Genomic DNA, 60948 nt, shown 5'->3' with positions numbered 1-60948 from the left:
CGCTGCTTGACATCAAGCTCATCATGTCTCTGTGTCAGAGGTTATTTATTGCACGTGCTCCCTCTGCCGGACACAATTGAAACAACAGACGCAGCTTCCTGAGTAGACCTACTACCAAATGAGGACAGGCTCCATCCTCTTCAGTCAAATTCCACCGAATCACAATAAAGTTGGAAATTTGTATTGCGTGTGTAACGTAACGTTTGATTCGGCATGGTGCCGAAATAACGCGAGTACATAGCAAAAAGCCTTTTCAATTTCATTCAAAGCTGCTGCGTGACAGTTATTGACCTAAGACGTTTAGACTAGCATACCGCCATTTGCCATTAGGCTACTTTAACGCTGACCAAACCTGCAAAACGTGACTTTGAACAAGACATTTTTGAAACTATTTCAAAATAATGGTGAATTCAATTGTAACACGGTAGATAAATCTGAGGGACTATAGCCTCAATAAATGGGGACCAAAATGTTTTATAGAAAGTTGTATAGTCCGAGGACTTGTTTTCAATTATATTGTATAGTCTGCTATTTAGGCTATTGACGTGGCCTGTGATTTATGTTCGGCATTTTACCGCGTCGAAATGTACTGTCAATGGACCCAAATCCTCGGGTTAATTGTGCATATCGTTCTATAACTATTTTGTAATTTGGAGGGTAAAGGCAAACAGTTGTTGACCGAGAAGAAATTTAAACCAATGAGTCAAAATTGAGGGAGGAGACAGGGGCGGGGGGAGAGAACAAAAAATAAACCTGTACAGAGAAGCGGTCATAGCCAAACAGCGACGAGCGACTGACAGACACTCCGCGGCTGGGCAGTTGGTTACAGTCCGGGGTAGAAAGGACACCATATAGTTGAATGAATGGGCGGACATAGGTCAGCGCTCCCTCTGCTGGGTTCATCACTAAACTACAGCGCCACTGGTCACTCGAGGCCCGGGGGTCCTGCTGGACTGAGGACCATACCATCCGATTTATTGGGATGGGGGACTACAAAGGCCAATCGGGACATTACATTTATTGGACAACAAGTTGTTTTATGTATGACGGTTAGGGAAAATGCTTACACTGATTTACATCAACTCAGGAGATCAGAATGTATAATTTATCTAAATACAAAAAAAAAATGAGTCCAAAAGTAAATGGTTGTCAAGTTTCCAACAAGTCAAATGTTCCACATTATTCTTTGAATGCTTCTTTTGAAGCATGCACTGAAAACCATGGAGAAAGACTAAATCCACCAAGACAGGAATGGTACAGTATTAAAACCTTTACTTGGAATTGATACAACAAACAGAAGCAGATTCCGAATGACAATTTCTTGTTGTTGCTTTCCTTCCCCAAAACACACAAAAGAGTATATAATTTGCACATGTATGCTGGAGTCAGAGATAAAAAACTAGACAAAGAATTAACATGAGAAAAAGGAAACCCACGTGAATAAGTTTTTGCATTTGTTTAATACTCCTGAATACAGAAAGATGAACAGCCTGGTCATGGGAAAGAGTCAAACACAGACAAAGAAGCAGTGTATTGTGGTGGGAGTCAATGACAGGACATCTCTAGATCTAATTAAAAAGAAAACAGCTTTTCTTGATCAACAAACCATCATCTGATCAAGTCAAAGTGTCCCACCCTATGCCCCACCCTAAGCACTTCTCCAACTTTGAAAGCGTTCTTTCAACGGGAGAGCACGACCTCCCTCCTATAAAGAGTGGCGTCTACCATGTTGAGTTGGCCCTCCCCTCAAGTTCATTCCATGTAATGGGACACTCTCCAGAGGCGTGATTTCAGCGCACACCTTTGGAGTCCATGCTTTGGCTCCACTTTTCTTCTCGGCCGAAGCCAAGGTTTGCTGCAGTGTCCCAACGCATATTTTTCAATGTAAACACTCCTGTTTGCGCTGGACACGGAAGATAGCACCGTGATCCAAATAGCCAAATGATCTGTGCACGTTCCTAGCTTGTAACTCTGTCCTCTTGGCAATCAAAGCAAGGTCGACCCTTAAAAAAAAAAGCACCAATGTACAGCATTAGCACCATAGGGGCCACTGACCCTCCCCCCTTGCTGTGACATCCTTCTTATAAGGGGCCTTTAGTGACAAAGCACACCCCTCAGCATGGCACAGCATCAACGCTGGCCTTCGCACCTGTTTGGCAGTGTTGCATCATCACATGGGTGGCGCAAACCAGCCAACCGCATGGGGTGTTTAGATCATCGCAGAGGGCCTTTGCTCCAGGGTGCCTATGTAAATAAGTATTGCGCCCCGCTACATACCATTACATGACAGCTTCACAGCCTCAGTTTTAATAAAGAAGCGTTTTAATTTGATTTAAAGCAAGTGATTTCAAAAGTAAGTTGGAGATACTGAACGTAATCAAAGGTCCAGGCGTCTGCCTTGAGTGCACGCGGTCACGAAGGACACGCATCTTTGGGCCGCACGCCGGCGGTCTGTCTCCAAGGGCGACGACCACCGCCGCACTGCCATCAAGTAATACCAAATGACCATTATTGCACTCCGTTGGCAAGGGAAGAGGAAGGGGCCAGGAAACGTGTTTGCCAATTTTCACCCCTTCGCTTGCGCCTTGCTATTCTGTGCACCTCGTTGTTTTGTTGAAAACCTCTCTCCATGCTGCAGCAGACCCGAGCCTGCTGGTATAACCAGAACAAGGCTTCATTGTACGCAGTCAACATCGTGACATATCAACATCGCGACATTTCAACATCGCGACATATCAAAATACATTTTTAAATTAAAAAAAAAAATTTTTTACTTGGGACCATCTTCTGATAAACTGTCTGCCTGAACAACTTGAAAATGCTTAGCTTATAAAACCTGTAGAATTTGCATAGAGCTGTTATACGTATATTGTACTGTACTAAATACATCTCTGCTCATAGCAAAATGGCATTTTATGAGACAAGACACAGCACAGCAAGGGATTCACTTTAAATGCACTGTTTTAGCACTAGAAGAGGCAAGTGAGCCCTTTTGACTTAATATGAATTTTAAATTGAAATATCTCTGCCATTTGTAAAGTCTGTCCTTGACTTTTCCTAAATAAGTCTGTTGAACACACTTATTATTAGGCAACAGATAGCCTACAGTAACAAACTACTACAAATTATATTTTGATCTTTGAAATTATAATTTTTTTCGTATTCTAATGTTACCCAAGACATCCATAAACACAACCAAAATATTATTTATTCGATAGCATATATGAAATGTACTTGTTAGACTTAAGAGTGTTGGAGTCAAAATGGACTCGTTTGGTCCCTCGAGGCCAGGATTTTCTAGTGTTAATGAAATGGGAGATGCAAGGCGTTCACATTCAACTAAGGAAGCTCCCCCCCAAAAAAAGAGGGAATTGCAGAAATGGTTGTTGCCAGCATCGTGGAGGTGTGACAAGATCATGGTTGCACACATAAGATAGTCTACCCTGAGGTGCCACTCTGAAACCGTGATGCGACAACAAGCAACCGCACCTCTTCTCTGTACATCCACAATCTGGACACCGAGGAACAGAGCATTTTCACATGTATAGACATACATAAACCAACAGGTATGTCAATAGTCTACAGTGCTCCTATTGCTTGTTCACAGGCTTGGAGTAGGACACACAGGTATAATCCTCCATATATTACATGGGGGAGGTGTTCCTCTCGCCAGAAAGGGCTGACAGCAAGTAACTCTAGGGGATCGGCTGAAAAGAGGACAGCTGAGTGGGAATCCAATTTTAAGTAGACCTCGGTTTCAAGACGGAAAACGGTGGAGGGTGTGTGTGTGTGTACTTGCACACTCTTAGCCTTGTGTTTGTGTGTGTACTGTGTCTGCGTTGGTGTAAACAAGAGGAGGCTGGTGGGAGGTGCTATAGGAGGACAGGCTCATTGCAATGGCTGGAATGGAATTCATGGAATGGTACTAAGTATGCTTGACTCCGTTCCATTGATTCCGTACCAGCCATTACAATGAGCCCATCCTCCTATAGCTCCTCCCACCAGCCTCCTCTGGTGTAAACAAGCATGTCTATAATTGTAAGAACATATGAGTTGTGTAGCACCCAGTTTAGGACAGCTGAACGTCTGTCCAGTAAGGTGATACAGCAACCTCTATTCTTCATCATCATTTCTGAATAGTAAATAATACCAATTTCTAAATATACTCCAGAAATCACCCATCTAAATGTTTTTATGGCCACAATATGGAAAGGGATACCTACAGTGCCTTGCAAAAGTATTCATAAATTGATTTTTATTTGGATTTCATGTAATGGACATAAACAAAATAGTCCAAATTGGTGAAGTGAAATTTTAAAAAGTTACTTGTTTCAAAAAATTCAAAATGAAAAAGTGGTGGGTGCATATGTATTCCCTTTGCTATGAAGTCCCTAAATAAGATCTGGTGCAACCAATTACCTTCAGAAGTCACATAATTAGTTAAATAAAGTCCATCTGTGTGCAATCTAAGTGTCACATGATCTGAATATATATACACCTGTTCTGAAAGGCCCCAGAGTCTGCAACACCACTAAGCAAGGGGCACCACCAAGCAAGCGGTACCATGAAGACCAAGGAGCTCTCCAAACAGGTCAGGGACAAAGTTGTGGAGAAGTACAGATCAAGGTTGGGTTTTTAAAAAATATCTGAAACTTTGAACATTCCACTGAGCACCATTAAATCCATTATTAAAAAATTGAAAGAATATGGCACCACAACAAACCTGCCAAGAGAGGGCCGCCCACCAAAACCCATGGACCAGGCAAGGAGGGCATTAACCAGAGAGGAAACAAAGAGACCAAAAACAACCCTGAAGGAGCTGCAAAGTTCCACAGCGGAGATTGGAGTATCTGTCCATAGGACCACTTTAAGCCGTACACTCCACAGAGCTGGGCTTTACGGAGTGACCATAAAAAAGCCATTGCTTAGAAAAAAATAAGAAAACACGTTTGGTGTTCGCTAAAAGGCAGGTGGGAAACCCCCCAAACATATGGAAGAGGGTACTCTGGTCAGATGAAACTAAAATGTAGCTTTTTGGCCATCAAGGAAAATTCTATGTCTGGCGCAAACCCAACACCTCTCATCACCCCGAGAACACCATCCCCACAGTGATGCATGCTGGTGGCAGCATCATGATGTGGGGATGTTTTTCATCAGCAGGGACTGGGAAACTGGTCAGAAGTGAAGGAATGATGGATGGTGCTAAATAAAGGGAAATTCTTGAGGGAAACCTGTTTCAGTCTTTCAGAGATTTGAGACTGGGACGGAGGTTCACCTTCCAGCAGGGCAATGACCCTAAGCATACTGCTAAAGCAACACTTGAGTGGTTTAAGGGGAAACATTTAAATGTCTTGGAATGGCCTAGTCGAAGCTCAGACCTCAGTCCAATTGAGAATCTGTGGTATGACTTAAATATTGCTGTACACCAGTGGAACCCATCCAACTTGAAGGAGCTGGAGCAGTTTTGCCTTGAAGAATGGGCAAAAATCCCAGGGGCTAGATGTGCCAAGCTTATAGATACATACCCCAAGAGACTTGCAGCTGTAATTGCTGCAAAAGGTGGCTTTACAAAGTATTGACTTTGGGGGGTGAATAGTTATGCACGCTCAAGCTTTCTGTTTTTTTGTCTTATTTCTTGTTTGTTTCACAATAAAAAATATTTTGCATCTTCAAAGTGGTAGGCATGTTGTGTAAGTAAATCAAATGATACAAACCCCCCCAAAATATATTTGAATTCCAGGTGGTAAGGCAACAAAATACCTTCGCAAGCCACTGTATATGGTCTCATTCTTTATGCATCCACCGATATTGCTTATGTTGTGTGTAATGATGCTTTGTTTGTATCTAATGTGTTGACATCCATTTCTGTTATGGGGAGCTGAATCAGCCACTGGTGCATAAGCAAACCACACATTACATCCGTTGAAGCCTGCCAATCAGCTCCACGCTAAACAGGAAGTATTGTCTGAGGCTGGTCAGCCTAAGGGGGCGGGGTCTATCGCCCTGCCCGTGACACTGCCGACAGTTGCCCGAAAGAATACCATCACAACTACTAGTACAACTACTAGCAACCTTCTAGTCAGTGACAATTAGGTGGGTTTTTCAAGCTTAAAATCCAGTCTATTGGTAAAACCCTTAAAGTTTTTTTACAGTACATGTTGAATGTGTACAATAGCTGTTCATACTGTAGCTCAGCTCATGCTATCGGTGCATACTATTTGTTGTGTGTGGGTATTAATATGCTCGCTAACGCCTGTGTCTTCCCTACTGTATGCATCGACTGGAATCGCCCAATCGTACTCTAGTGAAGGAGTAGATGTGTCATCTTATTTACAGATTGTAAAAAGTTAACGGAAAGAGGCTGCAAGCACTGAATGAAACAAGCGGAGGATTCAGAAGGGGGGTTTGTAGGGGTATTGTAGGCCAATAGAACAAGATATCCAATGATATCCTGGCTTTCTTAGAACGGACGGCCATTTCACAGAATGAAGCACCATCATTAACATATTGGTTCTTAAGAAGACATATGATGAAAGATGGGGAGCGGTTCGTTCGATGACGTGTGTGTTGTGATCGCCCCCAGTTTCTTAAAGATGGGCAGAAGGATTTCTGCTAAATGTTTACTTACACAGTAACATTTCAGAGTGCAAAAATGACCATTAGCAAGGATAGGGCATGAAACAAAAGAAAGATCTACAACAGCACCAATGACACACAGTGCTCTTGAACAAGGTTGCACTTTCTGTGCCCAATGGTCCTTGTTTGGACTTGAAGACCAAACACCACAAAGAAACAAAAGAAAACATCCTATAAGTCACTTTATTTCATTGAAAGCCTGGTGTGAGCTTTAAGAAGGGCCAAACAAAGTGCCCCCTCCTTGGATTTCAATGCCTTAAAAAGGTCTCATTATATGAGTACAGTACTTCAAAACAAATTCAGCGCATTTCAGCGTGAATAAAGCATAGTATTCAAATCACATTCGGATTGGTGAACTGAGAGGGGCGCGTCTGCCTCCGTTGGTTGTGTCCCGACCAATAGAAGCTGGAAAAGTTGGGAAACTTGATTGAAATATTACACAACTGATTACGACGGGTTTGGGGTAAACCCAAGAGTAAAACCAAAGGCGGAGTAAGCCACTCGTCATATCTATGCGTACAGCAATGTATCTGAATAACCTACGAACCCCACAAGAAGCTAAGAGGTCTACCGGATATCGCAGAAGCGTTTACACACAAAGCTGAAGGCTACAAACTGAAGGCTAACTCATGATAAAACTTGTGGTTAAAAATGAGATATTTCCATGTGTCTTAACCCCTACTGTGAAAAAAGTATGTGTTTCTGTGTGCGTGTTGGAAAAAGTGTTTGTTTTTTACAGCATATGGTCTTTTGGAGAGCTGTATCAGCTTGGGGGGATTTAATGAGTGAAGAAGTGGTTGTGGTGTTTGTGTGAGTGGGACGTCAAAACCAGCAGACATGGTGAAGTCCCAGAACCAGGGTGCCAGAACTAGAATCCCTGATGGACCAGAGCAGAACCTGGTTCCTAGGTCAGCTGGTGGGGCGCCTCCAGCATCTCCATGAGGAATGTGTCGATAGGGGTGTCACCAATCAGCTTGAAGAAGAACAGGTGCTCCAGGCACTTCAGGCCAATGGAGCGTAGCGCTGGCAGCCGGAGGAGGAGCTTAGCGAACCTGGGGGCGATGGGGGAGAACGAGTGAGGTCAATCATGACGGTGATGTGGGAGTATTGTGTGGATAAGTGCTATAGTATGTCTGTGTGTTTCTCTTGTACCTGCCCTGCTGGTCGGGGTATCTCTGTTTACAATAGGACTCCAGCGATGCGTACACCTTCTCCCTCAGCAATTCCACTTCACTGGAGCTGGACAGGCCCTTGGCATCTGAACGCAGGAACAAACACCGGCATTATAGCACTGAGATGAATTAACGTGTGATTCTTCCTGACATTATGCTATATCTGGGATGAAATGGCTTATCTTGTCTCAAATCATTACCCGGGTTGAAGAGGATGATGGCTCGGAGGCACCCGAGCTCGGTCTTGTCCATCTGCATGTCTCTCATCTTACTGACTAGCTCAGTGAGAACTCTACAACCGGGTCGAGGAGAAGGTGGTGTGGAAGAGGGACGAGAGAGCGGGAGGAGATGGGTTAGCATCTTCTCTAGGGTTCACCACAGTTCCACTCAACGATGCAGCAGTCCAATAGAGAAACTAACAAGGGCAGGGGGGCTGGGATACAAGTCTAACATCCTCTTTACACGTTGTATTTACACTTTACACACAATCCACACGTAACCTTGTGAATGATAGAAATTGCAACAAAGCAATAGTGCAAACCATCACGTATTTATAGACTACGGCACATCGCAATAATGTTGGGTAGTGTAATAGTTCAATAAGGAGAGAAAGAACACAAAAGGAGGAAAGTAAAAGCAGCCTGCGTTTTGTCGACGCTGTGCCAGCGGCCAGTCGAGCCCAAGGTCCGACAGAAAAGAGGAGAAACAGAACAGAACACAACACTCACTGAAACACGTATGGACAAGATACACACGACCCGCTCTTTTACCTGGGCATATTACAGCACTTTCTTTGCAAGATTCACTCATTCTCAACAACTGGGCCAAGATTATAATTTTTTTTTTGGGGGGGGGGGGGGGGGGGGGGGGGCGTGGCGTTATTTGTTTTGTTTGTTGTTGATAGGGGAAGGTGGGGGTGTAGTGATGTCATTACCTGTCAAATATGGCCCCAACCTCTGCATTGTGCGCACTCTCCCTGTGTATGCAATTACAATGTGTTATTACAATGTTATTACACAGTTACATTGTTATTACATTGTCCCCCCTGCGTTGGTTTGGGCCCAGAGGAACAGGTAAGTTAGACTCTGCAGTGCATTTTGGTGCCCCGGTGAACCGGTGCCCGGTTCCACTTCTGGGAGTAACAGGCTACAGGCTCTTGTTGATGGAGACTTGACCTGATGAAAAGGTTTAAGATAGCACTAAAACGACAGGAAGTAAAGCACCAAAACTACAGGAAGTAAAGCTTGAGGAATGACAAAAATACAAAGATATGACAATGTAACACAGCAACAAATAGATCTGAGACATTTGAGCAGAGACAAGATCTCGAGGAGAAAACGTTCCTATTGGGTCAGATTGAAACAAGATAAATAGTTCTATGCAGTATTACCCAAGACCTCTGCTTAACTTAACTACTGTAGTGTTTTAGGCATACTTCCTTGTACCCTCGATAATTGTCATATACAACTTCCTGGGTAAGTACGCATCATTTAAAAAATTCTAAATGCAACTGGTTTATCCAAATCAGCACAAAAAGGGTTATGTGTATTAGCATGAGCCAATGACAGTAGAGCAGAAGAATAGGAAAATAGAGGAGCGTAATAAATAGGCATCAAAGGAACAATGCAGTAATATGATCAGGGCAGTTTAATCATGTTAATTCAATCGATTTTGCATAAATCATAAAAGAATGCAAAGAAAATAATATTGTAATGAATCAAACAAAAAAAAGAGAAGTGAGGATAAAAACATGAGAATTGAGAAATGTCAACAAAAATAAAATAAAATAAAATAACATTCACTGGACCACAAGGAGGTCTAGATTGCGATGAATCTGAAACAAAAGCCTGCAACCGGTTAATCCAAGATATGCTTAAATTCCTGCGGGAATTGGGAGTCTTGCAGCTTATGAACTATTCATAAAAATGTAGGTTACTGTGTAATAAACAATGAATTCACACCATGTGATGTGGCTACTCTACTGAGTTGGGGAGGGCACGCCTGTTCCTTGAGAGCTGCGATGAGCGCAGGATTTTACTCAAGACAGGTGCCATGCTACTGAATAAAATACTGACATCTGCCAATGTAAAACAGAATAGATGAATGTGTGGCTGTGATTGGGGTAGGGAGGGGGGGGGGGGGGCATCCTAGTGAAATCAAGGGCGACGTCTACATGAAGCATTAGTCGTCAGCGTCCTGGCACGCTGTGTCATTCTAGAGGCAGACTAAGCAGTAAAGGCTCAGCTAGTCAGAGCCAGACACGCAGACAGCAGAACCCTGGGGAAAAAAGTGTAACGTTCTCCCATCAGTCAGGAAAATAATTCAGCTCATTTCAACAAAGCATCTGGAGTCCAAAGAGAAACGGACATTTAATGAACAGTAAACTGCAACAGGCATTATTGGCCACCATTTCAATGCTTCAATGGATTCCTATGACTGGAAGTTATGTTTTACAAACACGTGAATATATGACGGCGTGTATGATCAAATAAAACAAACGGCCATTACAAAAACACTAGACATTTGTTGTTTAAACCAATGAAGAATGCTTTAATCATTCAGAGGCACTTTTTTTCAATCTTTCTCCCTGAAGTTTATGACCTCTTTGAAAATGAACATGCAAAAGGTTGCTTCTATGTCCTTCACTCAGGTCCATCGCACGTGTGAGTGTGTGTGTGCCTGTTACCTGTCGAAGATGGCTCCAACGCCAGCGCTGTGGGCGCTGTTCCTGTGCACATGCAGGCCGGTGGCCAGTAGGATGCCATCTTTCACGCTGATGGAGCGGTGAGAGAAGGAGGCAATCAGCAGCTCGTTCCAACCTGGAGAGAAGAGAGAGACCGGGTCATCCATGTATTTGTTAAGGATCCCCATAAGCTGCTGCCAAGGTAGATGCTACTCTTCCTGGGGTCCGGCAGCATCAAGGCAGTTATATACAATTAAAAATATGACATGACTTTGCATTTCATAACAAGTGGCACCTGACCACACGACTGGACAGTAAGTCCAGGTGCGACAAAACCAGGGCCCGTAGGACCTGCAGAGTTGGGACCAAGCCACTATTATTCGAGTCCCGAGCAAGTCTCAAGTCACAAGGTCTGAGTCTCAAGTCACAAGGTTCGAGTCAAGTCCAAGTCGTGCATTCTAAGAGCAAATCAAGTTGAGTCATGTTTTTTAAGTCAAGTAAAAAAATAAAAATACAGTGGGGAGAACAAGTCTTTGATACACTGCCGATTTTGCAGGTTTTCCTACTTACAAAGCATGTATGTAGAGGTCTATAATATTGATCATAGGTACACTTCAACTGTGAGAGACGGAATCTAAAACAAAAATCCAGAAAATGTATGATTTTTAAGTAATTCATTTGCATTTTATTGCATGATATAAGTATTTGATCACCTACCAACCAGTAAGAATTCTGGCTCTCACAGACCTGTTAGTTTTTTTTTATGAAGCCCTCCTGTTCTCCACTCATTACCCGTATTACCTGCACCCATTTGAACTCGTTACCTGTATAAAAGACACCTGTCCACACACTCAATCAAACAGACTCCAACCTCTCCACAATGGCCAAGCCAGAGAGCTGTGTAAGGACATCAGGGTTAAATTGTAGACCTGCACAAGGCTGGGATGGGCTACAGGACAATAGGCAAGCAGCTTGGTGAGAAGGCAACAACTGTTGGCGCAATTATTAGAAAATGGAAGAAGTTCAAGATGACGGTCAATCACCCTCGGTCTGGGGCTCCATGCAAGATCTCACCTCGTGGGGCATCAATGATCATGAGTTAGGTGAGGGATCAGCCCAGAACTACACGGCAGGACCTGGTCAATGACCTGAAGAGAGCTGGGACCACAGTCTCAAAGAAAACCATTAGTAACACACTACGCCGTCATAGATTAAAATCCTGCAGCGCACGCAAGGTCCCCCTGCTCAAGCCAGCGCATGTCCAGGCCCGTCTGAAGTTTGCCAATGACCATCTGGATGATCCAGAGGAGGAATGGGAGAAGGTCATGTGGTCTGATGAGACAAAAATATAGCTTTTTGGTCTAAACTCCACTCGCCGTGTTTGGACGAAGAAGGATGAGTACAACCCCAAGAACACCATCCCAACCGTGAAGCATGGAGGTGGAAACATCATTCTTTGGGGATGCTTTTCTGCAAAGGGGACAGGACGACTGCACCGTATTGAGGGGAGGATGGATGGGGCCATGTATCGCGAGATCTTGGCCAACAACCTCTTCCCTCAGTAAGAGCATTGAAGAAGGGTCTTGGCTGGATCTTCCAGCATGACAACGACCCGAAACACACAGCCAGGGCAACTAAGGAGTGGCTCCGTAAGAAGCATCTCAAGGTCCTGTAGTGGCCTAGCCAGTCTCCAGACCTGAACCCAATAGAAAATCTTTGGAGGGAGCTGGAAGTCCATATTGCCCAGCGACAGCCCCGAAACCTGAAGGATCTGGAGAAGGTCTGTATGGAGGAGTGGGCCAAAATCCCTGCTGCAGTGTGTGCAAACCTGGTCAAGAACTACAGGAAACGTATGATCTCTGTAATTGCAAACAAAGGTTTCTGTACCACATATTAAGTTCTGCTTTTCTGATATATCAAATACTTATGTCATGCAATAAAATGCAAATTAATTACTTAAAAATCATACAATGTGATTTTATGGATTTTTGTTTTAGATTCCGTCCCTCACAGTTGAAGTGTACCTATGATAAAAATTACAGACCTCTACATGCTTTGTAAGTAGGAAAACCTGCAAAATTGGCAATGTATCAAATACTTGTTCTCCCCACTGTATATACAAGCAACAACTTTGTCTATTTATTGAGGCTACCAGATAGCCATTTTCTTTATTTTGTCTACAACACATTTTGACTATGTAATTATAAAATAGGGACCTTGTAGCAGGCATGAAATCAGCAGAAGGCAAGGCAGAACTGCTCAGAGTGTAGATTTATTTATAGGTCTTGGTGATCCAATGGTGAAAGCGCCATATCATACCAAATATACAAGTAGATTTACCAAATATACAAGTAGATTTACCAAATATACACGGGCAATAGCCCAAAAGAAATAGCCTCGGTCCCTGTATCAGGCTTAACCTGCTCTATCTTAACAGACACAGGTAGAGGGCAAGACTTTGCAGCCTCTCCTGGAGAAACCAAATGTAATTTGTCTAACAGGAGCTCAAACAGGTAGGCCTACATTTATATACGAACTTGGCTCCCAGGACCATACAATTACCCAACTGGCAATTACAACCAATCAACTGATTCTACAATGTAAAAGGCCATTTCCACATCAATTGTTACAATCGTCTTAATCAGATGTAATAATATTTCAAACCCACGCATACATGGAACAATCATTTTCTCTTATTCAACTCCAAAGCGTTCCATGCGCTCCGAGGCGCGTGCGCTCCAATTACGCACAACAGAAATGACAGAAATATTGGACACAGACACACCGAACTCTGACATGACCAGGAAAATATGAACAAAGGAAACCATATATTTAATTAAGTAAACAGAACTTTTACCTCATGAGTCTTGCGAACGTTCATGCGCACTATAAAGTGCACTGCCTGCTCAGAGCAGGGTAAGAAATGGTTGGCTAAATGAAAATGTGCTGTAGGCCAATCAAACATGAAACAGAAATGTCAACATGTTGCAAGAAATGGGATGGAATGATGAAACGCTATTAATGACTTTAGTATTAAATGGAATATACAGCGCCTTCGAAAAGTATTCAGACCTTTTCCACATTTTGAAACGTTACAGCCTTATTCTAAAATGGATTAAATACAAAATAAAAACTCAGCAATCTACACACAATACCCCATAATGACAAAGTGAAAACTGGTTTTTATTTTTTTTAAATAAAGAAATACCTTATTTAAATAATTATTCAGACCCTTTGCTATGAGACTCGAAATTGAGCTCAGGTGCATTCTGTTTTCCATTGATCATCCTTGAGATGTTTCTACCACTTGATTGGAGTCCACCTGTGGTAAATTCAATTGATTGGACATGATTTAGAAAGGCACACACCTGTCTATATAAGGTCCCACAGTTGACAGTGCATGTCAGAGCAAAAACCAAGGGATGAGGTCAAAATAATTGTCCGTAGAACTCCGAGACAGGATAGTGTTGAGGCACAGATCTGGGGAAAAAAATGTCTACTGCATTGAAGGTCCTCAAAAACACAGTGGCCTCCATCATTCTTAAATGGAAGAAGTTTGGAACCATCAAGACTCTTCCTAGAACTGGCCGCCCGGCCAAACTGAGCAATCAGGAAGCATGGTGGTGGCAGCATCATGCTGTGGGGAGGTTTTTCAGCAGCAGGGACTGGGAGACTAGTCGGGATTGAGGGAAAGATGAACGAAAAAAAGTACAGAGAGATCCTTGATGAAAACCTACTCCAGAGCGCTCAGGACCTCAGACTGGGCACGAAGGTTCACTTTCCAACAGGACAACGACCCTAAGCACACAGCCAAAACAATGCAGGAGTGGCTTCGGGACAAGTCTCTGAATGTCCTTGAGTGGCCCAGCCTGAGCCGGACTTGAACCCGATCAAACATCTCTGGAGAGACCTGAAAATAACTGGACAGCAACCCTTCCCATCCAACCTGACAGAGCTTAAGAGGATCTGCAGAGAAGAATGGGAGAAACTCCCCAAAAACAGGTGTGCCAAGCTTGCAGCGTCATACCCAAGAAGACTTGATGCTGTAATCGCTGCCAACGGTGCTTCAACAAAGTACTGAGTAAAGGCTCTGAATACTCATGTAAATGTAATTTCCATTTTAGCAACAAACAAAAAAGTTCTCTCTTTGACATTATGGGGTATTGTGTGTAAATTGATGAGAGCCATTTCAAAAATATATATTAGAATAAGGCCGTAACGTAACAACGTGTTAAAAGTCAAGGGGTCTGAATTATTTTCCGAAGGCACTGTACATTGACCACATAGGGCCTATGCATTTAAAAGTGTGAAAGCAACAGGAAACATTTCAACAAGAGAAAAGCCACTCTGTGCAAGTGAAGAGTCTTCGCCACAGTAATAATACATTGAACATCCAATTCCAAATGCACGCTTCATAAGTAAACGATCAATTTCAAGCAATTCTTAGGCCCACATACTAAAAGACCAATAGGGCTATGCTAGTAATTGTTGCCCCATTGCTGGGGAGCTTGCAAAGTAAACAGTTCATATTTTTGATGGCAAAACATTTTTGAAGTTGCATATTTATTTATTATGGCAATTCTCTCTCCCTATAATTTGACTTTTACAGCAAATCAGCAATCTGCTCGCCAGCTCATCTGAACTGTGTTGATTGACAGTATGCTGGTGTAATCAGAGTGCAGAGTTTGCGTTTCACTAAACAATCTGTTGCAACTTACATGTTTTTTTTGCAAGTGCGATGCGGCGACTACTGTCTCTGGCTGCGTGACTAATCCACGGAGACTCTGTGTCACAAAATGAGTGACAAAACATTACAAAACCTGGCCAGATAATATTAAGTCATCAGTCAAAGTTGAGTCCCGAGTCTTGAGGCTCCAAGTCAAGTCTCAAGTAATTTTATTTTCTATCAGGTTGAGTCTCAAGTCATCAAATCAGACTCGAGTCCAAGTCATGTTACTGAGTTCACAACTCTGAGGACCTGCCTTGTTTATAGCGTTGTTAAGAAGGCAGTTTCGACATTATTAATTACAAGATTTAGTTGATTGGTTTAGTGAATGATTTGTCCCAAATATAACGCTTTTAGTTTTTGAAATATTTAGGACTGACTTATTTCTTGCCACCCATTCTGAAACTGACTGAAGCGCTTTGTTAAGTGTTGCAGTCATTTCCCTCACTGTAGTAGCTGACGTGTATAGTGTTGAGTCATCCGCATACATAGACACTAACCTTACTCAAGGCCAGTAATGGGCCTAGACAGCTGCCATGGGGAATTCCTGATTCTGCCTGGATTATGTTGGAGAGGCTTCCATTAAAGCGCACCCTCTGTTCTGTTAGACAGGTAACTCTTTATCCATAATATAGCAGGGGGTGTAAAGCCAGAACACATATGTTTATCCAGCAGCAAACTATGATCAATAATGTCAAAAGCTGCACTGAAGTCTAGCAAAACAGCTCCCACAATTTTTTTATTTTTTTCTCAGCCAATCATCAGTCATTTGTGTAAGTGCCGTGCATGTGTCGTCCTTCCTTATAAGTGTGCTGAAAGTCTGTTGTCAATATGTTTACTGTAAAATAGCATTGTATCTGGTCAAAATGTGAGGCTACTGTATTATAAAAGATAGTCCACGAGGAGAGAGACAGGGTTATCAGCCTATCCATGTACGGCTGTGTTTTAATGAGGTCAAAGCTGAGCAGGGCCGTGCTCATTAGGGTGCAGGAAATAAACTTTTTAAATGGAAAACAAACTTTTTATTGGATATGTCCAGGTATTCCTCCCTGCTTCAGTTTGCTTTCTTCCATTTGGTGGCAATGAACATGAAAGGCGAAGGCTTTTTGAACGTACCGGCGCGTAGCAGGATGACCTGGTCGTCCAGGGCCAGCTCAGAGAAGTGGGGGACCCTCTTGGCCCACTCCACCAGGGTAAACAGCTGCTTGTCTGCAGCCTGGCAAATGTTGGTGACCGGGTCATTGGGCTGGAGAGAGAAACAGAGGGAGAGAGACTGGCTTCAACATAGGGTACAAAATAGAGACTACAGGCCTTTGGATCACATTTTTTAAAAGTGGGTCTGTGGTCTCAGAATCTACTGTATCACAATAAATTGTTGGTGCAGTCGCACAATCCCATGTCTAGAAATAATAATAGACAGTGTGAGGAACGAAGTAAGATAAATTGGTATGTGTGCTTCGCAGGGCCAGATGGTGGGTCACACACAGAAACACACACACACACATTTACCGAGCTGCCCTCGGAGGTCCCGTCGGCATGCACCTCGGTCTTCTGCTCCACGGCCATCTCGGCCTCCAGGATCTTTTCCACGGGCATCTCCTCGTTGACGGCGCTGGTCGACTCCGCCTCACTCTCCCGCTCTTTGTTCCTCTGGCGCTCTTCCTGCACGGCTACAGGGGCACAGGAAGGGCCGAGGGAAGGAGAGGAAGAGAGTCGGCGGAGCGAGGAGGAGAAAAGCACAGGAGGGGATGGAGGGTGAGAGGGGAAAGAAAGGGAGGGAGTAGGATGGATGGTGAAAAGAGGAAGAAAGGGCAGGAAAAGGCAGAGTGATGGAGAGAGGGGGAGAGAGCAAATGGGAAGCAAAGTGAAGAAAAAAAGAGAAAGGTGAGAGATAAGGGAGGGGAAATAAAAAGGGAGGAGAAATAGGGAAAAAATAAAGAGACCAAGAAAAAAAGTGGAGAAAGAGAGGAATGTAAGTAAAGCAGAGAATAAAGAATGACAGGAAGTGAAAAAGATGGAGAGTGAGATACACAGACATGTAGATTTCCTGGTTAGTTCAAACAGCAATGCTTTCTTCACCTTTCATACCAGGGGTCTCAAACTCAAGGCTTGGGGGCCACATCAGGCTCGCAAGCTGCTTTCTTATGACCCCAAAACTGATATCTGATTTCCATCAGCCCCCAAGAGGATTTTCCAATTAGAATCAACCCACAAAAAGGTTTCTTCCTATGGCACATTACAAGTTATATATCTTTGGAGTCACCCCAGACCACAAAAACCACAATGTAAGTAATACTGACAATACTAACACTTCCGCTCCACTAGAAGCGTTGCACTGCTTTGCTATTAGCGTTGTGTCAATGTGATGTTGTTCCTGCTACAAGCACATTGTTGCTAGTGGTTGTACTAAATTATTGTGTAATTACACAAGTTGCTTTTGTTTAACTTGTGAACCCAGCTGGTCATTGTAGCTAGCTAGCTAATCTCAGCAAAAAAAGAAACGTCCTCTCACTGTCAACTGCGTTTATTTTCAGCCAACTTAACATGTGTAAATATTTGTATGAACAAAACAAGATTCAACAACTGAGACATAAACTGAACAAGTTCCACAGACATGTGACTAACAGAAATTGAATAATTTGTCCCTGAACAAAGGGGGGGTCAAAATCAAAAGTATCTGGTGTGGCCACCAGCTGTATTAAGTACTGCAGTGCATCTCCTCCTCATGGACTGCACCAGATTTGCCAGTTCTTGCTGTGAGATGTCATCCCACTCTTCCACCAAGGCACCTGCAAGTACCCGGACATTTCTGGGGGGAATGGCCCTAGCCCTCACCCTCCGATCCAACAGGTCCCAGATGTGCTCAATATGATTGAGATCCGGGCTCTTCGCTGGCCATGGCAGAATACTGACATTCCTGTCTTGCAGGAAATCACACACAGAACGAGCAGTATGGCTGGTGGCATTGTCATGCTGGAGGGTCATGTCAGATGAGCCTGCAGGAAGGGTACCACTTGAGGGAGGAGGATGTCTTCCCTGTAACGCACAGTGTTGAGATTGCCTGCAGTGACAACAAGCTCAGTCCGATAATGCTGTGACACACCGCCCCAGACCATGACGGATCAATCAATCGACCCAGCTCCAGAGTACAGGCCTCGGTGTAACTCTCATTCCTTCAACGATAAACGCGAATCCGACAATCACCCCTGGTGAGACAAAACCGCGACTCGTCAGTGAAGAGCACTTTTTGCCAGTCCTGTCTGGTCCAGCAACGGTGTGTTTGTGCCCATAGGCGATGTTGTTGCCAGTGATGTCTGGTGAGGACCTGCCTTACTACAACAAGCCTACAAGCCCTCAGTCTGCCTCTCTCAGCCTATTGTGGACAGTCTGAGCACTGAATGAGGGATTGTGCGTTCCTGGTGTAACTCGGGCAGTTGTTGTTGCCATCCTGTACCTGTCCTGCAGGTGTGATGTTCAGATGTACCGATCCTGTGCAGGTGTTGTTACACGTGGTCTGCCATTGCCAGGATGATCAGCTGTCCGTCCTGTCTCCCTGTAGCGCTGTCTTAGGCGTCTCACAGTACCGACAATGCAATTTATTGTCCTGGCCATATCTGCAGTCCTCATGCCTCCTTGCAGCATGCCTAAGGCACGTTCACACAGATGAGCAGGGACCCTGTGTATCTTACTTTTGGCGTTTTTCAGAGTCAGTAGAAAGACCTCTTTAGTGTCCTAAGTTTTCATAACTGTGACCTTAATTGCATACTGTCTGTAAGCTGTTAGTGTCTTAACGACCGTTCCACAGGTTTATGGTTCACTGAACAAGCATGGGAAAGTGTTTAAACGCTTTACAATGAAGATCTGTAAAGTTATTTGCATTTTTACAAATGATCTTTGAAAGACAGGGTCCTGCAAAAGGGAAGTTTCTTTTTTTGCTGAGTTTATTAGCCTCTTGACTTCATAAATCTTTGTACAATAACCAGTGGTGTATAGTCGAGGCCATATGCAACTAAAATCAACTTTATTTCTCATTACTCCAAATCACAAGATAGAGTGAACGCCAAGTATTGAACCTCTGAGATTCTTGAGCTTGGACGCTGACATTGGATGTGATGCAACGTGAGTGCAACACGGGGGGTGAAGCAGCTTTCATTGATTTAAAAGGAACCATTCCTCAACGGCTGACGGCAATGCCGGACGACTGATGGCTATAGTGTAGCAGGGCCATAAGACTTACTTTGCGCCTGATAATTTGAGTTTCAGACCCGTTTCATACCAACAATACATTCCGCAACGTACCTCACACAGAAATGGGCCATCACAACAAAACAACATCAAATATTGTTTCTCACACTCTCCCCCATCACTCCTTCCCTCCCTCTTTCCTCCTTACATCTCTGTCGTTCATCTTGGACCACTACAGAAGAAGGGAGAGGGAGAGAGAAAACGAGAGGAAACAAGAGGGGAGAGAGAGGGGGGCAGGGGTTAGTGTTTACAAGGCTCTCCATCCCCCTCTCTCCACCTCCTTTTCTCGCTCTTTCCATCCCCTTTGAGTGCAATCAATACTCCCCCCTCATAAATGTATATTACAATATTCTAATCAAATCTTAACAGCTCTTAGACATCTTTATTATACATAAATGATTCCAGTGGACTTAAAACAGATATTTGAAATAGTTTCATAGCAAGTAGCCTGTACAATGTTAATACAGCAGGACGGTTGGTGAGTGGAGGTTTTCCGGTTAGGGTCCACCTGACCACACACAAGTTGTCCCATCAATCTTCTTTCTACTTTCTTACTGTAGCAAGTCAGACCCAATTTCAATAAGGATCCTAGCCCTCCCTCCCTCTTCCATCAGCCTCTCCTCTCCCTTGCTCAGTCTCGCTCTTTAGATCTCCCATTGCATCCCTCTCAGTCAAGCCTTTACCCTACCTGGTGATAGCGTTGCCCTTTTAATAAGATATATTGAACGCGAGTTGAGGACAGCAGACTGCCAGCCCCCCCTACCTTCCCTCTTCATGCCACAGGCCAGGCACTTCTGGTAGCGGCAGTACTGGCAGCGGTTGCGCTGGCGCTTGTCCACCAGGCAGTCCTTGTTGTCCCGGCAGGTGTAGCTCAGGTCCTTGCGCACCGTGCGCTTGAAGAAACCCTTGCAGCCTTCGCAGCTGTACACTCCGTAGTGCTTACCTATAGATAGAGAGAGAGAGAGAGAAACAAAGAGGAAGAGAGAAAGACAAGAAAGAGGAATGTAAAAAGACATGACAGAAAGATAGGGAAGAGGGGGATAGAAAAAGGAGGGAAGAGGGGGATAGAAAAAGGAGGGAAGAGGGGGATAGAAAAAGGAGGGAAGGTAACTTCAGTAACAAACCACTTTCAATAATTCAGGCACAAAGCCTACAGCACATAGTTCTTCAGGTGTAATGGCAATGAAAGTACATGAAGTGTTTCGGTCCATTTTAGTAAATGCTTCGCACAGACAAGGGAGAGAAGAAAAACAATTCCCTGCTGTTTTTTTTTATTTTATGCAGCTTTTTAAAAATGTTTAAAAATGAAGAGGAAAGGAGTAGTTCAACCCAAAATCAAGGGTTGTCTGATGTTTCCATACCTCAAGTGGTATAAGTCCATGTAGCCAATGCCATCTGTTGTGTAGATCCCACTATGCACAGCAGAAATCTGTGGGTGTCAATCCCAAATTCATGGGAAAAGAAAGTCGACACACACTACCTAACTAAATTTCATTCAACGCCTGTCAAATTTCGGGAAGAACAATCCTTTAATAAACCAAGCATATCGCACCAGATGTGCTTCTCTCTCCGACAGACCCTCAATCCCAAATCAAAATCCTCCCCCAGCCTGTCCTAAAGATCGAAGAGTAAATAGTTCAACTTGTCTTCTCACAGGCTGGGTGGGATTTTTTGCCATATTGCTTACACCATTCAATTTCTCTCCGATCTCCACCACAAGTCTAGGGGCCAATTTGGGACTCACCGGAGGAGCGGTCGCCGCAGATGGCACACAGGCGCTTCTGGGAGAGCATGGGGCCCCCTGGGCTGTGGCCCCCCAGCCCGAACGGAGGCTTCACGTCGTCCGAGCTGCTGACCGCGTGCAGTCCCGACATGGACACTGTGGAGTTGATCTGGAGGCCGAGAGAAAGGGGGGAGGATAGGGGCAGAAGTGAGAGGGGAACTACTGAATTGAAGGGGGTTGGGAGGAAAAGTAACTTATGTGTGACGTACTGGCAGCACATCAGTCATTAGTTCAATTACTTGGAGTCATCGATGCAGAGTTTTCATAATAAAACATAATTTTACCTTCATGCCTTTAACAATGACATACAAACTGTCAGTTTTCTCTTCGAGTGGGCTGATTGATCAGTATTAAAGCAACATTAAATTTCCTCTTCGCACGCCCAGGCATCATCGGCTGAGAAAGGAGAAAAAGGAGCATCTGGGCCTCGCCTCCCTCAATGCAGTAGAGATTACAGAGCACTTCTCACCAACACCAGCTTAAGCAGGTTAAGTATCAGGGCATCCTCATAGCCTGATTAAATCATGAGGACGTTCGAGTAGAATCAGAGGGAGGAAGTGAAATGGGGGGAGGAGAATGAAAGCGAAAATGCCAGGGAGGGAAAGGAGGAAAAATAACACTGAGAAGGACCATCTGACATGAGAGAAGATAGAGGGAATAAAACAAATGTGTTTGAATATTCACTACAGTGTTGCCACTACGAGCCCCTTGGACAAATAATTGTAAATTTGTAATGATTTTTTTTTTTTAATGACAATGTTCACAGATGCACATACATTCAAAGTAGATTAAAAAACTGTACTTTGTGCATGTGAATTTATGCTTTTTATGTATATCTTTCATTGAAATATTGCAGAACATGTTCTCTATTTTCTAGACATACACAGGAGGACAGGGAGCACCCATCATTTAAAATGTCAGAAATGAATCGTTACGGAATTCATTTAATATTTTTGGAGGTTTTAAAAGTCAGAACACGTTCAAAGTGTATGACCGAGAGACAAATAGCCTACTTCTACCATACAATTAAGAGCAGGGCAACATGTTAAAAAAGGGCCCAGATAATGCTGTTTTATGGTTGATTTTGCAGACAAAAACTGAATTGTTACCTGGACTTTTAAGAATTACAATATCTATACAGAACAAAAATATCAAATGCAACATATAAAGTGTTGGTCTCATGTTTCATGAGCTGAAATAAATTAGTTTACATACCTGTTAGTGAGCGTTTCTCCTTTGCCAAGATAAACGGCATGATCATTACACAGGTGCACCTTGTGCTGGGGACAATAAAATGCTCACCTTCTATTTTGCCCTGTTTATCAAAAGCGTTGGAAAAACTTGTCAATAATCAACTGACTGTCTTTCTTGATGTCTATAGTATTCTCTCTGGTATGCAATCTGGTTTCTGCTCAGGTTATGGATGTGTCACCATTGCCCTTGATTCTAAGCAATGTTGTGCTGCTATTTTTATTGACTTGGCCAAAGCTTTTGATACGGCTGAGCATTCCATTCCTGTGGGCCGGCTAAGGAGTATTGGTGTCCCTGAGGGGTCTTTGGCCTGGTTTGCAAACTACCTCTCTCAAAGAATGCAGTGTATAAAGTCAGAACATCTGCTGTCTCAGCCACTGCCTGTCACCAAGAGTGTACTCCAAGGCTCGATCCTAGGCCCCAAACTCTTCTCAATTTACATCAACAACATAACTCAGGCAGTATAAAGCTCTCTCAGCCATTTATATGCAGATACAGTCTTATACTCAGCTGGCCCCTCCCTGGATTTTGTGTTAAACGTTCTACAACAAAGCCATCTTAGTGTCCAACAAGCTTTCTCTGCCCTTAACCTTGTTCTGAACACCTCCGAAAAAAAGGTCATGTGGTTTGGTAAGAAGAATGCCCCTTTCCCCACAGGTGTGACCTCTGAAGGTATAGAGCTTGAGGTAGTCACCTCATACAAATACTTGGGAGTATGGCTAGAGGGTACACTGTCCTTCTCTCAGCACATATCAAAGCTGCAGGCTAAGGTTAAATCTAGACTTGGTTTCCTCTATCGTAATCGTTCCTCTTTTACCCCAGCTGCCAAACTAACCCTGATTCAGATGACCATCATACCCATGCTCGATTATGGAGACGTAATTTATAGATAGGCAGGAAAGGGTGCTCTCGAGAGGCTAAATCGTCTTTACCATTCGGCCATCAGATTTGCCACCAATACTCCTTATAGGACACATCACTGCACTCTATATTCCTCTGTAAACTGGTCATCTCTATATACCCTTTGCAAGACACACTGGTTGATGCTTATTTGTAAAAACCATCTTAGGCCTCACTCCCCCCTATCTGAGATGCCTACTGCAGCCCTCATCCTGCACATACAGCACCCGTTCTGCTAGTCACATTCTGTTAAAGGTCCCCAAAGCACACACATCCCTGGGTCGCTCCTCTTTTCAGTTCGCTGCAGCTAGCGACTGGAACGAGCTGAAACAAACACTCAAACTGGACAGTTTTATCTACATCTCCTCATTCAAAGACTCAATCGTGGACACTCACACTGACAGTTGTGGCTGCTTCGCGTGATGTATTGTTCAAATCAAATCTTATTCGTCACAGCCGAATACAACAGGTATTCCTTACAGGGAAATGCTTACTTACAAGCCCTTAACCAACAATGCAGTTTAAGAAATATGAATGAGAATAAGAAATAAAAATAAGTAGTTAAAGACCAGCAATAAAATAACAATAGCGAGACTATATACAGGGTTACCGTTACAGTCAATGTGCAGGGGGCACCGGTTAGTCGAGGTAATTGAGGTAATATGTACACGTAGGTAGAGTTATAAAAGTGGCTGTGCAGCTATAGAACCTTTTGAGGATCTGAGGACTCATGCCAAATCTTTTCGGTCTCCTGATGGGGAATAGGTTTTGTCGTGCCCTCTTCACGACTGTCTTGGTGTGCTTGGACCATGTTAGTTTGTTGTTGATGTGAACACCAAGGAACTTGAAGCTGTCAACCTGCTCCACTACATTCCCGTTGATGAGAATGGGGGCGTGCTCGGTCCTCCTTTTCCTGTAGTCCACAATCATCCCCTTAGTCTTGATCACGTTGAGGGAGAGGTTGTTGTCCTGGCACCACACGGCCATGTCTCGGACCTCCTCTCTATAGGCTGTCTCGTTGTTGTCGGTGATCAGGCCTACCACTGTTGTGTCATCTGCAAATTTAATGATGGTGTTGGAGTCGTGCCAAGGCGTGTACTCATATGAGTGAACAGGGAGTACAGGAGGGGACTGAGCACGCACCACTGAGGGGCCCCTGTGTTGAGGATCAGTGTGGCGGATGTGTTGTTACATACCCTTTAGGAGCTCAGATGCAAAAATGTTTCAACAGCTGTCTTCGCTGTCGAAGCGTTGGTAATTACATTTTTGCATCTGAGCTCCTAGAGTGAGTCTTTTATTTTCAAATGTTCTACTCCGCTAGCCAGCACCTCGCCTATGCGTCGGTAGTCATTTAGGCAGGTTACCTTAGTGTTCTTGGGCACAGGGACTATGGTGGTCTGCTTAAAACATGTTGGTATTACAGACTCGGACAGGAAGAGGTTGAAAATGTCAGTGAAGACACTTGCAAGTTGGTCAGCGCATGCTCGCATTACACGTCCTGGTAATCCGTCTAGCCCTGCGGCCTTGTGAATGTTGACTTGTTTAAAGATCTTACTTACATCGGCTGCGGAGAGCGCAATCACACAGTTGCCCGGGACAGCTGGTGCTCTCATGCATGTTTCAGTGTTATTTGCCTCGAAGCGAGCATAGAACTAGTTTAGCTCGTCTGGTAGGCTCGTGTCACTGGGCAGCTCTCGGCTGTGCTTCTCTTCGTAGTCTGTAATGGTTTGCAAGCCCTGCCACATCCGTTGAGCGTCGGAGCCAGTGTAGTACGATTCAATCTTAGTCCTGTATTGACACTTTGCCTGTTTGATGGTTTGTCAGAGGGCATAACGGGATTTCTTATCAGTTTCCGGGTTAGAGTCCCGCTTCTTGAAAGCGGAAGCTCTAGCCTTTAGCTCAGTGCGGATGTTGCCTATAATCCATGGCTTCTGGTTTGGGTATGTACGTACAGTCACTGTGGTGGGGACGTCATCGATGCACTTATTGATGAAGCCAATGACTGATGAGGTGTACTCCTCAATGCCATCATTTGACCACTTTTTATTGACCGAGTCACTGGTGCTTCCTGCCTTAATTTTTGCGTGTAAGCAGGAATCAGGAAGATAGAATTATGGTCAGATTTTCAAAATGGAGGGTGAGGGAGAGCTTTGTATGCGTCTCTGTGTGTGGAGTAACATGCTGATAGAAATTTGGTAAAACAGATTTAAGTTTTTCTGCATTAAAGTCCCCAGCCAGTAGGAGCGCCGCCTCTGGATAAGAGTTTTACTATCAAATTGTTGTCTCTACCTTCTTGCCCTTTGTGCTGTTGTCTGTGCCCAATAACATTTTTACCATGTTTTGTGCTGCTACCATGTTGTGTTGCTACCATGTTGTTGTCATGTTGTGTTGCTACCATGCTGTGTTGTCATGTGTTGCTGCCATGCTGTTGTTGTCTTAGGTCTCTCTTTATGTAGAGTTGTGGTGCCTCTCTTGTCGTGATGTGTGTTTTGTCCTATATTTGTATTTTATTTTTAATCCCTGCCCACCTCATGTTTCAGCATGATAATGCACTGCCCTATGTCGCAAGGATCTGTACACAATTCCTAGAAGTGGAAAATGTCCCAGTGTTTCCATGGCCTGAATACTCACCAGACCCATTGAGCATGTTTGGGAAGCTTTGGATCGACATGTACGACAGTTTGTTCCAGTTCCCACCAATATCCTGCAACTTCGCAACAGCCATTGAAGGAGTGGGACAACATTCCACAGGCCACAAACAGCCTGATCAAATCTATGCGAAGGTCAAATCTATGTCGCGCTGCATGAGTCAAATGGTGGTCACACCAGATACTGACTGGTTTTCTGATATACGCCCCTACCTTTTTTAAAGGTATATGCGACCAACAGACGCATATCTGTATTTCCAGTCTTGTGAAATCCATAGATTAGGGCGTAATGAATTTATTTCAATGGACTGATTGAAATTGTTGCATGTTGCGTTTATATTTTTGTTCAGTGTAGATATGTATCGTTTCACGATAGCCTTTGGTAGTTCTCCGCAATTTCACTTGACCTACAGGGCTGGGAATTGCCAGGGACCTCACGATATTATCACGACGCTAAGCTGTTCGATACGACATGTATTGAGATTCTCACGATTCAATACGAATTTAAATTAGATACTTTGATTGCGATTCAATGTTCCAAACATATTGCTCAGCATATTTCTGCTGCAAAGGGACAAGACAGAGCCATGATAATACGATCAGTCATGGGAATAAAAGTGCGGAAAACAAAAATATGGAATACTGGGGTTTTGGTGCAGGTATAGCCAACTAGTGCACAAATAATAGAGCAATATTGCCAAAACAATACAATATATCGTCACAAATAATATCCCGATATGTAACTGTATCAATTTGTCCCCATCACCATTGCCCTACAACATAAATCACAGTATATAGCAAAGTTTGGGGGCCATAAAATAGCAGCCAAGGTTTATTTACCATAAAAGTGCTCTCAACAAGTGATATTCTTCTCAACCAATCACCAAAGAGGCAAGTGCTGGCAGAGACGCACATGTTGAATGCAGCCTATATAGTCACACTTGGTTCTCACAGGCAACTAGTGTAAAGCAGCATTTATTGACCCATATTTCTAACTTCCCATCTCTGAATGGCCCTGAGAGGTGATGGATGAAAGATAAAGGCAGAAGGAGAGGAGTGGTAGAATAGAAGTGTTAGCTACCTGTCTGGAACTCAGGGCTCACCTGGGGGCTGCTAATGGGGCCGTAGCCCACCGAGGGTGTCCCGGGCAGGCATGGCGACCCCAAAGAGGAGCTGATGACAGAGAAGGGCGAGCCCATGCTGCTGGTGGGGCTGTTGACGTCCGAGGTGAAGGGCGGCAGAGACGTCATGGCGGCAGCTGTGGGGGTCAGGGGGGGTGAGTGCAGGCCCGAGGGAGGGGAGGACACAGAGGAGCTGTCTGGGCTGCGGGAATCTGGTGAAAATGACAGGAATTACATGGCAGAGAGTGATGATACCCTACATACAACTCAAGTTTAAGAAAATATAATTATTGATAGTTTTCCTAGCTACAATGAAGTTAGTCGCCATAACCTAGCTCAACACCAACAATTTAAAATAGGCCACCAAAATACTTCCAATCCCGATTAAAAGACAAATACAGTATAGCGCAGTGGTCACCAACTGGTAGATCTTCAATGCCTTCCTAGTCGATCAACAAACATTTCTGTAGAAAAGTCCACTCCTTTTATTTTTTTGCGGTGATGCGGTGTTGGCGGTCAAAAGCCCTGCGCAACGGGTAGGCAAAGTGTTCCCATTTCCAACCATTTCATTTGTCTGAAAAGACTAACTCTGCCTAGCCGGCAGATCCGTGGCTAAATCGAGTGTGCCTTCTGCGCTGGCCAATCGGATAGCTCACAACACCGCGTACGGCTTCCACGACCCTTGCCACAGCAAAGTTTGATACAAGCCTACATGAAATTTCATAACTTTAAAACCATGACCAGAGAGAGACTGAATAGAGCAAAGAGCATCTGTTTCTATGAGCGAGTTCATGTCGAAGGTTATTCAGCACTGTCAACACTATTCCAAAACATACAACGAGCTTCTCCCTACTATGAGTAGCCAAGTGTATCCGATAACCCTGCGTTTAATTATTTTTTTTTAATATATATTTTATTTTGCATTTTCCAATTAAGAACAAAAGTGAAAAAATATTAAGCAAAAAATTATTATAATTATAATTATATACACAAACATACAATAAATAAGTAATAATAAAGAGTAAAATAAAAATGAATAATGAGACATTAGATGCCGTAAGCTACATATTATAAATAAGGTTTCACACGTAATGTAAGGATTATAAAGAGATTTAATCAATGTGATGTGGGGGGAGATTCTCCATAGAGTCAATAAAAGGTTGCCAAATTCTGTAAAATGTCTTTAACTTATTCCTCAAGCAGTAAGTGATTTTCTCCAGTGGGATACAACTATTAACTTCCGATTGCAACTGGCAGGGAGGAATACGATTTACATATCAAGGCAATACATTTCTTGGCAATCGCTAGCAATATTTCTGTTAGCTTTACAGTATGGCTTTGCTTAAGATTGGTGTTAGTAAAGTTACCCAGTAGACAGACCTCCGGGTCTAAAGGGAATGCAACCCTGTGAATTGAGGATATGGTATCGTATACCCCTGCCAGAAACCGTGTAGTTTTGAACACTGCCAAGTGGAAGGGAGGAATGTTCCTTCATCTGAGCCACATCTAAAACATAGGGAGGAGATATCTGGGTAGAACTTGTGCAGTCTAGATGGGGTGATATAGAGCTGATGGAGGAAATTAAACTGGATCAGTCTGTAACTGGAGTTCAATGTGGATGTAACACCATCCCTGCATAGGTCACTCCATAGATCCTCATCAGGATCAATAGCCAGATCTTTTTCCCATCTAAGTCGGGGTTTATCTAGCTCAGGCAGTGTTAGTCCTGACATAAGAGCATCGTAAACACGGGAAATGGTCTTGAACAGTGGTTGGTCTTGCGTGGCAGAGTTGTTCAATAGGTGACATCTTAGGTAGGTTCCATTGTCCCTTCAGAGTCCCCTTAATAAAGTTTTGTAGTTGTAGGTAGCTAAAGAAGTCCCTGTTAGGCAAGTGGTATTTCTGTTTCAGCTGATCAAAAGACATAAGAACTCCCTCCTCGTAACAATGTTCCAGAAGAGTGATCCCCTTATCAGACCATGGTCTAAAGTTACTATTCTGGAAAAACATAGGGATCAATCTATTGTTCCATAAAGGGGTTTTAGGGGAAAGGAATCCCCCTCGTCTGAACAGCTCATGCAGTTTGCACCATGACAGGACAGAATGTATAGTTAAAGGGTTGTCTGGGATGGTTTTTACAGATTTTCTGTCCCATTTGTAAAACAATTCTGCCCCAGTGTCATCATTTACCTCAAACTTTTCAATGTTCAACCATGAGGAAAAGGGACCAGTCAAACCTCTGAGCCTAGACTTTGCAGCCCAGTAGTACATTCTAAAATTGGGGAGGTTTAAGCCCCCTTGACCGTAATCAAGTGTCAGTTTATCCAGGCCAACCCTAGGGGTTTTGCCGTGCCAGATAAAACGTCTGGTCAGCTTGTCGAAAGAGAGGAAAAGAATGCTGCGGGAACAGAGATAGGGAGAGATTGAAACAAATATAGAAATCTGGGCAGGACATTCATTTTAACTACATTGATTCTACCCAGTAGAGTGAGAGGCAAGTCCATCCATTTACAAAGGTCACCCTCCACCTTTTGCAATAAACTTGCCAGATTGAGTTTGTAGAGTTTGTTCAGATTAACATCCACCATTATGCCCAAATATGTGAAGCCCCTTCTAAAAGGAAACTTGTGCTAGATGGTATGATGGTCAAAGACAGACAACGGTTAGATTTCGCTTTTATCAAAACTGACCTTATATCCAGAGAAAGAACTATAACACTGTAGTAGGATCTGCAAGTGAGAGAGGGAATGTTCTGGGTTTGTTAGAAATAAAATAAGGTCATCCGCAAAGAGTGATAACTTATGGGTATGGGGGCCCACCTCTAAGCCATGTATGTCAGGGCACGTTCTAATAGCCTCAGCCAACGGTTCGATGGCGAGGGCAAAGAGGTGGGGGCTAGTTGGGCAACCTTGTCTGTTCCCCCTATAAAGAGGGAAAGAGGAGGAAGTAATCCCATTGGTAGCAATCCTAGCTTTAGGAAATTTGTAGAGTGATTTTTATCAAATTTACAAACACGGTACCTAAACCAAACTCTTCCAAGACGCGAAAGAAGTATGGCCATTCAACCCTATCAAAGACCATTTCAGCGTCGAGGGAGACTGCGACACTGGGTATTTTGTTTTTGTTAGCAAGGTGAATCATATCAAAGAACCTTCTGAGATTATTGGAGGACAATCTATTCATTATGGAGCCAGTCTGATCTGGGTTGACCAACAAGGGAAGACATGACTCCAGTCTCTTAGATAGCATCTTGGTGACCAGTTTACAATCCGTGTTAAGGAGAGAGATTGGTCTATAGGAGGCGCACTTTAGCGGGTTTTTCCCTTTCTTGTGGATTACAGTAATCACTGCTTGAGAGAAAGACTCTGGAAAGCGGTTGTCTTCCCCGGCTTTTTAAAGTACCTCCATAAGGTAGGTGACCAACAGCTCCCTAAATTTGTTATAGAACTCTGGAGGGAAGCAATCCTCTCCAGGAGATTTATTAGAAGGTAAGGATTTAATGGCCTCCAACAATTCAGGAACTGAGAAGTGTTCACTCAGGCGCTCTCTGTCTTCCTCTGACAGGCACTGGAGGTTGAGAGAGAAGAAAAGGGAGTCTCTCTTATAGATCATTGCTTGATTGGGAAGTGTAGAGGTCTTCATAGTATTTTTTTTACAGTATTATTAATTTCAGTAGGGTCGAAAGATATCTCATTAGTAAGAGTTTCTATAGCATTAATCGTCCTCCTACTTTCCTCTGCTTTCAGTTGCCATGCCAACACTTTGTGAGCTTTCTCTCCAAGCTCGTAATAACGCTGTTTTGATTTATTGATGGCCCTCTCAGCTTGATATGTGTTCAGAATATTATATTTCAGTTTTTTATTTACCAAAAGCCTATATATATATCTTTAGTCGGGCCTCTTTGGTAGGTTTTCTCTAGCTCAGAGAGTTCAGATTCAAGGGCATTCAGTTCCACACTGTGTTTTCTCTTCAGCCCTTTAGTATAGGAATAACCCTGAGTTTTTATTATTATTAGTGGCTCCTGTATGTCTATTTTAATATTAATAAATATTTCACTTTCTCTGGTCATAGGAACAACATGAATTTGTGCAGAAGGAAGATGAGGTGCGACTCAAGTTTAGCCATTAGGTGGAAGATGATATCCCCTCTCTCTGGTCAGTCTAACCTTTATTTAACCAGGCAAGTCAGCTAAGAACAAATTCTTATTTATAACGACGGCCTACCCCGGCCATACCCGGACGACGTTGTGCCAATTGTGCGCCGCCCTATGGGACTCCCAATCACGGCCGGATAGGAGCCCCGCAAAAAAGGAGAGAGCAGGGACTGCTGCTCTCTCCCTTCCTCTGCTGAGACTAATGCCATGTTCAATACAACTGGCAACTCGGAAATCTCAGACTTCCGTGTGTTCAAGACAACTGGGAACTTAGGAAAAAAGTTCCCAGTTCTCAGTCGAGTTCCCAGTTGTCTTGAAAGCACCATGACCATCAGATGAGTGGTACCATCAATCCAGTAAAATAAAAAAGCAAATTATTTGCGAATCATTTCAATTTATGCTCAACTGTGGCTCACAGGTGCTACACCAACTGATCTATTTTGTTATCAAAGCTTGAGTTTTGAAATATTATATGGCCTGAGAAGGACAATATTGGCAGGCCAGGCAGATAGTCAATTTGCTGTGATAATGTATTAGGCCAGGCATTTAGTCAATATGCTGTGATAGTGTATTAGGCCAGGCATATAGTCAATATGCTGTGATAATGTATTAGGCCAGGCATTTAGTCAATATGCTGTGATAGTGTATTAGGCCAGGCATATAGTCAATATGCTGTGATAATGTATTAGGCCAGGCATATAGTCAATATGCTGTGATAATGTATGGCAGACTGCACAAACCTCATTCTTACAGAACTGTTTTAAATTAAGTTAATGTTACATTTTTATAGAAAGAAATCTGAGCGATAGATCTCGGCTGGCTTTTTCTTTTTGGTACTTTTACCACTTTTTCTCCCCAGTTTCGTGATATCCAATATACAGTCTCGTCCCATCAATGCAACTCCCGTACGGACTCCGGAGAGGCGAAGGTTGAAAGCCATGCGTCTTCCGAAACACGACCCCGCCAAGCCACACTGCTTCTTGACACATGCTTGCTTAACCCAGAAGCCAGCTGCACCAATGCGTCTCCTCCGTACAGCTGGCGACCGAAATCAGCGTGCATGCACCCGGCCGCCACAAGGAGTTGCTAGAGCGAGATGGGACAAGGACATCCCAGCCGGCCAAACACTCCCCTAACCCGGACGACGCTGGGCCAATTGTGCGCCGCCTTATAGGTCTCCCGGTCGCGGCCGGCTGCGACACAGCCCGGGATCAAACACGGATCTGTAGTGACGCCTCTAGCACTGCAGTGCCTTAGACCGCTGCGCCACCCAGGAGGCCCACGGCTTGCTTTTTGACTGACCGGTTGGCTGGCTTCAGGACCATGCAGACGGCTCAGAGCAGGGCGGGAAGTCTGCTTGCCCAGCTGGCTGGTGGATGGCTCAGAGCATGGAAGGAAGGCTGTTTTCCCGGCTGGCTGGCTTTAGGACAGCGCATAGATGCAGCTCTGCATTAAACAGTACAACTTCTCTCAAAACAGTGCGGAGGTGAAGATGGCAGTAGATGGCTAGTTAACTACTGTTTGACTTGACATGAAACTAAACTAGAGTTTTTTAACCCGGTGCTGAGCTACTGCGTAGCAGCTAATTGCTATATGACACGTGTTGTAGAATGTTAAGTTCCCTATCAACTGAGGTGAATGAAGTTACAGCAGCCAATGTGATAATGGCTGGAGTCAATTTGTTATCATATTTATATTATCATATATAGCATTTGGAGTTTTTACAGTGTAGAAATACAAAAAATGAGCTTCAACTTTATAATAACCCCCTCCAACCCCTCCCATGTCACTTTGCCATACCCTAGGTTTAGCTGAAATGAAGCTAGGCCTTATATATCTCTGGGAATAATTATGTATAAGCAATAATTAATAACAACAACCACGTTCCCATACAACCATTTAATGCGGATGAATTACCTGACAAGAAAAAAGTCATGACCGGCTGATGGAAACATGAAATGCTGTTACAAATTTAAAATGCCGACAGACAATTTGTTCATTTAACATGGTGGGATCTTTTTGTGTGCAAATATAATGTGGTCTTCCCACTACGACTCGGGAAAGCATGCAGTTTATTAGGCTACAGATGAAATACATTCACAAGGTGGTGAATGTGCAAGGTGATGATGAGTTTGATGCTCCTTTTGAATAAATATCGAGGGTCTTATTCTGATGAACGATGCTTGGCTGCCGTTTGATATATACAAATAATGTCGCTCTTATCCATAATAATCGCAATGTAGGTAGCCTACCCGTACTGTATCTACGAGCTATTGGCTAGAGCGTATGTACCAAGACCAGAGAGGGCACATTTGCTATATAAGGGTTTTTGTAACAAGACCATCAGTTGAAAATGCGATCGAAACCAATTTAACTTGTCTTTTTTTACTTGTACATGGGAATTTGACGGCAAAAGTTATTTATGTGCACTACGTCATCATGCACAGGCTTTGAGCCACAAAATCTAAGTTTAAAGGAAACATCTCTGGCGTGTAAAATGCACGTATTGTTTTATGCAGATTTTAGAATATTTGCATGAAAATCTGTCACAAATTGGATGGAAACCTAGCTAGTAATAATAATACATTTTGTAAAGCGCATTTCCGACGCTCATTGCACATACAGTGCCATCAACGAGTATACAGACCCCTTGACATTTTCCACAATGTTGTGTCACAAAGTGGGATAAAAATGAATTGAATTGTCATTTTTTTGTCAACGATCTGCACAAAATACTCTGTAATGTCAAAGTTGAAGAAAACATAACTTTTTTTTTATCAATGGAAAATAAAACAAATATATCTTGATATATCTTGATTAGATAAGTATTCAACCCCGAGTCAATACATGATAGAATAACCTTTGGCAGCTATTACAGCTGTGTGTCTTTCTAAATCGAAGGTCTTTGCACACCTGGATTGTACAATTATATATTTTTTAATATTCAAGCTCTGTCAATTCGGTTGTTGATCACTGATAGACTGCCATTTAAGTCTTGCCATAGATTTCCAAGCAGATTTAAGTCAAAACTGTATCTAGGCCACTCAAGATCAGTCAATATCGTCTTGGTAAGTAACTCCAGTCTATATTAGGCCTTGTGTTTTAGGTAATTGTTCTGCTGAAAGTAACATAACATTGTTTAAATCAATTCAAACTTTATTTGTCACATGCTCCGAATACAATAGGTGTAGACCTTATAGTGAAATGCTTACTTACAAGCCCTTAACCAACAATGCTTTTAAGAAGTTAAGAAAAAAAATTAACTAAAAAAAGAGATAATAAATAGCAAATAAAAGTAGCAAATAATTAAACAGCCGCAGTAAAATAACAATAGCGAGGCTATATACAAGGGGTACCGGTAGAGTCAATGTGCGGGGGGCACCGGTTATTCAAGGTAATATGTACATGCAGGTACCCCTACAGTTAAAGTGACTATGCATAGATAATAAACGGAGAGTAGCAGCAGCGTAAAAGAGGGGTCTGGGTAGCCCTTTGATTAGCTGTTCAGGAGTCTTATGGCTTGTGGGTAGAAGCTGTTAAGAAGCCTTTTGGACCTAGACTTGGCGCTCCGGTACCGCTTGCCGTGCGGTAGCAGAGGGAACAGTCCATGACTAAGGTATCTCCAAGTGTCTGGTGGAATACAGATTGAACCAGGTTTTCCTCTAGGATTTTGCTTGTGCTTAGCTCTATTCCATGTCTTTTTACCCTAAAAAACTCTCTAGTCCTTGCCGGTCACAAGAATACCTATAAAATGATGCAGCTACCACCATGCTTGAAAATATGAAGAGTGGTACTCAGTGATGTGTTTGATTTGCCCCGTACATAACTTTCTGTCCTGAATACAACTTTTTTGCAGTCTTACTTTAGTGCTTTATTGCAAACAGGATGCATGTTTTGGATTATTTGTATTCTGTACAGGCTTCCTTTTCCCTGTTATTTCTGTTAGTATTGTGGAATAACTACAATGTTGTTGATCCATCCTCAGTTTTCTCCTATCACAGCCATTAAACTCTTATTTAAAATCACCATTGGCCTCATGGTGAAATCCCTGAGCGTTTTTTCACTCTTTGGTAACTCGAATTAGGAAGGGTGCCTGTGTCTTTGTAGTGACACACTGTCCAAAGTGTAATTAATAAATGCTTGAAGGGATATTCAATGTCTGCTTCTATTTTTTTTACCCACCTACCAATAGGTGCCCTTCATTGGAAACCATTGGAAAACTTCCCTTGTCTTTGTAGTTGAATCGGTGCTTGAAATTCACTGCTCGACTGAGGGACCTTACATATAATTGTGTGTGTCGGAGTACAGCAATGGGGCAGTCATTGAAAAATCAGGTTAAACACTATTATTGTACACAGATTGAGTCTATGCAACTTATTAAGCACATTTCTACTCCTGAACTAATTTAGGTTTGCCATAATGAAAGGGTTGAATACTTGACTCAAGAAAATTTCAGCTTTTCATTTTTTATTAATTTGTAAACATTTCGAAAAACAAAATTCCCACTGTGACATAGGGTATTATGTGTAGATCAGTGACAAAATTTAAATGAAATACATTTTAAATTCAGGCTGTAACACATCATGTGGAAAAAGTCAAGGGGAGGTGGGGTACTTTTTGAAGGCACTGTTAGAAAACAAAATTCAGCAACAATACAGTAAAATGTACAGAAAAAAAATCACAATACATCAAACCATTGCCTACTAATACAAAACAAGAGATTAAGCAATTCATTTTGCATTTATTTATTTAACCTTTATTTAACTAGGCAAGTCAGTTAAGAATAAATTCTTATTTACAATGACGGCCTACACCATCATAAAACGTAAAAAGCTAGCTCGAACAGGTAGGTCTTTAGTTGTGTTTTAAAAAAGGAAGTTGAAGCTGCCTCCTTGACATGTGTAGGTCACCCATGATGCACAGGCTTGTAGCTGGTGTGACCAGCCTGTTTGAGTCTGACAATTGTAGTGTGCGTGCAGGTAGTTCTCTATACGTTGGCATATGTATTTAGGTGCATCACCCTTGAGGGCCTGTATTGAACAGGAAGCCAATGGAGGTTGAATAAAGCAGAGTAGTTTGATTAATCGGGTATTTAAACAATTAATTGGTATATACAGCCTGAAACTAATGACTGTAAAATCGTGTAAATGTTCCTTACAAGCCAGAATGTTGAATTAAATTACATTAGAACTTAATCTACCAGTTGTCTGTGGTGTTGGTCCTTCAGATGTTCAAAATACGAGACAAAATAGCAACAGGAAAGTAATTGTTTATTGTTAAGAGTGCCGGTAGTGAAGTTTCTATTATCACCTGGCACGTGCAAAACCATGTAAATACCTGATGACTTCAGTTCGTATGCATGCATCGCGTGCACACCTTTGCTCATGACCGAAGGCATGTGCACAAGATGGAAGTACATGCATGCAAAGCCCGCATACTTACTGAAGTCAAGTTTTATTGGTCTTATGTAAGGGGTACACATTCCAACTAAAACGCTTACTTGCAGGTTCCTTCTCGACAATGCAACAATAAGAAATAATAAAATAAAAGAATACAAAGTCAAAGGCTCAGTAGAATAGTTAATACAGGAAGGCACAATGTATAGTCCAATATTTCCACGTGTTTAGGGGAAGGGAGGATTGGGGGCAAGTGTTTAAATTGCGCAGTATTTAGTACTCATAATAAGAGTCTGGTAGCAGCAGTTGTGATGTATGAGTGGATATCTGTGTGTGAGTGCATGTGTGCGGAGAGTCAGTGCAGGTGGTCCATCCCGTTCAGCAGTCTCATGGCTTGTAGAAAGAAACTGTCTCGGAGCCTGTTGATATCAGATATAGTCCAATACTGTCTGCCCGACGGTAGGGGAGTGAACACCTCGGGGCTGTGGTCCTTGATGCTGATGGCTTTTCTCAGGCACCGTTTTGAGTAGACGTCCTGGATGGGTTGGAGCACGGTCCCAATTATGTACGTGTGTCTCCTGACCCCTCCTGTCTCAGCCTCAAGTATTTATGCTGTAGTAGTTTATGTGTCAGGGGGATAGGGTCAGTCTGTTATATCTGGAGTATTTCTCCAGTGTCCTGTGTGAATTTAAGTGTGCTCTCTCTAATTCTCTCTTTCTTTCCCTCTCTCGGGGGACCTGAGCCCTAGGACCATGCCTCAGGACCACCTGGCACGATGACTCCTTGCTGTCCCCAGTCTACCTGGCCGTGCTGCTGCTCCAGTTTTAACTGTTCTGCCTGCGGCTATGGAACCCTGACCTGTTCACCGGATGTGCTACCTGTCCCAGTCCTGCTGTTTTCAACTCTCTAGAGACAGCAGGAGCAGTAGAGATACTCTCAATGATCGGCTATGAAAAGCCAACTGACATTTACTCCTGAGGTGCTGACCTGTTGCACCCTCGACAACCACTGTGATTATTATTATTTGACCATGCTGGTCATTTATGAACATTTGAACATCTTGGCCATGTTCTGTTATAATCTCCACCCGGCACAGCCAGAAGAGGTCTGGCCACCCCTCATAGCCTGGTTCTTCTCTAGGTTTCTTCCTAGGTTTTGGCCTTTCTATGGAGTTTTTCCTAGCCACCGTGCTTCTACACCTGCATTGCTTGCTGTTTGGGGTTTTAGGCTGGGTTTCTGTACAGCACTTTGAGATATCAGCTGATGTAAGGGCTACATAAATAGATTTGATACTTGTGTCAGCGGGTGTTTACATGGTTTTGTGCATGTGCCAGCTGATAGACATTTCTCATTCAGTACCGGCACTCTAAACAGTTGGGTAAACAATACTTTCCTATTAAATGTCGATCATCTGAAGGACTTACACCACAGACAACCGGTAACTTCAAATATATTTAATTCAACATTCTGGCTTGAAAGGAACATTTACACAATTTAGCGGTCATTATTTTCAAGCAGTATATACAAATAATTGTGTATTAAATGCTAAATAATCCGACACAATTGGAGTGATATGTTTTTTTTGTGTAGTTTGTGAGAGCATCCTGGTAGCTATAGCTAGCTAAGCTATTCAGTAAGGTAACTTAGTAACTTGTTATGCCTTGAGCCAATGTTTTATTTAACTAGGCAAGTCAAATAGTTAGCAAGCATCGTTAATGCACTAGCTAACTAGTATGGTTAACCACTGGAACATAAAGACAAAGTGTAAACATGGATTGACAGTTAGCGAACTTCATTCGAAAACACCGATGGCCTTCTTACCTCTGCTGTCGCCCATGACTGCCTCCTTGGTGGAAAAGACGCGCTGTGACACCGATAGACGTGCTTCAATCACCCCTGCTACCCAACTCAAGACCGCGGACTGAGTGAGGCCCGGGCCAGAGTCGATTTGGGGGACCAAAAACAGGGCTGAAAAAAATCCAAAACAAAATAATGAAATAACAGCCGCAAATGTCTAAATTTGGCATGGCCAAGTCTTTCCTAACATGAGACATGAGGACCCATTCTCATTAGTGTACGTGTGTATTTTGGCCAAGAAGCATAACGTTATCGTTTGCTGGCTAACTAGCTTAGCCCGACTGGGTAACAAAACAAGCTAATAACAAACCACTTAGCTAGCTAACGTTAGCTATCTACAATTACGATCTAACTAGATTGCTACAAACGCTGAGTCGACAAAATATTGGCCTGTAGACAGTGCAGCCATAAAGGAATGAGCGTTTTGTATCATTGGTACAGTTAGCAACCGAGCTAGCTGGCTAGCGTAGTGCAACAACTAACCAGAGATAACGTCAGTTTGGAAACAATTCATATTAGCTATTCATTTCCCCAACAGTAAGATATAGCGTTAATGCTAACACAAACTATGCTATGCATCAACAATAATTATAGCCAGCTACTAACGTTCTTGATCGTGCAGTTTCTTTGCATGAAAAAAATATGGTAGTAGGTCAGGCAGGCAGGCCACGAGTTCTTCCTCTCTCCCCACTTTCCCTCGTCGTCAGTCCTCCCTTCCCCTGCCCTGCTGCCTGTGGTTGACTGAGTAACGGTAGCTACTGTACCAAAGACAGTACAGTCTGAAGAGGTTTTGTAATTTAAATAATACTATAAATCTGAACGTCTGTAATGAGCATTATGATGCATTTACATGACACTTTAATAACATGCAGCCAGGTTCCCCATTAACATTACATGGGGAATATTAACACTGGGGCCTCTCAATGGTGTGTACTTAGTCCCCTCCTGTATTCCCTGTTCACCCACGACTGCGTGGCCAAACATGACTCCAACACCATCATTACGTTTGCTGACGACACAACAGTGGTAGGCCTGTTCACAGACAACGATGAGACGGCCTATAGGGAGGAGGTCAGAGAACTGTCAGTGTGGTGCCAAGACAACAACCTCTCCCTCAATGTGAGCAAGACAAAGGAGGTGATCGTGGACTACGGGAAAAGGTGGTCCGATCAGGCCCCCATTAACATCGACGGGGCTGTAGTGGAGCGGGTCGAGAGTTTCAAGTTCCTTGGTGTCCACATCACCAACAAACTATCATGGTCCAAACATACCAAGACAACCTTTTCCTCCTCAGGAGACTGAAAAGATTTGTCATGGGTCCCCAGTTCCTCAAAAGGTTCTACAGCTGCACCATCGAGAGCATCCTGACTGGACTCCAGTCACCCAAGTCATAGACTGTTTTCTTTGCTACCGCACGGCAATCGGTACCAGAGCGCCAAATCTAGGACCAAAAGGTTCCTCAACAGTTTCTACCCCCAAGCCATTCGACTGCTGAACAATTCATAAAAATCGTCAGATGCCGAGCAGTTGCCATACCAGGCGGTTATGCGACGGGGTGGCCCGTCAGGAAGTCCAGGATCCAGTTGCAGAGGGAGGTGTTTAGTCCCAGAGTCCTTAGCTTAGTGATGAGCTTCGTGGGCACTATGGTGTTGAACACTGAGCTGTAGTCGATGAACAGCATTCTCACATAAGTGTTCCTTTTGTCCAGTAGAGATAGGGCGGTGTGGAGTGCGATTGAGATTGTGTCATCTGTGGATCTGTTGGGGCGGTATGCGAATTGGCGTGGGTCTAGGGTGTCCGGGAGGATGCTGTTGATGTGAGCCATGACCAGCCTTTCAAAGCACTTCATGGCTACTGACGTGAGTGCCACGAGGCGGTAATCATTTAGGTAGGTTACCTTCGCTTCCTTGGGCACAAGGACTATGGTGATCTGCTTGAAACATGTAGGTATTACAGACTCGGCCAGGGAGAGGTTGAAAATGTCAGTGAAGACACTTGACAGTTAGTTCACACATGCTTTGAGTACACGTCCTGGTTATCCGTCTGGCCCAGCGGCTTTGTGAATATTGACCTGTTTAAAGGTTTTGTTCACATCGGCTATCGAGAGCGTTATCACACAGTCATCCAGAACAGCTGGTGCTCTCCTGCATGCTTCAGTGTTGCTTGCCTTAAAGCGAGCATAAAAGGCATTTAGCTCATCTGTTAGGCTTGCGTCACTGGGCAGCTCGCATCTGGGTTTCCCTTTGTAGTCCATAATAGTTTTCAAGCCCTGCCACATCCGACAAGCGCCAGAGCCGGTGTAGTAGGATTCAATCTTAATCCTGTATTGACGCTTTGCTTGTTTGATGGTCCGTCTGAGAGCATAGCGGGATTTGTTATAAGCATCCGGATTAGTCTCCCGCTCCTTAAAAGCGTCAGTTTTCACCTTGTGCATGTGCATTTATCATAATTATGCGTTATCATAGTAGAATGTATAATGCAGTTTAAAACCATGGTATTTCCATGATCTACATCTATACCAGGGTATAAATGAGACCATACCATGGCATTATTTAGGCGCATGGCAGTACCATCATACTTCAAAGCTAAAACCATGGTATAAGTGAAAGTACAATAGTAGTACCATGGTACATTTTTGTAAGGGACAGTACCCAGCCAGGCAGTGTTGCAGCGCAAGGCAGAAATACTTTGCACAGTTTACAGTGTGCGTGTCACGACTTCTGCCGAAGTCGGTCCCTCTCCTTGTTCGGGCGGCGTTCGGCAGTCGACGTCACCGGTCTTCTAGCCATCGACGATCCACCTCTCATTTTCCATTTCTTTTGTCTTGTCTTCCTCCACACCTGGTTTCAATTCCATCATTACATGTTGTGTATTTAACCCTCTGTTCTCCCCATGTTACGGTGCGTGAATGAGGACCCAAAAGCGAATCAACTTAAACAGAGCTTCTTTAATTACCAAACATAGGTAGGCTCAGATGGACCGGCAGATTCCGACAGGACAGGACAAGGTTACAGCAAACATGACGACAGTCTGGTTCAGGCATGAATGACACAAACAAACAAACAAGAATCCGACAAGGACAGGAGCAGAAACAGAGAGAGATATAGGGACCTAATCAGAGGGACAAAAGGGAACAGGTGGGGAACGGGGTGAATGGGTAGTTAGAGGAGACAAGGGACAGCTGGGGGAAAGCGGGGGAGAAAAGGTAACCTAACACGACCAGCAGAGGGAGACAGGGTGAAGGGAAAGGACAGAGACAAGACAACATGACAGTACCCCCCCACTCACCGAGCGCCTCCTGGCGCACTCGAGGAGGAAACCTGGCGGCCACGGAGGAAATCATCAATCAGCGCACGGTCCAGCACGTCCCGAGAGGGAACCCAACTCCTCTCCTCAGGACCGTACCCCTCCCAGTCAACTAGGTACTGATGACCACGGCCCCGAGGACGCATGTCCAAGATCTTACGGACCCTGTAGATAGGTGCGCCCTCGACAAGGATGGGGGGGGGGGGGGGAAGACGAGCGGGGGCGCGAAGAACGGGCTTAACACAGGAGACATGGAAGACAGGGTGGACGCGACGAAGATATCGCGGAAGAAGAAGTCGCACTGCGACAGGATTAATGACCTGAGAGATACGGAATGGACCAATGAACCGCGGGGTCAACTTGCGAGAAGCCGTCTTAAGGGGAAGGTTCTGAGTGGAGAGCCAAACTCTCTGACCGCGACAATACCTAGGGCTCTTAGTTCTACGCTTATTAGCAGCTCTCACAGTCTGCGCCCTATAACGGCAAAGTGCAGACCTGACCCTCTTCCAGGTGCGCTCGCAACGTTGGACAAAAGCCTGAGCGGAGGGGACGCTGGACTCGGCGAACTGAGATGAGAACAACGGAGGCTGGTACCCGAGGCTACTCTGAAAAGGAGATAGCCCGGTCGCAGACGAAGGAAGCGAGTTGTGGGCGTATTCTGCCCAGGGGAGCTGTTCTGACCAAGACGCAGGGTTGCGAAAAGAAAGACTGCGTAAGATGCGACCAATAGTCTGATTGGCCCGTTCTGCTTGACCGTTAGACTGGGGGTGAAAGCCGGAAGAGAGACTGACGGAAGCCCCAATCAAACGGCAAAACTCCCTCCAAAATTGAGACGTGAATTGCGGACCTCTGTCCGAAACGACGTCTGACGGAAGGCCATGAATTCTGAAAACATTCTCGATGATGATTTGTGCCGTCTCTTTAGCAGAAGGAAGCTTAGCAAGGGGAATGAAATGAGCCGCCTTAGAGAACCTATCGACAACCGTAAGAATAACAGTCTTCCCCGCTGACGAAGGCAGTCCGGTGACAAAATCTAAGGCGATGTGAGACCACGGTCGAGAGGGAATAGGAAGCGGCCTGAGACGGCCGGCAGGAGGAGAGTTACCGGACTTAGTCTGCGCGCAGACCGAACAAGCAGCCACGAAACGACGCGTGTCATGCTCCCGGGTGGGCCACCAGAAACGCTGGCGAATGGAAGCAAGCGTACCCCGAACGCCAGGGTGGCCGGCTAACTTGGCAGAGTGAGCCCACTGAAGAACGGCCAGACGAGTAGGAACGGGAACGAAAAGAAGGTTCCTAGGACAAGCGCGCGGCGACGGAGTTTGAGTGAGTGCTTGCTTTACCTGCCTCTCAATTCCCCAGACAGTCAACCCGACAACACGCCCCTCAGGGAGAATCCCCTCGGGGTCAGTGGAGGCTACTGAAGAACTGAAGAGACGAGACAAAGCATCAGGCTTGGTGTTCTTAGAGCCCGGACGATAAGAAATCACGAACTCGAAACGAGCGAAAAACAGCGCCCAACGCGCCTGACGCGCATTAAGTCGTTTGGCAGAACGGATGTACTCAAGGTTCCTATGGTCAGTCCAAACGACAAAAGGAACGGTCGCCCCCTCCAACCACTGTCGCCATTCGCCTAGGGCTAACCGGATGGCGAGCAGTTCGCGGTTACCCACATCATAGTTACGTTCCGACGGCGACAGGCGATGAGAAAAATACGCGCATGGGTGGACCTTGTCGTCAGAGAGGGAGCGCTGAGAAAGGATGGCTCCCACTCCCACCTCTGACGCGTCAACCTCGACAACGAACTGTCTAGAGACGTCAGGTGTAACAAGGATAGGAGCGGATGTAAAACGATTCTTGAGGAGATCAAAAGCTCCCTGGGCGGAAACGGACCACTTAAAGCACGTCTTGACAGAAGTAAGGGCTGTGAGAGGAGCTGCCACCTGACCGAAATTACGGATGAAACGACGATAGAAGTTCGCGAAGCCGAGAAAGCGCTGCAGCTCGACGCGTGACTTAGGGACGGGCCAATCAATGACAGCTTGGACCTTAGCGGGATCCATCTTAATGCCTTCAGCGGAAATAACAGAACCGAGAAATGTGACGGAGGAGGCATGAAAAGTGCACTTCTCAGCCTTCACAAAAAGACAATTCTCTAAAAGGCGCTGGAGGACACGTCGAACGTGCTGAACATGAATCTGGAGTGACGGTGAAAAAATCAGGATATCGTCAAGGTAAACGAAAACAAAGATGTTCAGCATGTCTCTCAGGACATCATTGACTAATGCCTGAAAGACAGCTGGAGCGTTAGCGAGGCCGAAAGGAAGAACCCGGTATTCAAAGTGCCCTAACGGAGTGTTAAACGCCGTCTTCCACTCGTCCCCCTCCCTGATGCGCACGAGATGGTAAGCGTTACGAAGGTCCAACTTAGTGAAAAACCTGGCTCCCTGCAGGATCTCGAAGGCTGAAGACATAAGAGGAAGCGGATAACGATTCTTCACTGTTATGTCATTCAGCCCTCGATAATCTATGCAGGGGCGCAGAGACCCGTCCTTCTTCTTGACAAAAAAAAACCCCGCTCCGGCGGGAGAGGAGGAGGGGACTATGGTACCGGCGTCAAGAGCTACAGACAAATAATCTTCGAGAGCCTTACGTTCGGGAGCCGACAGAGAGTATAGTCTACCCCGGGGGGGGGTGGTTCCCGGAAGGAGATCAATACTACAATCATACGACCGGTGTGGAGGAAGAGAGGTGGCCCTGGACCGACTGAACACCGTGCGCAGATCGTGATATTCCTCCGGCACCCCTGTCAAATCACCAGGCTCCTCCTGTGAAGAAGAGACAGAGGAAACAGGAGGGATAGCAGACATTAAACATTTCACATGACAAGAGACGTTCCAGGAGAGGATAGAATTACTAGACCAATTAATGGAAGGATTATGACAAACTAGCCAGGGATGGCCCAAAACAACAGGTGTAAAAGGTGAACGAAAAATTAAAAAAGAAATGGCTTCACTATGATTACCAGAAACAGTGAGGGTTAAAGGTAGCGTCTCACGCTGAATCCTGGGGAGAGGACTACCATCCAGGGCGAACAAGGCCGTGGGCTCCTTTAACTGTCTGAGAGGAATGTCATGTTCCCGAGCCCAGGTCTCGTCCATAAAACAGCCCTCCGCCCCAGAGTCTATTAAGGCACTGCAGGAAGCTGACGAACCGGTCCAGCGTAGATGGACCGACAAGGTAGTGCAGGATCTTGAAGGAGAGACAGGAGTAGTAGCGCTCACCAGTAGCCCTCCGCTTACTGACGAGCTCTGGCCTTTTACTGGACATGAAGTGACAAAATGACCAGCGGAACCGCAATAGAGACAGAGGCGGTTGGTGATTCTCCGTTCCCTCTCCTCAGTCGAGATGCGGATACCTCCCAGCTGCATGGGCTCAGCACCCGAGCCGGCAGAGGAAGATGGTAGTGATGCGGAGAGGGAGGCGACGGAGAGCGCGAGCTCCTTTCCACGAGCTCGGTGACGAAGATCAACCCGTCGCTCAATGCGAATAGCGAGTTCAATCAAGGAATCCACGCTGGAAGGAACCTCCCGGGAGAGAATCTCAGCCTTTACCTCTGCGCGGAAACCCTCCAGAAGACGAGCGAGCAAGGCCGGCTCGTTCCAGCCACTGGAGACAGCAAGAGTGCGAAACTCAATAGAGTAGTCTGTTATGGATCGATTGCCTTGACATAGGGAAGACAGGGCCCTGGAAGCCTCCTCCCCAAAAACAGATCGATCAAAAACCCGTATCATCTCCTCCTTAAAGTCTTGATACTGGTTAGTACACTCAGCCCTTGCCTCCCAGATTGCCGTGCCCCACTCACGAGCCCGTCCAATAAGGAGAGATATGACGTAGGCGACACGAGCAGTGCTCCTGGAGTAAGTGTTGGGCTGGAGAGAAAACACAATATCACACTGGGTGAGGAACGAGCGGCATTCAGTGGGCTCCCCAGAGTAACACGGCGGGTTATTGATTCTGGGCTCCGGAGATTCGAAAGCCCTGGAAGTGGCCGGTGGATCGAGGCGGAGATGGTGAACCTGTTCTGTGAGGTTGGAGACTTGGGTGGCCAGGGTCTCAACGGCATGTCGAGCAGCAGACAATTCCTGCTTGTGTCTGCCTAGCATCGCTCCCTGGATCTCGACGGCTGAGTGGAGAGGATCCGAAGTCGCTGGGTCCATTCTTGGTCGGATTCTTCTGTTACGGTGCGTGAATGAGGACCCAAAAGCGAATCAACTTAAACAGAGCTTCTTTAATTACCAAACATAGGTAGGCTCAGATGGACCGGCAGATTCCGACAGGACAGGACAAGGTTACAGCAAACATGACGACAGTCTGGTTCAGGCATGAATGACACAAACAAACAAACAAGAATCCGACAAGGACAGGAGCAGAAACAGAGAGAGATATAGGGACCTAATCAGAGGGACAAAAGGGAACAGGTGGGGAACGGGGTGAATGGGTAGTTAGAGGAGACAAGGGACAGCTGGGGGAAAGCGGGGGAGAAAAGGTAACCTAACACGACCAGCAGAGGGAGACAGGGTGAAGGGAAAGGACAGAGACAAGACAACATGACACCCCATGTCCTTGTCCCAGAATTGCTTGTGCACGTTATGCTGGTGTGTAACGGGTTTTGTTTACTCATGAATTTATTGTTCTGTTTACAGTGGTTTTATTTATTAAACTGCGCCGTTGTAAATCTATTTTTGCTCTCCTGCGCCAGACTTCTCTGCCGCCATTACGCACCCCCTACAGAGCGTTTGGTTCAGGTCAGAGAGATACATATTCTCTAGAATATCATAGTAGGTAGCCATAGTCTACAGACAATGTAAATACCACAGCAACTCCCGGCACACAAAACCTCAGCTCCTGGCCGGCGGGCCCGCAGACAGGCTGGGAGAGATTAAAATGTGCCTTCTAATTGCCCTATTTACCCAACATTGGAATGATATTTCCATATTATACATTTCCATAACCTAAATAATTAATATACGATGCCTAGCCAAGCATATCATTGTTTGAAACCTGGACATTACCTATCTTACCTTGGGCTCCCGAGTGGCTTCAGCGTTCTATGGCACTGTATCTCAGTGCTAGAGTCGTCACTACAGACCCTGGTTCGATTCTAGGCTGTATCACAACTGACCATGATTGGGAGTCCCATAGGGCAGCACACAATTGGCCCAGCATCGTCTGGGTTAGGGTTTGGCCGGGGTAGGCCGTCATTGTAAATAAGAATTTGTTCTTAACTGACTTGCCTAGTTAAATAAAGGTTCAATAAACAAATATCAAGTAATGAATAGTGTACAGCCAAAATCTGACCATAGAAATGTATATCCATCACTGTCACATTATAAAAACCGCTCTCATCAGATGCGTGTTTGAGAATGGTGTTCTCACATAATAGCATTTTGGAATGTTCACACATATGGCCGAGACAAGTGAACACATTGTTGAGCTTGGAATGGGAATTATTCATATTTTATCAAGCATAATGTTGTGATCTGTTTTATCAGCCTCATCTTTGAGTTTAAACATTTTAGTATGGAACCACTTTTCTGGCCTATTGTCTTTGCAACTGTCCCAAAGTGTGTTTTGAACCGTCCCAGACATCTTTTTTAACGGACTATAAAAATGTTAGAGCCCTGGTTGTAGGTGATACAGAATCTGATTCCACCAGCATGCACAGGGTGAAGGTAAATTGGCCAAAATACACACACCTTGAGGTTAGTTAGCTAAGTTAGCAAACAGTACAATTATTTGATTTCCCCCCACTGTAACTGTATGTTAGCCAGCAGTGTACAATATGGGTTTCGGTAGATAAACTAAAGTTAGCTAGGTGGCTTGCACGAAAAATAACTTATATAAATAGCTAGGCACCGTATTTGTCATCTGCCCTCTTGGTGCTGGCATCGGCTGTAGCTGAGCTACTAACGTTAGCTAAATCTAAACTCTTTGTTTCGAATCCTCATCGCTATATTCCGATTGAAACATGGATGTCACCATATAGCTAATAGACGTTCCATCGTCTAAGTTGTGTTGATTAGAGAAATCACTTGAAGCCATTGCGTCTGGTCAGTTCTTTCAGTTGTGCCCAAAGGATTGTTGTTAGTGTCCACCTCCTTTTCAAAAAAGCCCGCCTTGGGGGACAGACGGGGGCCAGAGAACAAGGACCATCCCGAGTTGTAGTGTTTCAGAGACTGGGTAAAATGTGTCTGCTTGTATATTTAGCAATGAATCCAGTGATAGGAACATAATTGAAAGACGTCCAATGGCTTTATCGAACAAGGACAGCCATATCTACACCCGTAAAAAATGTATAATCCGATCAGTATAACATAGAGTCTTCACGAAATGCCACACAGCAGAACTACATGTATTTTTAGACCCCACCCCCTCACTGTTCAAGAAATGCTTCAGACATGATGTAAAAAAAAGCCCAGATCCCACCAGGTGAAATTCCCCTTTAAAAACTTCTCTAGGATAGGGGGCAGCATTTGGAATTTTGGATGAAAAGCATGCCCAAATTCAACTGCCTGCTACTCATCCCCAGAATATAAGATATGCATATTAGTATTAGATTTGGATAGAAAACACTCTGTTTCTAAAACTGTTTGAATCATGTCTGTGAGTATAACAGAACTTATGTAGCAGGCGAAACCCCGATGACAAACCATTCAGAGTTTGTTTTTTGAGGTCACCCTCTTTTCAATGGAATTTCATTGGGAATCCAGATTTATAAGGGACTTGCTTGCAGTTCCAACCGCTTCCACTGGATGTCACCAGTCTTTAGAAATTGGTTGAGGTTATTCCTTTGTGTAATGAAGAAGTACGGCCATCTTGAACGAGGGTCACTTCATGTGTACTGTTTGATAGAGGCTCATGACCAGAAAGCATGCTTCAGTTTGTTTTCTTCCTGTATTGAACACAGATCATCCCGTCTTCAATTTGATCGATTATTTACTTTAAAAAATACCTAAAGTTATATTACAAAAGTAGTTTGAAATGTTTTGGCGAAGTTTACAGGTAACTTTTGAGATATTTTGTAGTCACGTTGCGCAAGTTGGAACCAGTGTTTTATTGGATCAAACGCGGCAAATAAATGGACATTTTGGATATATATGGACGGAATTAATCGAAACAAAAGGACCATTTGTGATGTTTATGGGACATATTGGAGTGCCAAAAGAAGAAGCTCGTCAAAGGTAAGGCATGATTTATATTTTTATTTCTGCGTTTTGTGTTGCGCCTGCAGGGTTGAAATGTTTTCTCTCTTTTGTTTACTATGGTGCTATCCTCAGATAATAGCATCGTTTGCTTTCGCCGAAAAGCCTTTTTGAAATCTGACACGTTGGCTGGATTCACAACACGTGTAGCTTTAATTTGGTATCTTACATGTGGGATTTCATGAAAGTTAGATTTTTATAGGAATTTATTTGAATTTGGCGCTCTGCATTTTCTATGGCTTTTGGCCAAGTGGGATGCTACCGTCCCACATATCCCAGAGAGGTTTTTACACGATCCTCTTACTCCCCAGCATGCAACCGATTCTATTCGCCCTCATCACGGGTGTTATCTGTCTTCAATCAAAACTTTGATCAAATGAATCAGACGTACACAGAAACTATGAGAGTAATACAGTATGTATATAGTTGTATTACGCATGGATTAGCATACAGATACCAGAATGAAACAAAGCACAATGTTATCGGTAGAGAGGGCTTATAAATTATAAATAAGAATTTGTTCTTAACTGTCTTGCCTACTTTAATAACAAAAAAATACTGTAATTATACATTCTATTCAGTTACATAATAAATACATAGCACACATAACTCCACTAAAAAATCTCAATATATTAGTGCAATATACAGATAAAGTGCTTCACTCAAAAGGGAAAAGTATAACTGCTAACCAAAATACTAATAGGAAGTGATTCACAACAAAGCATTTGATTAAAAAAAGGGAAAGCACACAAGGAGCAAACAAAGATTACAAGCTACAACAATTGATCACACATGAAATAGCACATATCACATTTCCCTGAGATTTAACTCCCATTCAATTGTTATACTCCGTTATGCTATAATACATGTTGTTGATCGCTGCAATTGTTTTTAATGTTTTGTCCCCGTCTTTGCTCTTGTATTGTATGTTCACACTGCCCTCGCAAAAGAGGTTCATCACGGGTCTTTTTCTGGTTAAACAAAGGTTAACTCTATCAAATCCAATAAATACTCTCTATAATCTATACTATTTGGAACATTCTCCCTCAATACCACTATATCTAACTGTGCAACATCTAACGCAAAACTGCAGTATCCGACTCCTACTACTATTTTAGCTGCAACTGCTTGCCACTAAGGGACACCTCACACTGGGGTTTCTTGGCCTTGTTGCTGGATTGCTGCTGGATTCTCTATAGACAGAAATGTGTCAAAGTATTTGTCGTCTTTGAGCTCTATCTCCAGCATGTCAGGAATCTGTGAAGTTGGAGTCAGAAGGTACAGAAACACATCTTTAGTTATCCACCAACAGGAACGCCATTGATATGATATAAAATGAAAACAAAGTGTTAGTTCCTTTTGTGCCCTCGAGATGTTTCCTCTTCATCGTCAGTAAGATTATGTTAATTTACCTGCATGCCATCGTCTGATTGTCTTTTCTCAGTCTTGGACTCCGTGTTCGCAAATGCCACGAAATGGATCAGAGTGTAAATTCTAAAGGAACAAAAATAAAATAATAATCATGCAATAGCTATACAATGGGTATGACTTCATGGGTTAATTTATCATAATATAAATAATATAAATATAAATTACTTTAAGAAAATAGTATTTTGAAAATGTGGTTTAGAATGGTGATCCTGCCTATAAATAAATACATCATTAATTTAAATAATCACCTGTGGTAGAACATGGCAAAGAACTGGATCAGCAGTAAGGATGCAAATCCCAAAAGGAACATCAGTCCTACTGGATCGATAAATAGATACTCCCTAGTCTGAGTCAGATTGAGATTGGATTTTGGGATTTTGATGGTGACTGAGGTTCCAATGGCCTGAAGAGTGAACGTTGCCACCAGCCACATGGCATTGCAGATGAAAAAGATAAAAGTCACCTGTATGAAGGGGAGATTAGTTTCAATTAAAGGGATATGAACAAGACAGGCAAGCATGCACAGACAGTGGATTTCTCCAACTAGTGATAGTTTAGTGCTATTGAAACAATCTTTTTAATACCAGAGACAGACAAAGTACTACACCTTCTACTTCATGCTAATATCATGTACATTGAAATGAAAAGACAGCATACAGCCATAGCCATAGCCGCAGGGAAGTAGGAGTGTTGCAGCACCCCCTGATAAATTGAAATAATTTAGCTAAAATAAAAAAATAACTTGTTTCAGGAAACAAGGCGTATGTTGCGCATCATTACTTCACAGGAAGTCATGTTGCGCAACATTACTAAAATGTGTTTTGTGGCAGAAATGCCGTCTGGAATATGAACTTTAATGTGCCTTAATAACAAACTTGTATGCATTTTGTAAATACTGAGAAAGTTGTTAAATTACGAGCCTAGTTGGTTTAGCCAAGGAAAAAGTCAGGAACCTTCCCGCTAGCCGTGATTGGCTGAGATAATGTATGGGCTGGACATGCCGAGAGATGAGTTCGGATTGGTCTGCCATGTAGCAAGATTCTGTCTATAACATGAGCTGCTCAGTATGTGTAGGTAATCCTTTCTAATCCACCTTTTTTGAAAAACATGAAGAACTGCAAAAGTCTAGCTCTAATGCTTTCCACTTTCTGGAGGACTTAGTTTTGAGATCAGTGGAATGCCCAGTGGAAGCAGAGTATGAAAGCTAAGGAGACGAAGAAAATTATGGTGTTGGATTGCAAATATGCGGAGGGAGTAAAAAAGAGAACACACAGAAAGCTGTTGTATAAAACATCTGACTCCGGATTACATCTTCAAACCAAGGGCAACCATGGCATCTGTGACAGAGAGGGAGAAGCATTCATCTGAGTATATGGGTACGAGAGTCTAGCTAGTGACATTTTCAGATATTATACGTTTCTAATTTTGTCCGAAAATCATTTTCATTGCAAGTTAAAGCTTACGTTACCTGGCTGGCAGGGCTAGCTAATGTTAGATGTATGATCTGTGTAGAAATATTATTTGTATCTCAGAGTCATTTGCATTTCTAGTTATATAGCACAATGTTAGCTAGTTGGCTGACATTGAACCTAGTTGGATGGCTCTAGCTACAGATTCATGCAGGGTAGTAACGTGGGGATGGTGCCAGGTTACCTACAGACGTGACGCTTGGCATTCAATCTTCGTTTAATCAAACCCGAGAATCTCTGAGAGTCCTTTAGGTGCCTTTTGGCAAACTCCCAGTGGGCTGTCATTTGCTTCCGTCTGGCAACTCTACCATAAAGACCTAATTGGTGGAGTGCTGCAGAGATGGTTGTCTTTCTGGAAGGTTCTCCCATCTCCACAGAGGAACTTTAGAGCTCTGTCAGAGTGACCATCGGGTTCTTGGTCACTTCCCTGACCAAGGCCCTTCTCCAACAATTGCTCAGTTTCGCCAGGCAGCCAGCTCTAGGAAGAGTCTTGGTGGTTCTAAACTTCATCCATTTAAGAAAAATGGAGGCCACTGTGTTCTTGGGGACCTTCAATGCTGCAGACATTTTTTTGGTACCCTTCCCCAGATCTGTGCCTCGACACAATCCTGTCTCGGAGCTCTACGGACAATTCCTCAACTGTGGGACCTTATATAGACAGATGTGTGCTTTTCCAAATCATGTCCAATTTATTGAATTTACCACAGGTGGACTCAAATCAAGTGGTAGAAACATCTCAAGGATGATCAATGGAAAACAGGATGCACCTGAGCTCAATTTCGAGTCTCATAGCAAAGGGTCTGAATAATTATTTAAATAAGGTATTTCCAATTTTTATTTGTAATACATTTTTATGTATATTGCTATTAATATTGTACAATCTGTGTGTCACTTTATTGGCCTGGGCTACTGTTTGCAATCTAGACCCAGTTTCCCAAAAGCATCTTGCTGTCAGTTTGACACTGTCAGAGTAGCCACTCATTTCTGCCATTTGTGTGGTATTAAAAAAGATAATGCTAATATCTTATTTCATGTAAATGTGGAAATGTGTTTATAAAAAGGTCAATTTCTTCCCAGACCCTGCAACAACAACAAAAAAGCCCATACAGCTGTATGTGGAAATCCTAAAAACGCATCTTCTAAACTGTATGCCGTAACACAAATGTGATTTATAGATGCATGCTATGCTTTATCATAAAGGGGATTCCCCCCCCCCCAGCACCGCCCACTCAAAACAGGAGCTATGCATACAGCATACCTTGTTTCTCAGTTCCTTTAGGTCATTTGTGATTTTCTTCTGTTTTTCTTTATCTTCAGCTAGAGGTTCCAAATAGAGCATCTGGAGCTCTCTCCAAAAGTCCTCCTCTTCCTGAAGCACACCAAGAGACACTTATTAAATAGTCAAGTCAGATATCTTCAGTGTATAGTGAAACATATGTGATTCTGGATATAGTGACATACCAACAACGTGAAGCGGTTAGACAACTTTACATGTATCTTGTCACTTTTATGTCATTCATAATATTATGTTGGTAACAGAATAGGAAATCTACCTTCACAAGAAAATCTTCATTTAGAGGGAAGTCATAGGACTTCTTCTGCAGTTGTGTTACAAAGTCTGTAGATACAAAGAATCAAATCTTAATTCTTTTATTAGTCACATGAATACAACTGGTGTAAACTTTACAGAGAAATGCTTGGTTATGAACCTTTCCCAGCGATGCAGTTAAAAAAAATATATTAAATAAAATAGTAACTTCCACAAGAAAAACAAAATACACTAAAATGGAGCTATATACAGGGAGTATCAGTACCAGTACAATGAAGAGGGGACATAGTTGGCACAGTGTGCAGAGTAAAGGTTACTAGGTGAAGTCTAAATGTGTGTGTTACTTTCGCACGTTTGTAAGATAATATCATAATGTCTTCATCTTTAAAGTCACACAGTGGAAAGATTGTAATAGATCTATTAAAAAAATATACTCACTTTGTTCAGTAGACTGATGAGAACATAATTCCACATTCCTAGATTGAAAGAAATCAAACATTATTTGGTGTGCATTCCACACTGCTTTCTCAATACACACATCAAAATAGGAGAAAATGAAGAATACACACTGTAAGAGAAAGATTTAAAGACATTAGATTAAAATATATTATATATGCAAATAATGAATCACTCCCGAAACAGAGCCTTGTGGAATGCCACATATAGCCTTGGAGTATAAGACTTATCATTGAATTGGTACCTGTCAATTATTTTACTTAGAACGTAGTACAGTATATTGGAGTTATGCTTCTAAAAAAAATACAGATCCAAATACTATGCTTACGGTTTATACAGAAGTGGTGAAATCATGTAAACACTCCAGACACTCAAAATGTAAATACCTGTTATTGTCCTGAGAGGTCAGATTAGGGTTCACCTTTGGCTCATTAGCCAACACAACTGTTTCTGGCAACTGACCATTCTGGTCTGCCACTTTTCCACTGTCCCAGCAGAGAAACTTGCAGCACTTGGCCTGTAGGATGCGCTGTGTGATGGCCTTGGCTGGTGGTGGAGCAGCGACATGGACACCTGTCTCCCGAGTGCCCCAGGACACATTGTTCATGTTGACCATGGAGTAGATGGTCAGCAGGAGGTAGCCACTGGGGATAGAGATGAAGTACAGGAGGCCGTAGATGACCAGATGGAACTCCTTGGGGTGGAGCGCTGCTGTGATGATGTTCATCAGCACCAGGCCTATGATAAACAGGCCGCTAGGAGTCCAAATGGTTTGCTGCTCAACCATAGCACCTGAGATGAACAGAGATAGTTAACATAATGACAAAGAATTGACGTTTTGTATTTAATGAATGTCCCAGTTTGATATTGCCCATTGCGTTGAACGGTCAGTCCGTAACGCTGAGGTTGGTATTCTTGAGGTTCTACTTTATGTTGATTGAGATGAAGTCCTAGTCTAGTGTCATCATTTACCTATGATGGACAAAGCGGTTCCTATCATGAGGAAAGCGTACAAGACACTCATGACGGCTGCTATGGCGATCTGTGTGTCCGATTTCAGCTTGAAGCACAGCAACAGGTACACCACAGGGGGCACTGTTGCAAGGACCAAAGCAACGTTGGGATCGATGTCTAGTATGAACGACAAGCTTCCTAAAAAAAAAGAGAAAGGACCAGAACTATTATGAACGATATTCCTCTTCCTTCAGTTTACAAAATGTTTGTATCCTGTTACATTCCAACAACAAACTACCCCAAAGCTAGAGCTGTATGAGGCCCCTGACAGGCAGGTTGCCGTGGATACCTGAGATCATTAGGCAGATTGTGGCCGGGCCTAGGATGGAGGCGGCCATGCTGAGAATCTGGTAGAGGATGAAGGGTTTGGAGATGGAGCTGTTCCTCTGGGAGGTCAGAGACCCTGAGCCCAGCAGATCGATGGTGTTGGCCATGGTGGAGGGCCCCCAGCGCCGACGCTGGTTATAGAACTCCTTGAAGTCCTGGGGGGCGTTGGTGTAGGCGTCGGACGCAGCGTTGTACTCCACCCTCCAGCCCTGCTGCAGCAGGAGAGTGCACAGCCAGCGGTCTTCACCTGTAACAGAGCAGAGGGAGGTACTGTAGACGAGAGTACTACACAGACAAGTAGCTCTGTTCTTCGAGTGACTGTTGTCCAGGAATAAAGATTTACCTTGATCGTACTGTACGTAGTGGCTAGCCTCCGTGGCCTTAGTGGTGTATCTCTTCATGACGTTGTCGTCCATGAGGGCTGTGCCCCTGAACAGACTGAAGCAGCCGGGGCTGCAGAGCACGCTACCAAACACGTGCTCTGCAGTCTTCTGAAGCCAGTGGCCCACCGCATACTCAAACTTCTGATACCATACCATAGGACCTGGGGCAATATAACAGAATGATCCGACGTGGGATAGCACACCATAGGATATATTCTTGCATTTTATGTCTAGTGTTTTTTTGTAAAAAGTGTTATGAATGTACTTTAAACACATTTTATTCCATTCGACCATAGAACCTGAGTAGATATCTGTATAATAGGGTCCATAAATGATGTATATTATACCCTAACTGTACATATAGTGTTCACATACAATATTGATTTAGGCCCGGGTAAATATAATGAAAAAAGCAGGTGCCATTGCACTCAAACTTAAACTTAAATAGTATTGTTTGGTGAGTACATCCAATAAACAATTTAACCAAAAAGATGATCCGGGTACATTGTTCAGTTGTGGCTGTCTATCAGATATGACATCTCCCGAACAATCATTTGATTCCTATTACGATTCACACGAAAGCTTTAACTACCTGTGCCTGTCGGGTGAATCCTCCCACATGCCGCACCCACACGTGGATAAAGTTTCAGCCGATCTATTAGGAGCATTACAGCATAGGGCTGGAAGTCGGTGTCCCCATCCAAAGCCAGGAGATAGGTATTGTCCTTCTCTTTCTAACAAAATACAAGAGTATCAGTCCCATTTCCTACGTAATATACAGTAGAACAATAATAGAACAACAATTTATCCAAGTCAGGATGCTAGAATTCTAATAAATAATAGTTTGTGCTGTTTACCATCATCTTTTCCCTCAGCTCGCTCTCATCTCCACCCTGCTCAAACTTCTTGAAATACTTCCTGGTGAGTCGCCAGCCGAGAATGTAGTACAAGTACATAATCTGTAACAGTGAGTGAACTAATCAAGTCTGTGGTTTCATGTCTAATTCAACTTCATCATCCGACTTTAATTCAGGTATATCACTTTCAATTGAATTGTAGCTTTGTGATTGTACAATCACAATTCAAATAGTGTTAGACCTTTCAGAGACACTGTATATTGACAGCGTTGTCTCACCTGAGACCATCTCTTCTTGTGGCGGATCAGTAGCTTGTCCTTAAAGTGCACCATCAGCAGGTTGCCATTAGGGAGGATGTACTCCAGTCGACCTCCGTAAGGGGTGTGCAGGATACTCTGGCATGGAAGGGGTAGGCTCTCTCTGAAGATGCATGAATCCTTCTCATTGAAGATACTGAGGTTCAAAGGATGAAACGAGGGAAAGTTTATGTACATGATTATTCTCACCCGTACTGTTAAATCTGCAGTGTACACCGGGTTAGCAGTGCTGGGATTGAGTTACATTAGCACACTGAGCACCCCAGCAGTGGGGACCAAACTCGCTGCTTTGACGCATGCATTTTTCACTACACCAAATGCGCTTTGGCCTCAATCCAGCACCTGTCTGCTGTCAGAGGAGATGTCAACTGTGTGCGTCTCATTAGGTTTTTATGCTTACTTTAGGCTCAAGAGTTATTAAAATCTTTAGTTTGGCCATTATTCCAGTTCTCCTGATTTTTTTTATTTATTTTTATCAGGCACACACTTTTAACAAACAATGACATCGATGGCGTTTTGTTACAAATGGTGGAGAATGTGGGTAGAGCATCCCCTGGTGGTTTTCAGAGGAATATGTGGTTAATTTTAAAAAAACGTATTCCTGATAAATGTCTTGTTTTTTTCTAGTACATCTATATTATAATATCATACGAATTGTGTATTCATTTCTTTACAGATGAAATATTACATTGAGTATATATGCAGTTAATTTTGTGCGCATTGCATCATCATTTGTGAACATTTGTTACACTGCTTACTTGTAAACCTCTCGGATAACCTCCACCAGGTCCTCTGCGTATTCGTTCACATGCCGGCCTTTACTACCTTTCACGTCTTTAAAAGCATCATCAAAGTAAATGTGAGACTCAAAGCTCACATCATTGTTGGTGTCTTTCCTTGGCCTGTATTTGTCCAGTCTGGTAAAGAAACAAATTTTAAAAAACACATCATTTGCATTTAAAAGCTGCTAACTCTGCCAATTGTGTCGTTCTCAACATGTAAAAACGTCAGACTGTACCTGAACATTGAGATGATCATTTTCATCATTTCGTCATAGCTCTCATGCCACATTGTTGCACACAGGTACACTGTGATTGGGTCAGTTTGCCTGTGGCTGGAGGAAACGTAATTTGACACTTTCTCTCATGCACATGCATACAAAACTCTACCCACCCTCCACAGAATTTGCAATAATCTTACATTGTTTTCTTCCTCTGAATCTCAAAACGCGTGTTGAGCAGCATGGACTGTTCCAGAAAGGGCCCCTCGTACATCCTCCGCACAAACAGATTCTGTGTCCTCTCGATGCGCTGAAGCTGGAGGAACCAGATGTGCATTGTGCACAGCATCCAACCCAACCACCAGCAGAGTGCAGAGCCTCCCAAGAGGCCCATTTCTGTTAGGTCGGTCATGTGCTGGGGACAGAGGGTATGGGTGATGTCCCTGACTAGCCTCTCAAACCAGAAAGTATCGCCGCTTAGGCCCCTGCCATATGTGATATCATTGCAGTACTCTGTGATGGTGTAGTTAGCACCTCTGGAGTCACTTGAATTCTGGAAGAAGATAATGACAGGAGCGACGAACGCTGCCAGAACACCTAACGAGGCCAGGTACATGGGTAACAGGAAGCTTCGCCGCATGGCGTGCATTTTGCAAGCCACCACCACGAACCAATGGCACAGAGCGGAGGACACTATCTGGACGGCCACCAAGATCAGGATCACCAACTTCACATCTCCTGGAACTGATGTCACCGACGACCAGACTCTGCCAGACAGAGGGATGTATGCCCCGACCACGGCTGCAGTGACCATAATCCGGACCAGACTAGAGAGGATGCTCACCACATTCCTGCACCTCGCTATGTCTTCAGATATACTGTTCAGGAAGGAGCTTTTGAAGAGGGTGCTGTAGTTCTCCCACCAGTTCAGCGAGACAAAGATGGTCCCCATTATTGCCAATCCGATCCAGACGTTCATCCCCCTATCTTCTTTCAGCAGGTAACTGAGGATGAAGAGCACGTAGCCTGACAGTATGAGGACTAATGAGATGAGTGGGGGCACTATGAATCGCTTCCTCTCCCTCGCAATGCACTGAGCGCCCACCTGGAAGATGGAGGACAGGATGCTGATGCTGTTCAGCATCGTCACATTGGTCACAATGCCGAAGAATGGCATGGCAACAATAGTGAGAACCGCTGTCCCCAGCGACACCAGGAATTCGACACACAGCACCTGGAAAATTGTACATTATCAGAATTACAATAGTATCATTAAATGCAAGCAAATGTAATGCTAAAGGATGAAAAATATTCTGAGGGAAACTAACATAATATAACCCATACTGTTCCTCAAAAACAAAAAAGGAAATACAACGATCTGGGCTTAACCCCAAAGGTCGATGTCCACGCCCGCGGAAATCTAATTAGCATAGTAAAACAATTCCCATAAAAATCTGTCAGTTTAAACTAGAGATACAGTTCTGTTTTTTTGCATTGGATCTCAATCCACCGCATCCACCGATTGTCACGACTTCTACTGAAGTTGGCTCCTCTCCTTGTTCGGGTGGCGTTCGGCGATCGACGTCACCGGTCTTCTAGCCATCGCCGATCCACTTTTCATTTTCCATGTGTTTTGTCTTTGTTTTCTACACACCTGGTTTCTATTCCCCAATTACATGTTCATTATTTAACCCTCTGTTTCCCACATGTTTGTGTGCATGTTTATTGATATGTTCAGGCTGTGACTGACGGCTGGTTATTTTGTTGCCGGGTTGTGTTATTATGCCCGTGTGTTTAGTGGTACCGGTATTTTTTACCTTGTCCACACATCTCAGCTCTCCTGCGCCTGACTCTTTTCACCAGTACCCATAGCCCTGACACCGATATCGCTCTTACACATCTGCAGTGGAAGGTGGCAGAGCGATATATATATATATATATATATATATATATATATATATATATATATATATATATATATATATATATATATATATATATATATTTAAAAATTATGCCTAAAGTGTCCTAAAAATCCTAATCAAATAGCTAAATGTGATCCATGGTTTGACCATTTTAAAACAGCGTAAAAATTATGACAGGGATGTTACTTCTCCGATGCTTTTCCCCTTTCATAACATACAGGCAGTTAACCCACTGTTCCTAGGCCGTCATTGAAAATAAGAATGTGTTCTTAACTGACTTGCCTGGTTAAATAAAGGTTAAAAAAAAATAAAAAATACAATGAATTGTAATTTTAAGCCGAAACTTGACGACAGTGTTTTCACAAATTGTCAGTATTTTAACAGCCAAATGTAATCATTAAGCCATTTACAAAAGCACACGGACAAACAAAACGTCTCTCAAGGTAAGAAAATGATTAAGATAGCGGTAAAAACCCAGCACACTATACCTTTAGCTTTAAAAGGGAAACATTTTCCTACGCTCCCCTGCAGCATCTAATCTTCATTCCCAAACTAAAGGATGTGAACCTGGCTCAATCTACTGGCACTGCTCACCAAGACAAAACAAGTTAACAGATCTGTCCCTGATACGTCATCTAGGGGAACAATAATAAATCCTGAAAATGTTGAACATCTGGTGCTTACCCACACAATCGTCTTCCTTGATGGTTTCTCTGAGTCTTTGAAGAATATTTTCCACACGCTTTTGACGAGGAGCAAGACACTTGGCGCAATCACTGTACAGCTGACACTGAGGAGGGCGCATGGCTTTTGGTCAACTGGGACTGTATAGGTGGCATTACTTGACAGTGTTATCAGGAGCAGAAAGGATCCCTGCAAAAAAAGAATAGAGATATGAAATTGGGATAGTATTGGTAAGTCTTCAAGACTTGATATTTACGAGTCAAAATAGTTGTTAAAAAAACATGTACAAAGATAATAAATACACAGTTTTGTAATCTGACAAGATTGCGTGAAGCAGGGCTCCAATGCAAAAGAGACATGGTCTCAATGGGGACTTCCCTGTGAAAATAAAGGT

General features: G+C 43.6%; 2 protein-coding genes across 9 annotated transcripts in view; both read right to left on the bottom strand.

Annotated features, from left to right (window-relative positions):
* Positions 1-1441: 1441 nt before the first annotated feature.
* LOC110488342 (retinoic acid receptor RXR-beta-A) lies at positions 1442-39545 on the bottom strand. Of its 8 annotated transcripts, none has more exons than XM_090228462.1 (13): positions 39178-39545; positions 38536-38682; positions 27148-27377; positions 21207-21354; positions 20226-20405; positions 19611-19634; positions 16727-16887; positions 16334-16463; positions 10495-10627; positions 8743-8784; positions 8009-8100; positions 7789-7894; positions 1442-7688 (listed from the first exon to the last, which is right to left on the bottom strand). In XM_090228462.1, exons 2-13 carry the CDS (start codon positions 38549-38551, stop codon positions 7541-7543), a joined length of 1410 nt encoding a protein of 469 aa, XP_090084588.1. In that variant the 5' UTR covers positions 38552-38682; positions 39178-39545; the 3' UTR covers positions 1442-7540. The 8 variants fall into 8 exon arrangements, with proteins under 8 accessions (XP_090084588.1, XP_090084587.1, XP_090084592.1 ...); XM_090228461.1 differs by having other exon boundaries at positions 16721-16887; positions 39178-39352; XM_090228466.1 differs by lacking the exon at positions 8743-8784 and having other exon boundaries at positions 39178-39541.
* A 9996-nt stretch (positions 39546-49541) lies between these two features.
* LOC110487593 (chitin synthase chs-2-like) overlaps positions 49542-60948 on the bottom strand; it is a 12638-nt gene continuing 1231 nt past the window's right edge. The window contains exons 3-19 of the mRNA XM_036971006.2: positions 60555-60743; positions 58146-59179; positions 57964-58059; positions 57704-57862; positions 56907-57081; positions 56629-56730; positions 56364-56505; positions 55732-55932; positions 55351-55635; positions 55020-55199; positions 54434-54839; positions 54030-54067; positions 53596-53660; positions 53301-53411; positions 50822-51036; positions 50555-50636; positions 49542-50399 (exon numbers count right to left, since the gene is read on the bottom strand). Of these exons, the coding sequence (XP_036826901.2) occupies positions 50289-50399; positions 50555-50636; positions 50822-51036; positions 53301-53411; positions 53596-53660; positions 54030-54067; positions 54434-54839; positions 55020-55199; positions 55351-55635; positions 55732-55932; positions 56364-56505; positions 56629-56730; positions 56907-57081; positions 57704-57862; positions 57964-58059; positions 58146-59179; positions 60555-60743 (3591 nt within the window). The 3' untranslated portion in view covers positions 49542-50288. The remainder of the gene's footprint in view (positions 50400-50554; positions 50637-50821; positions 51037-53300; positions 53412-53595; positions 53661-54029; positions 54068-54433; positions 54840-55019; positions 55200-55350; positions 55636-55731; positions 55933-56363; positions 56506-56628; positions 56731-56906; positions 57082-57703; positions 57863-57963; positions 58060-58145; positions 59180-60554; positions 60744-60948) is intronic.

The sequence above is a fragment of the Oncorhynchus mykiss genome, chromosome 30, assembly GCF_057628025.1.
Source record: "Oncorhynchus mykiss isolate SJ-2025 chromosome 30, ASM5762802v1, whole genome shotgun sequence".
Lineage (NCBI taxonomy): Eukaryota > Metazoa > Chordata > Actinopteri > Salmoniformes > Salmonidae > Oncorhynchus > Oncorhynchus mykiss.
This window is presented reverse-complemented; position numbering and strand designations above follow the sequence as displayed.

What these genes read in the sequence shown, in the direction of transcription:
- LOC110488342 (XM_090228461.1), bottom strand. An exon ending in CCAAGATGAACGACAGAGAT is followed by an intron (nt 16,888 to 19,610) that starts GTAAGGAGGAAA and finishes GTGCCCCTGTAG; the next exon opens with CCGTGCAGGAAGAGCGCCAG. An exon ending in GTTGGGGCCATATTTGACAG is followed by an intron (nt 8,101 to 8,742) that starts GTAATGACATCA and finishes ACCCGGTTGTAG; the next exon opens with AGTTCTCACTGAGCTAGTCA.